Source organism: Bombus vancouverensis, unplaced genomic scaffold, assembly GCF_051014615.1.
Source record: "Bombus vancouverensis nearcticus unplaced genomic scaffold, iyBomVanc1_principal scaffold0060, whole genome shotgun sequence".
Lineage (NCBI taxonomy): Eukaryota > Metazoa > Arthropoda > Insecta > Hymenoptera > Apidae > Bombus > Bombus vancouverensis.
Genome location: NW_027468951.1, coordinates 65710 through 121141, shown reverse-complemented (window position 1 = coordinate 121141; position 55432 = coordinate 65710). Strand labels below are relative to the sequence as shown.

At 35.5% G+C, this 55432-nt stretch overlaps 2 protein-coding genes, 1 long non-coding RNA gene and 1 pseudogene across 6 annotated transcripts; 2 read left to right on the top strand and 2 right to left on the bottom strand.

Moving 5' to 3' along the window:
- Positions 1 to 24409: 24409 nt before the first annotated feature.
- On the top strand, positions 24410 to 32392 carry LOC117164310 (carcinine transporter-like). Its single transcript, XM_076627340.1, has 8 exons — positions 24410 to 24447; positions 25371 to 25581; positions 26404 to 26682; positions 27300 to 27310; positions 27425 to 27639; positions 28395 to 28570; positions 29413 to 29585; positions 29667 to 32392. The coding sequence occupies exons 1-8, from the start codon at positions 24410 to 24412 to the stop codon at positions 29761 to 29763; spliced, it is 1200 nt and encodes a 399-aa protein (XP_076483455.1). The 3' UTR covers positions 29764 to 32392.
- LOC143304860 (organic cation transporter protein-like) lies at positions 32142 to 40849 on the bottom strand. Of its 4 annotated transcripts, none has more exons than XM_076627333.1 (10): positions 40709 to 40844; positions 37688 to 37883; positions 37100 to 37358; positions 35939 to 36131; positions 35727 to 35832; positions 34891 to 34994; positions 34611 to 34825; positions 34040 to 34215; positions 33374 to 33581; positions 32142 to 32598 (listed from the first exon to the last, which is right to left on the bottom strand). In XM_076627333.1, coding segments are annotated over exons 1-10 (1515 nt in total). In that variant the 5' UTR covers positions 40765 to 40844; the 3' UTR covers positions 32142 to 32596. The 4 variants fall into 4 exon arrangements, with proteins under 4 accessions (XP_076483448.1, XP_076483449.1, XP_076483450.1 ...); XM_076627334.1 differs by having other exon boundaries at positions 35939 to 36062; XM_076627335.1 differs by lacking the exon at positions 34040 to 34215 and having other exon boundaries at positions 40709 to 40849.
- On the top strand, positions 34132 to 37884 carry LOC143304862 (uncharacterized). The gene is made up of 4 exons (XR_013061502.1): positions 34132 to 34269; positions 34597 to 36000; positions 36218 to 36322; positions 37126 to 37884. It is a non-coding gene; the product is annotated as an uncharacterized LOC143304862 (long non-coding RNA).
- Positions 40850 to 47991: 7142 nt separating the features above from the next.
- LOC117165645 (organic cation transporter protein-like) lies at positions 47992 to 49818 on the bottom strand (annotated as a pseudogene).
- Between the last annotated feature and the right edge of the window lie 5614 nt (positions 49819 to 55432).

Sequence of the window (55432 nt, the reverse complement as noted above, 5' to 3'; positions counted from 1 at the left end):
CGAGCTCGAGGCGCCCTCCCGGGGAGGGCTCGCGGGTGGTAGCGGTTCTGCGTTGAAGTTCTCCATCGTCCGGTCGCGCGTGGGGTACCTTTATTGTCGATAGTTACACTAGTGACGAGGGCCTCAGGCTTGATAACGAAGCCGCGGCCAACGGGAGGACTATCATATAAAAAGCAACAGGATACACGAAATAATATAATTCTGACTAGGACAACATAAATGCAAGAAGTGTTGATATTGAAAAAAATATTTAATTTTGTATATAAATATTTTCATATTTAAAAAAGTTTCCGGAAGCAGGAAGATTTACAAACAAATAATATCATAAACCGAATGTTTCATGATCCTTTTCTAATTAGAGTGTGTGACAGCATGTGAGAACGTTTCTTAAAAATATGACTTATTGCAATTACTTAATCGCAATTATAAACGATTAAGACCTTCTCACAACGAGGCAATCTATCCAAAGTATAAAACTCGTTATACTTGATGAGAAAACAAATCTCTACTTAGGTTTCATTTCGTTTCATCGCGTTCATAAAAAGTGAATTTGTATGAACACATCGTGCAATTTAGTAATTAGGACCGTTGATCTCGCTGCAACATAGATGGATAGAAAAAAGCCATTTAAAATGATACAACGTCGGGAAGACAATTATGAAAATTATAAATGGAACACAAGATAAAATTGTTTAAGATTAATTCTTCTTTTCTTTTTTTTTTTTAATCGCGAGTGTTTGCAAACGAAGTTTCAATCTGTTTACAATGATAGCAACGAGAGGAGGATGTCTATGAAAGTTATAAATGCGATATTGAATAACATTTCTGCGAGTGGGTTTGTTTTTCGTTACAAATGTTTTTTAAACGAATCTGTAATCTGTTGGAAACTACGGAACAGTAACGGGACGACTGATAGGGAAATAAAAAAGATCGCGTTTTATTTGAACAGACAAATCTTTGAAATCTATTCGAAAGTCTATTTGAAATGGTACGAGCTTGAAAAGAACGGTGAATACTATAGAAGAAGGATTAATTAAAATTCTTATTAATCTGTATGCTTTATATATTAAATACCTTGATCGATGCCAAGATAACAAATTATTATACAAAACAGTGAAGTATCCACGTCTGACATTAATATTGAGTATTACCATTACTGTAATTTAATTTTTAACCGATCCTGAAAATTCCTTAGAACGTAAAAAGTATAAAATGTTACTGTGCATTTCAAGATTAAATGCACTGTAATTTAGAAACAGTTATGAAGCGGAAACAAATAATTTATTCAGAATAAGAATTCTACGTAATCATGTTAAAAAAAAAACGTACTTATAACGCGTTTAAACTCCAAATATGTAAAGACAATAAGGGGAAAAAATTAAACGAAGAATCGTATTTTTTGTAAATTCACACAAGATTTTATCCAAAAAAAATTGGCCTGTACCAATATTTTTATTTGTCGTTACAAGTTACGAGGGTATTAAAAAATTGGCCACGAATGTACCAGAGATAAGAATTTATCAGACTTGCTCTCGTAAATTTCAAGACGTTGCATCGGATATTCTTGAAAATCTTTGGACAATGGCCTCGATATTTCGCAGCTTCTATCCTCGAAGCGGTAGAACTCGGCGTTAAAAGCGACAGAACTGGAGAAACCCGGTGACCGCGAGCCTTTCACGCTCTCGACAGATTTCTCATCCCTCGTAATCCTCCCGGTGTCACCCAATTTCCACCCTCGTATTGCGATTTGTTGCTTCCAACGAGGCGACACCTTGTCTTGTGATTTCCTTTTTCGTCGCGTGAAACACGACCGAACACTTGTTCAAACACACAATTCATATTTATCTAACTGTACAAAACGCCGTGTCATTGAAACAGTAGCATTCTTTGACTTTTATGTAAATTCCAATAAATTATGATAATGTTCGTGGAGACATTATTGCTACCTATTTTATCTGTCGTGATCCAAATTGATTTGTGGCTACGTATGTATATATATATATATATATATATATATATATACATACTATATACATACATATATCTACATACTATATACATACTATATATATACATACATATATATATATATATATATATTTGTATTTTCTTTTGTTCTTTCTTTTTAATTTATGTGATCTGAGAATTACATTTCTGAGAGTTCGGTGAAATTCGATGCTTTATTTTTATCAGTAGAATCTTCCTTGTCATTGTCAGAGCGCAGACGTTTACGCGTTTACGGAAAGTTTAAGGATACAAAAATACAGGAAAATGTAGAAAATATGCAAGAATATGTAAAATATCGAAAGTACAGTACTTCTAATAATACTTAGTAGCATGCTTACAAACAAATTTCTTTTGTATTTCTTGAAATTGCGTAAAGATTCGCGGTAATTATCGGATTTTTGTCCTCTTTTATCTGCTTTTTTTATTCGCAACTTATATGAGATATGAATTAATATTCAACGACGTGCGCTCTGTGCCACGAAATGAATTATCTCGCGTTAAGACTGCGGCAATTCTTACGTTTGATATTTCATTTAACGAACAGCCGCGCGTTCCTGAGTTTAAAAACCGTCACTCTGAACTTACGCTGAGAATAATATCAGGAAAAGCGAACGAGAGATGATTAGAAAGAAAATGCGAGGAGCAGTGAGGGGGATATTACTAGACTGCGCTTTTTTGTGCAAGTATAGCAGGATGTTTGGGAGTGTAAAATTTTAACGAATGCGTATAATATGAAGAAATATATGAAATATCCAAGGTATAGTTTTATTAAACTTACTTTTTATGATGCTTCGTAGGTAAAACAATTTTCTATCCAGATTCCACTTTCTCAATTATATTTTCAAAAATGCTCGATAAGGAGTACAATTTTCTACCCAGGTTGTACCTTTCTAATTATATCTTCCAAAATTCTTGATAGGTGAAACAATATTCCACCGACGATTTACTTTTTTAATTGTATCCCCCAAAATATGGACCTGCTTAACGTTTAGATATTATTATTTTTTTCGTTGTTACTTGATACGGCTAGCAATTAAATAGTGAGAATAAGAAGAATTGGAAGTGCCATTTTCGAAAAAGAATTTTGTTTTTGCTTGAAGAGGTTGTTTGTATGAAGGTTAATATCACTAAATATGAAGGGAAGTGTAATCATAATAATTCGTACAGTTTTTAACGTTTCATACGTGATATAGGTTGTGTATGATGTATGTTATACGATTAGTTCCCTAAATTAGACTGTGTGCACCATGTGCCAGCAAACTCCCTCCATCGTGCTTGAACATGTGCGTAGATAAATCTGCCTCAATTATCCCATCAGATAAGAAAATCTCTACTGACCTTCTTAAGCAAACTACATAATGGACTTACATATCTTCTCTTAAGATATAAAGAAGATATTTTTTTTATCGTTAATTAACAGATCTTTGAAACGATAGAATAGAGATATCGTAAAATTATATAAAGTATTATAATATGCGTAATAAATAAGTATCGTTATATTTTTCTAATAAATAACATTCCCATAAACAAACAATTTCTCATAAACAGTCGTTTCCCAGAAAACTTTAGTTTCGATACTGGCAACTTTATCTACTTCCGCTCTTCAATTATGAAGGATTAATCTTTACGAAACTTTTGGAACGGCTGAAGATTTCTCACGATGAAACGCGACGAATTCGATACAAACTACGCGGAAATAAAGACAGCTGCGATGGAGGATCGCGGGATTGATATTAATTAATTAATCTGTGGCAACCATTATATCGATTCGTTACGTTATTGCGACAGGCCACGCAACATTTTATTGCTTCTGTTTCTACAATTTAATTACAAAGTATTCAATTTCCCGTTATAAACAAGGAAAGGACTGCAAGTTTGTACAGCTTTTATCAAGATTACGTGCCATTGAACATATCGATTGATTGACTTCTCATGTTTCGTATTAATCGACATCCGATATAGCTGTGGGACCTGGAATATTGAAATATTGGGAAGTCAGTTATATTCAGGTGTTCTATAGATTTGACGTATAAGCCTTGTAACATGTACTTCTTCATCAGACGTTTACGAGATACTGAACGATGGCTACGCTTGTAGTATCCAAAAATTTTACGTCGATTTATAATCGAAGATTCGATCAAACTATAGATAGATTTGAATATTCTAAGAATTGAATTTAATATTAAGAATTTTAGTTGTATAGATCATCGACGAAAGTCTGTTACACGGACCCTTTCAACAGTTCTATACACACTTCTATTATATATTTTATTTTTTAAAAATAACGTTTTGGCATGATCAAGGATCGGAAGTATAAAAAATAATTGTGACAATTCGAGCAGTGAAAGCCTCTAGAGTAACATTATATTGGTCTCTATAGCGACATTGTGGTACCGTGTCATTTTCAAAGTTCTCAGAATTGGTACTGTATCCGATTTCAATGTTTAATATTCTTCCCGGTTCCTGGAAGAATTTCTTCAAAACTACGTTAACCCATGAAGAATCAACCAACAGTTTCTCATAATGCCGTTTTATCCACATCCTTTGAAACTCATGAAATTGTAGAATCCAGATAGAAAAAGTAGAGACGGGGTAAACGCGAAGCTCATCCTTGGAATTGCTTGTCGTGGTGATAATGTTAACAAATAGAATTCGATAACGCAAATTCATTGGGGAAAAGGTGACAGATGAAATTCGCTAACGCAACGTTGCCCGTTAATGGGCTAAGAATTACGTTCCATGGGATCGCTCACTGCATTCTTCGAAACGACCCTCGTAATCCATAGGCTCGTAAACGGCTTCCGTAACCGTAACGAATTTCAATCTTGTTCACGGATCTCTGACCGCTCGTTTCGAGGGTAACGAGGGGGTTGCGTGTACACGTGCGTGCAACAGAAGGTGTTATCGTGATTGTAAGGCGTGCTGGAGCAGATAAGTCCAATATGCTCGCGGAAATCGTCGAGATTCATTGCCCAAAGCTGGCTGATAGTCGAAATTAACTTCGCCTCGTCCGATTTCCGCGTTCACATCGCTTTCACGATGGTTAGGCGTTTCTTCGTTCGTTTCTAACGCTGAGTTTTCCCGTGTCGCAGTCAACCCATATTTGGATGTGTGTACACGTTGCACAGAAAATGTGGTCGGGGGTTGAAACGCGGACAGAATGGAAAACGGACTATGGGAAACGCCGAGAAAGAGGCGTCGATGAGTTGAAGACACGTCGATGCTGAAGTACACGTGTATCTCGCGTCTTATAGCGAAGGAAGGATACGTGTGAAATTTTAGAAAATATTGGTTGGAAAATGTTCTAACGGACATTGAAGAAACGAATTTAAATTGTAAAAAGAAAAAGATGGTAGCCTAAAGACGTTCCGCTTTCTGTCCCATTACGGAAAACTGCAAAAGCTATGTATCTTGAGAACAGATAAAGTTAAGAAATGAAAAGGAAAAATTCGATTTACTATGTATTTTCGCTATATTTTATATTTACTGTATATTATCGGAATAGCCATCCCTGATTCAGAAAATCAATTACACATATCCCTTGGCGAGAGGGAGTGAGAATTAATCCGATTAATTGTAATGGTGGATCAGCTGGATCCTCATATTTTGAACGTCCAGAGACTCGCTAACTACGAAGCAACTGGTCTGTTTGTGACGCCTATCAATTGTTTGCTAGAGATTAATCTGCTGGTAAGCAGCGTCAAAATGCGACGATAACTAAACCGTCCGAAGATCGAATTATAGCAAATGAAACGCGTCTCTGCGCTAGTCTGACCGATTAACAGGGCCTATGGGGCTGGCTTTCAAATTTGCAAGCAAGGAATTACCGTGTAACGAGCAACTCGTATCGATTATTCAATGGGTTCATATGGAGGCGAATAGAAACTCGAACTCGAAACGTTTTCGACTCGACGCTGAGTATCGCGTTCATCCTTTAAATGCTACTTCAACATGGGCAAACGTTCATTTTGGTAATGTCGAGTTTTCTCATTGAATAATCTTCCGTTCGTCGATTTTACACGCTTAACCGACTAGATAAATTCGATGATTTTAAGCAACGTAATTAATGTAATTGATTAATTTTTCTTAAAGTATGAACTATGGATGAAAGATTAGAAACCGTGACATTACAGAGTACAAAGTTAGAAATACAGGGGAACTTTATATTTTTCTTCACTGCTGATTAATTTCTTGCTGAACGTGCAACGACTCGGGAAAACTGCCGTTGCCTGTTGCAAACTGATCGTAACGTACATAGATCAAGGAACATCACAAATTTCACTTGACTACTTACGTTCGTACAACGAAGAATCCACATAATACAGTACGGCTAATATATCACTATAGAAATCGGATGGTTATACATACGCAACAATTTGGAAGAGGATATTTGCTTTCGGGTTGGGAATATCAGGGAATAGAATTGTTATTATGCGAATGACTGACGTTGATTCAATGTAATTAGTTAGGAGTAGAATTACAGTAGAAAAGGCATCAATACGATGGAATTGCACAGTTATTGTAAAAAAACAAACGATACTACATAATATATTTAGGTATACAGAAACAGTGACACTTCTGTATTGTCAATTATGATATAATTAAATGAGATAATAAGAATAATTGTAAATGCTATTAAATTGTTAAATTTTAATAATTTCCAATTCATCTTCGTATCAAAGCAAATACGAACAATTTACAACGTTGCTAGTTATGACAATAAATTTCTATTTCTCGTGTCAGTAATTTCAAATGTCGTTGGTTGCAATCAAAAATCTGTCGGCGGAAAATTTTCACCCAAGCTTCGACAAATAAATGAAACATCGTATTATTCTCGGTCAATATCGAGTCACTTTCGAGATTACACGAATAAAATTTAAAAAACTTTTTTGATGAATTGCTCGTCGAGGCATCGTTCTGATGTCGATATCGCATTAAGCAACTCGAGGATCGAAGTCTTGGTAACGAGATTGTCGCGTCAAAGACGAAGCGAGGCCTATTACCCAGGCGATGATGGAAGCTATGCAACTATAAAGAATACTAGCGCCTTTTTCTACGATTTTACACGACTCGATGCCAGTCGAAGCTCTTGGAAAATATTGCAACAAAAAGTCAATATATAAAACAAAAAATAGGAGGTTTTTCCTTAAAGCAATTTAATCACTGTCCACGCAACTTTTATTGTTCTCATCTAGAACCGAGCAAGAAAAATAACTATTTTATTTTTATACCTTCTCTATATTGGGATTGTAAAAATTTGTCTGTTTGAAATGCATTGGAAAATTTCGTCGAATTATAAAGTTACACCGTTGGTTGTCACCATAGAATCGATTTTAGAATGGATTTTAAAATAACGTAAGAACGATTTTAATGAAATTTTGAGAGTACATATGTACGTACATAGAGAAGCGAATGTAGTTCACACGCATTGCTACTAGGAATATTTGTGACCTACATAGGTTTCAGGGAAAATAAATGTCTGTTGCAAATAACACTAATTACAAATTCTATTTTTTCAAGCTTCGTGAAAACTCACATGAGAAATTAACCTGTCGAGATTCAGCATTTTTATATAATACTATCTTGACAAGTACATTTTACAAACAAACGAATATTACTAATTCGATACGAATAATTAATTAGTTTTTCAAGTTTTCTAAGATAAATAATAGAATCAGACATTATTCCAATTTCCACGAAGATCCATTGAAATATAATATCAGAAAATGATCTATTAACAATTTCAATTTTATTCGACGCTACTATAACCCTTCGCAATCGAGGGCTCCGCTAATAATATCAAATAAATTAAATAATTAATAAATTAAAAATTTAATAAATCAATAAATTAAAAATTTGTCCTTAACCTGTCAAATCATAATTATCTCACGTATTCTTGCAACGAACAGGTAAGATACAATCAGAAAAATAAACCGACGTATTGGCCGAAGATATATTACACTACCAAGCAAAATCGTATCGCACTGCGCGATGATAGTGAGTGAGTGAGTAGGTGATGAGTGATGCGGCTATGACTCTTCATTCTACGCATATATTTAACCAATTATACGAAAACACGTTCTTTCTACTGAAATTACTTGGAGTATCTGGTAATATGAATAAATGAAACCTTCGAATGCAAAGTATTAATATTATTAACGAAAATTAGAAATATAATTTATCAAACGGGATACGTGTATATAGTAAACCAAAGAATACAATGAATTATGCAATAACGACAGAAAAATTAACAGATATGACCAGATCTAATTGTTCAACCACTATACCCCTACATGTTCGAATCCTTGGGCGAACACCAGCAAACAGTTCGATCGATATTCTTCAACCTTCGAATTAGCTGTTATAACTAAAATATTTTCCATCGTTACAATGCATCCTGTCCCCAATTACATCGTTAATTTCGTTTCCGAGGTTCCGCTACAATACTTCGCAACGAGCAATTCAATAATTGAGACAACGACTCGCGTGATGCGCAGCAGTACGCTGGCCGTGAATCAATTGCATCGGATTACCTCGATTAATACGATTTTCTAGGACTACGCTGTAATGTCGAGTTAATTAATACGATAAAGTGCAATCGCGATCCAATGGAAACGCCTTTATTCTTACTTTTTCGCGCGATTTCACATCGGAGTCTAAGGAAAACGAGCTGCATCTTGCGGCATCTTGCGGAAAAACTGAAATTCATAGGACACAGGAAACCTGGTAAACAATAAATACGGCATGGTTCCACGATATGGACGCAAAATCAATGCTAATTCGATTGGCGGCTGGACAGGTCGAAGCATAGAGCTCAAAGTGTTTCCTCAAAGTGTTTCCGTTCCCTCATCCTCCCTTCAATAAATCATGTTTCTCTCTCTCTCTCTCTCTCCCCCTCTCTGTCTCTTTCTCTTTCTCCTCCGAAAACTTGATCATCCGATTTGTGTAACGGAGTTTATTTTGTCTTTCTGTTAATAATCTGTTAATACCAATAAGTTGCCTAATCGCGACACTTCTCGAGAAAATTTCTTTTAATCGCAAGGCCGCATAATTTTGACGAAATCCATGTGAAAAGAGTGTCCGGAATTAGGATGAAAAATATGTTTATATTTCATACGTGTATATGTTTCAAAATAGTTGCAATATAGAAATACCTTGTTTGTAAAGAAGGTTAACTCTATTGAGATTAATCGTTTGGTTTCTGAAGAGTTCAATGTGAATAAGGTTTTACGGTAAATTGAAAGATGTAAAAATACGCGCGAAAGTGTACAAATATGCAAAGTCTAGCAGCTATTAATAGTTCAGTAAGTAAAATAAATTTCTGTCTAGGTTCTTCTCCTTCGTCGCGCTCTATAAAAACATAAATTTAAATAAATATCAGCAGTGAGTGTAGCGATTTAGTCGATCGGATCTTAGAACGAAAAAACTTGTTTGAAAATGGAATCGATCAATTTAACTTCTCACTGGCTCACTTATCAGTGTTTATGTAACTCTTTCTCCCATTTCCTCTGCGTGAAACATGCAGCTTGGGAGTTTCGATTCGATAAAAAGTTGCGACTCTGAATATCCTTTGATCGTAAATTGAAGCATGAAAATATCATATATGTCGTATTTCGCTCTGAAAATGGCTGAAAGAGGGAAATTGACTTGGTTCTTTCGCTGTTCCATTTTTTTCTTTTTTTCTATCTTTCGGCTATAGAATTACTCTGCCTATGGTGAAATTTGTAAAATTTAGTTGAATGTTACTAAGAGATACGCGATTTATCGATGGAAAGAAAGAAGAGAAATATTCACTCGTCGAAAGCTTAGTAGAAGAACGTTTACTTCGCAGATGTAGAACATTTATTTCGGTTACCTATCGGTTGTATCGTTATCGACTTGCCAATCATGAAACGCAGACGCCACCGGCCAGTTTATTCAATAATAAATTATCTGACGCGTCGATTGATCACGAACACATGCTGTCCACGAAATTGAATTGTGTTCCAATCTCTGCATTATAATGTTTATATATATGTTTATGTTTATATATATGTTTTGTAAGGATTCGTTTAGTCGTAAATATGGTTTAGTCGTAAAACAGAATTTTTACACTCAACTCGATTCGCGTAATGGAAATCATAAAATTAACAAAGGACAATTGCAGTTAGATTTAAGATTAGGTAAGTGGCGAATAATGGCTCGTATAATTGATTCTTCTCTCCTTCTTTGAGGATATCTTCGCCGCTCTATAGCTTCTTTATTGTTGCAAGTGTGTAACCTTATTTTGTATAAATTAGATTAGTAACGAGGATTTAAGACGAGGATTAATTTAATAATAGCATATGAATTCTTTTCATTGAGATTTTCACACGAGAAACTGATCAGCCTTGTGAAAAATATAAAATTAATGTAAAATTCCTCGATTTAATTATTTAAGTATATAATTAATATTCAGCATGCTAAAAAACGAACGATCTATTTTTCCAAATTTGCAATTATCTATCGCAAGGAATTGTAAAAAGTCACAGGCTCCAAGGTAAATTTTCAAAAGCGTTTGTAATTGTTTTCTGTTATTTTTCTCTGTGCTTGAATTTATGAAGGTGATCAGCGTGGCTCCTGAGCAAATTAAGCTAACAGAATGAAATACTTTCAGTATACAATTTCAATATTTTAATATATGATTACAGAATTTCAATATTGAAATTTAAATTATTATTTAGTGTTACGCCGTAAATAATATCAATGATACTTATTACGTAAAGTACGAAGTACAAATCAACGTATATTATTGAAACTCTAAAATTGAGTAACTATTGCTGTACCAAGAATACTAATTAAGAGTTAATCGCATGGATCTGCCTGAGTGACTAAGGAATTTAACAATAGAAGATTTTTAATCGAACTTCTCTTTCAAGCTGAGTTGACCGTGATTCAATTCACGAATATCGGAGAGGAAAAGTCGTAACAGTCTTACAGTTTCGATTCACTTTCATCTCTTTTCGAGGGGGTACTCGCGATTCGCGGCTGCTTCGAGAACTTCCTGCTGGTTCATCCATTGAACCTCATTCTTCGGCGTTCTTTCAATCCCTCGTCTTCCATAGACAAGTCGTAAATCTTTCGAAAACTATTAGCTTGTCCAAAAAGTTTCTTTCGTTTTATGAGGAAATAATAGACGCACAACGTTTTTTTGTTGTATATTATTTTGTCGAATTACGTACGATCCAATTTGTTCTGTTGAGATAAATTTCACAGACTTGGTTTTACGTTTGTACGAAGGTGCATCGTTGTAAAAGACACGCTTGCGAAAGAAAGACACTTTCCGGACAACCTAATACTTTCTCTGTTCGTAAAAATTCTGTTCTACGTTTATTTCGTTCTTTCATATTAAAGGAAAGCGATACTGATCGATAAGTTACTTGATACCGTTTAGTATGTGTAACTGGTTAAAGTATAGTACAACTGGTTCTTACGAGTTTCGTAGCATTTAAATATTTAGTGTGTCTCATTAATCGTACTATAAAGGATAAGGTAAAATTTTCTACGTGAAGAAATAAATCGAAAATGTATAATTTTACAATGTACATTTTAAAATGTACAATTTTATCCTACGACGTTCTTCTTTTTGGAGAAGATAGATTTGAAATACTTTACGTCAGAAATTTATAAAGGTTATACGTTTGACAAAACCTGTTGCTTCGCTGAAAATAATACTTGGTAGGATATTCTGTCAGCCAATTTTTTTAAGAATTTTTACGATTTTGTTGTCTCAGAGTCATAACTTTACAATGCTACAACTATACACAATTGCTTCATTACGATATATGGGATACTTGTATAATCAATTATAATCATGAAGATAAAGAGTAGTAAATGGTATAATTGAAAAACACGATTTTGTTAATGTAACTTTATCGAATAATGTTAAAAAATGACTAGAAGTGATATTAATAAGTACCTTTTAAAAATATCTGAAACGAAGATTAATGGAAATGCAGTATATATATCGAAATAAAAAATATTGAAAAGTCCTCTGAGCTGTCTTGTTATTTTATAAATTTTTATTATAGATACTATACGAATTTCCAACTATGCGAATAATTTTCCCATTTAATTTAGGAAAAGTTTCATAAACTAAATATATTTCATTACGGTATATTTAACTCTATTTAATTGCATTTACCTATATTTAGCTATGTTTAATATAGAACACCCGCGTCCCATATATAATATAGTTTATATGTAAATATAATACAGCTTCATTGACGGTATCCAAAAATTTTTTTTTTTAGGCACGGATTGGCTTGGTCTTTGATCAGAACGTCGGCTATTATACTCGATAAATTTTCATTATCCCTCGTGTCATCAATTTTGCGGCACGGAAATTCATCGTTGCTCGAACCACGTGAAAAATATCCAGGCCAAAGGAACGAACGAGAGAGAGAGAGAGAGAGGGAGTGAGGGGGGGGGGAGGAGGAAATGGAAGAAGAAAAATGCGAGAGAAATAAAAGGGAGGAGACCGAAAAGAGAGCTGTTCGTATTAGGTCGGTGAGGTACGTATAGACGACTTTGAAGTGGGTACATGAATAAAAAATATGCCGCTAACACGCGTCGACCTATTTCGGCTTCTTTCTTCTTACTTTCTTGTAACCATGAATATTAAAACGCGTATAGTTCGTGAAATGTTAAGGGCCAGTTATCGAGTAGAAATTTTTAAGGAATTAATCGATACATCGATTCTGTTTTGTCTTTCGCTTTTCTTACGAATTTCAATAACTTTGAAGGAAAGCAATCTTTCGTTTATATTTAAATTTAATTAGAAGCATCGTAATTTAGACAAAAATTATGTTCCATTATGTAATATGGAAAAACGTGTAAAATATTTGAGGAATAGTACTCGATGTAATATTATCCAGTGCTATTATCGAGTATTATTTAAATTATATCTATAAAAATATTAATTTGCATATTCAACCTACAGCATAAGCGATATACAAAAGTATTAGAATACAAAAACATTAAGGGATTAATAAACATGAAAGTTTATATTATGAAATAATTCATCTCTTCTAGGTGATGCTTTTAATATGTTATTAATCATGTCAACTACTGTTTTATTATTATGTTATGAGATGTAAATGGTGGGTGGGAATGACAGAGGATGAATGGGACTATATCATTGAACAGAACATTTTGATAAGTTACGACAAGAGGTATTTATAACTTCCAGCACTAAGTAATAGTACAGTAATGCATGGGAAAGATAAAATGATGAACATTGTATTTTTCTTATTGTACCTTAGAAGTTTGAACAGCGTTTATGATTTTTTTAAATGACCAATATACGTAATCGACATATACAATTCAAAATTCTTTCTAAAACCAAAATGTAAGCACAAACACTTGCGTCTATCAAAAATGTCAAACTTCTGATGAAGATTCTTTCCACAAGTGAAACACAAGCGAGGAATTGAAACTTTCATTTCACTTTCCAATCCTAAACTTCACTTTTCATTCACTGCCAGAGCAACAAGTTCAGAGGATTCATTCATGCCTCGAAACAGTAGAAAGTAGGGGAAAAAGAGCGGGCACAAAGTGGGACAAAGGACACGTATAAATTAGAATATATTCATTTTGCTACGATTACTGCACAGAAAATAATCGATTCGAACTGACCAGCAGTCTCCTCGTATTTAAATTGCTACAATCAATCAGATCAAATAAAAAAGAATCGGACAAAGCTAAGGAAAGGACCGAAGACGCACAAAAATCAGAATAAATTTTATAATTATTCGATAGACAATGATCGAGCGAAACTCAACGTCGATGGTCTTGCGTATAAATTCAATAAAGGATGGACGATGCAAATTTATCAACAGTATCTTCGCATAAAAGTTCCTCACCTTTTTGACCAAGTAAGAAACCACGCGAAATGAAGAAAAGAAATTACACACAGAAATAAATTAGAATGATTTCTTGTAACTACATTTAGCGTCACGATGATTTCATAGAAGATATAGTGGATTTAAACTCACCGATGTCACCGAACTCAATGTCTTCACGTTGGAATTCCACCCTTTCGAGCAGGTTGGATGAACACTGGTATAGAGCGCAACTGGTTCTGAGCTGTGGCGAAACTAAGGTCCTGGTGCTCCTTCTCCACCACTTGTTCGCTTGCCAGCAGTTTCCAGCTATGTCGAGCACGATGCGCAACCTCGAATATTTATGCAACCCTCCCCACCAGCAGGACGAGCTGTTCGAAACGAAAATTGTTTCAGGCCTCGGAAGGTTTTCCCCTTCTCTTCCGACATTCACCTATCCGCGCTTCGGCTCGTTTCCTCCCCAGCCACCGACAAATCTTTTCTCATGCAAATAAACGAACGATTGGTATTTTGAACGCGGAACTCCCGTGGTTGGCTTAGTAGAGTTAAATATGGGAGGGGCTTCAGGTTTGTTGACGTCAGGTACGTTCCTTGATGCGTGATGGTAATTTTAGACTGACGCAAATTGTTCTTCTTGGGCTGCTTGTTTTCGCAAATAAACTTTTATGATTGACGAAAGCGCAAAATGAGATTTCGGGGAAGGGGGAGGTCTGTAGAATTTTGAACATAATTGAAAAATGTAGGTATTTCATAATTTTATGGACAGGATGTATATGGAATGGATGTGGATGGTAACTGATGGTACAAGCGGAAAGGGGGTGAAAGAAGTCGAAAATATAGAATAAAAATTTTTTTCTTAATTTTTCCATCGAGACAACGATCTACAGTGAGATCCGTTATAACGAGATAAGATTCAAAGTTGATTTTCTCGAAAACAAAGCCTCGAACGAAAGATTTCTATTCTATATTTTCTTTTTTCGCGTAGAATCACCCCCTTTCCGCTTGTACCACCAGTTACCAACCACCCTGTATATTCGTACGTGAAGCTAGTCTAAAGTCTATTATTATAAATACTAAATGTACAGAAAATCGGTTAGGTGTTCGAACTGTAAGACATATCTAAGTAAAATCATATATCTAAAAAGACGAGATTCTATGTTTTTTGTTTCGAGGAAATAGGAATAATTTCTGAATTTCGCCACTGGTAATTAGTGGTACACAAAGTTGGTAAAAACAAATCAAACAGATGTTATATTCAAATACGATTGCTCACGTGCAGCGGATGCCTGGCAGCCGCAGTAGAGCGTGCCTGTCTATGGTCAGACGCGTGCAAACAGGCGGAAACACAAATTAACAGTAACAGCTTAATCTTAAATCTTCCTACACCTTAACACATCGTTACAATTCCACGTATTTGCCCTTTCGAGTTCTCATTTATTCTATTAAAAAGTTTCTTTAAAATTCTGATCACTGAATTAATTGATTATACATAATCTATAAAATTTAATTTTTTTTTTTGTAACCATCAAAAAACACGATGTCTATGTTAAAATACCGTTAGGCAAAAAACAGTTTCTGCGACCATTATCATCGTTATCATGCGAACGCAGTCTCATGGTAATATACCTCTCGCATTTGCATAAAAAGGCATTTTTAATATTTATCTAATATTATAAATATTTATGATGAATTTCTTTTTTTTGCAGTAATCTGCTTCAGAAAACCTTACGTTACTTATTTATCAAAAATTCCTGATTTAAAGACGTGGTACTCCGTTACGAATATTCTTCGTTCACTCGACGAAATCCTTACACTTCCAAAATTATAAATCAGAGAATAAAAATATTTCATCTGTCGGAGATGAAAGAACACCGGAGCCTTTGGAACTTTGGATAACCCCGCAACATTGTAACCTAGAGTAATTAAAATAGCAGTAATTAAACAATTGTAGTTATTTAATCCGATTGTAATTGTTCGAGATTGGTGATAGTGAGCTCTGGCTCGAGGCGACAGTCTGTCGCCCAACGTAGCCGCGGCCAAGGGATGAACGCTTTGTTTAACAAAGGTATGGAGTAATCCTATAGCTCAAAAGCTTAAAATCCTATAGCTTAAAAGAAATATTCGTGGCGACACGTGACAGTAAATATTCCAACGGTTTTTGTCCCGTGGCTCGCCACGCGCAGACCCTATTCCTGGAGTAAGATAATTGCCAGATGTCGATGCGTCTCCACAGTACATGTTCAGCTAGCTCGAGGGCTCGTTATAAATCTTAAGATTTAGTCAACTAAAGTCCATCAAACAGACAAACAAGCTTTGTCCCCACTACGGGAAAATAGGGGAGACCAATTTTTCAACGAGCGGCGTCTCCCACTAGCAACTTCCCCTCGAAAACAGCTAGCATCTTTTTCTAACCACCGGTATAGAGATTGACCAATTAGCGGCAACGACAATTTCCCCTACTTTCTGAACGGAGGCTTTTCTCGACGAATCCGATCTCGTGTCCTTAGACACGCCCCAATATAGTTTTCCTCCGTGGTATCATCGGGACGGGAAAGTCATTCTCGCTCGCGATCTCATCGACTAAAGAGTAACATCTTCGCGATCAGTGGTTATTTCACGTTTTAACCAGACTTAGACTTTGTGAGTACGTCCTTTTGCCATCCCGTTGGCCGCGGCTACGTTGGGCGACAGACTGTCGCCTCGAGCCAGAGCTCACTATCACCTATCTCGAACAATAACAATCGGATTAAATAACTACAATTGTTTAATTACTGTTTTAGTAGACTCTAGGTTACAATGTTGCGGGGTTATCCAAAGTTCCAAAGGCTCCGGTGTTCTTTCATCTCCGACACATCGATTTCCAATCTGTCTTGAATAGATCGATAAAATCGCGAAGGTGAATATTTTTATGGCCCACAAATATAATTCCAATCGAATTGCCATGAATATTTGATCCGTCAATCGCGTGAAGGTACTTGTAACTCACGCTGGGATGATCCGCGTGAGCGAATTCATCATCACGCGAGATTCCCTCGCAACGCGTTTTCATGTAACGCTATATCCATCGCGTAAACGTGGCCACGTGAATAGGGGAAGGCGGCGAGTGTACGTTAAATATTATGCCGTAGTTGGGTTGGTTAATTGGTCAGAGCAAGCCAGTTAGTTTCATTACGTTATCTCCATCTTCGTGGGTTTCGCACAATGGAGGCCTCTTCCAGTATCGGGGCCACTAGGCCTGCGTGCGTTCTAGAGCCTCTTTATCCGAACGAGACCGATTCCTCGATCGAATTCTATCGTTCTCCATAGTTTCCTGCTTTCTTTTTCGTATTTTTCATATTTCGATGAGACATGGATTTTAGTAAATGATTTTTTTGACGTATTAGTATGACGTATTATGTAAATAATTTGGAATTTCTTATGTAAACTATAACTGGTGCATAAACACGTTGCGTAAACTTGGCTTAATTCCTGGCTTGTGATAATTCATATGTTCTAATTTTACCGATGAAAATTATATCATCCAGAAAATATGACATTCAAACGCTGATTTCAATGACTGCATCTTCCGAGATGACAGACAACCGTCTGTGTAACTTAAGAACATTTTTTTAGATATAGCGCGAGTTTGAGCTAATTCTGACTGCGAACTGAAGCAATTAGTTATACATATCGTAGCAAATATTTATTGTTTAATATCCACTATTACACTACACACTGTACGATGCGAACAATCGGATGAATTTCCAACTCAATAGCAGTATTGTTTAATCTTAAAGCTGATACAAACGTATTACACATATCGCTGACGTAGTCGACTGCATATGTGCATAGATGAAGTATTATGACAGAATTACCGATACGTATTATGCGAGGATAGGGAACACCATTGGAAATGTCATTGCATGTTAAGAATAACATTATATTGCGACAAAGAAAAGGCATCTATAAGAAATGAGCAGAATTACACAAGCAAAAGCTACATAAATCTCAGATGTATCAAATAAATCCCTTCAAACATGTACGATGAATATATTACGAACACTCTTAAAAAAAGTTCTTTTCAATAAGCTTGAACGCATAATTTTTCGATTCTATTTCCCAGTCCCTCTCATATAACCTCTTTTCCAACATACAACTAAACTACTCAATCTTCCATTTCCTAGCCCGACTTGTAAACTGTTTCCCAGCTTCTCTGCAAGCCTCTCTTCCATCGTATAACCCTCTTCAGTCCTCTTTTTCGATCAGACTTTACTCGAATACAAAAATGCTTATCGTGACAACACATCGTTATACTATTCGCGTGAGAATCAAATTTGATCAAGGATATTTATGTAAATTTACACTTTCGTGTATCAAAGACATTATTTAGATGAGAGAAAAAAAGAAAAAATATGTCAAAAGTCTTTTAAATTACGTTACGGTATTAAATCATATTACATGGTAATAAATTTTACCAACTTGTTGAAATAGCTTGTACTCTGCGCAAATCAAAATCGTATTATCACTAGATTGATATACAACTAAGTTACTGTATGTCATAGCAACTTTTCAAATCGATCGAAAATCAAAAACGATGCGGTTCGTATCGCGGCAAATAGTATGCCGTGTGTCACAAACATGAAGATCTTGTAGTAGACATTGACAACTGTGATAAAATATATATTACAATATTTATATATTATTAATATTATAACATTACGAAGATATTCGTTGTTGCAATTTAATTACATTAGGGTTGAGTAAATTAAGCTTATTAAATGTCAGTATAAGAAGAGACAAAATTACATTTTAAATTAAGAACATCGATTTCAAAAATCATTAACATTAAACATTATAGATCATTAAACATAATCATTAAACATTATAGATCTTTAACTACAGCGCGTTGCAATGTAATATACTCGCGTTTAATAATTTTGCAGAACGATATCCTACGAATATTAAACCTTAATCGTTTCCTAGAATTAATTCAAATAAATCCAGGAAATCCCTCAGAGCCATTGATAATTGTCTTACCTAGTAGGAAGTACTTTAATTACGAAACATTACATTACATCGACGACTGTTAATGTGTTAACTGAATTATCGTTTATAGACTAGTAAATTAAGTCAGCCTACATAGAAATACAAAATTAGATTTTACGTTGAAAGCATTGATTTTGGAATCTGTACTGGTCGATCTTATAATTCTACGCCTGTACGAAATTCTGGCAACATTATATCAGAGAACGGAATGGCATACTCATGGGAATAAGGAAAAATACAGTTTAAATTATTAATATAAGAACTACTTCAAGTAAATTCAGATTTGCTTCTGAATAATCATGGTTTTCCCACGCTGAAAAATGATCGAGCAATATGAATAATAAAGAACCATTTCTTAGAATTAAATGAGTTTCTATATTTCATTTTCCTAATATAAAATTTTACCAAATACCGAAATTAATACACTTGGACCTAATTAACTAGTATGATATAATAAATACAATGTTATACTAAATAAATATATCAATAATTACAATGCTAAGTGTATTTCGAAATTATTTCTTATTCCCTTTAACAAAATCCTTGCACCTATCATGTTTTTGCAACAGCCTGTATATACAAGGTGTCTCGTCTTGATCGAGCCAGGCAAATATCTCTTAAACCGTATATTATTCGAAAGAAGTGTTTCTTCGAAAAATACATAGCTTCGAGATCTCAAGGTGACCTTCGTTTATTCAAATGGATTTCTACATACATTTTTTTCATACGCTATTCGATGGATTTTTTAATTCCCTACAAACCAGTATTAGAGTACTTCAATGGAAAAATGATTAGTTCAAAAGGTATTCCAGCTTCAACCTTGTAAAACTTATCGCATGAAAGACAAGGAAAGATAACACAGCGCACTTACGTTTATATGTTTCTTGTCCTCCACACGCTCAATTTTAATGAAATGAACAATGATATATCTTTTAAGCTAAGAATTTTCAGATACAACTACCTTGATACTTTTCCGTAGAGAACTAAAAAGTGCATCGGATGGTGTATGAAAGATAAAACGTATAATTCAATTGGAAGAAACAACGGTTATCTTAGAATCTCGTAAACGCTTCCACTTAGACAAATCCAATTGAACGTCGTAAGATGGGCCAATTGAAACCGTACAATTTTATTGTACGCTCCTTCTCGAATTACGTATAGTTTAGGATATATGTTTGCGTGGAACGATCAAAATGAGACACCATGTACATTAATACATTCCACATTCATTATCGCGAAATTGCGTTTCCCTTTGACTTTTTCGAGTTTCCGGGACGCGACAGCACGTTCCATTCAACCGCAATTCGCGTACTCGCTTACAATTAGTCAGGGTCGCGATACTCGCGAGTTCCACTCGCGCGATTAGTCATAATGGCTATTATTTTATTGTGTAACAGCTTTTTGCCTCGTTGCTTGCCAATCGAATTGCCTGTTACCGAGAGGCACTACTCGACACGCCCGCGTCTTTAAACGTTAAATACCTTGAATATTAATGTCAGCGACGTCTGATATAGTGCATTTTACCGATGATGAAATCCACTCGATCACTAGGGAAAAACACGGCGTAACGAGGGCGTGTGTACACGAAACGTGGATCATTTGCTCCGCACGATCGATCATGCTAATGTAACGAATATAACAAATCGTTACGATAGCTTCTACTCTTGGAAGAAAGAATAGAAATACCAGCAGACACTGGGAAAATGACAAATGTACAATCATTTCCAAGTAATCCGCATGTCTTGAAAACATTGACATTCTTTGTTTAAATAAAGCATGTAGGAGTCAATCTGACAAGCTGAACTGATCGATTTCGATGTTTGGAAAGTTTTTAATTTTACGTATCAAAATACGTAGATAGGGTTCATTTCGCAGAAACGGAACGATTAATTAACCTCGATAGAATTGGTCAGTTTTATTTCTATATCGTAGTTACTTTTTGTTTTATTACGCAAGAATAAAACAGTTATGTTAATTGTTTTGTTACGAAATACGTTAACTCTACGCTGAAATTTTATAAGACTTTACTCGAGTATAAATAGCCTTTTTATTACGAAAACTTTTGTATGGGAATGTAGATGCCGAAAAATGTCAGCTCGAAAATACAGAGGAAAGATTTATATATAAAATTCAGCATAAACCGGAAACGTCACTTCAAGACGCGTAAATGTGGCAATGTATCTTTCATCAAGATAGAAAAAGAGACGTCGAAATTATTAATAGACTAAATTGTTGAATGGTTTAATCGAGACACAATGGAATACACAATAGAATTCTTACAGAAATACATAATAACAGAGTAGTGATACATCAACAGCTGTCATCAATCTCAGGTGTGCCTTATTACGTTGACCCTGGCCACGGATTAGCTAACACCTTGATGGTGACGTTATTAATCGATGTGATTTTTACTTTCTGAATGATATACAGCATTATGTGACGTTTCCTATTTCAGCAGATTGACTTTCAACTGTAGAAAGAAAAAGGGAGAAAATGGGGAGTCATAAATTCTCGTATCATTAATAGAAGTCTAAATATCACGTGATAAGTTTTATATTAATTTCACATTTTATATCTCGGAAATATAAATGTCACAAATTTGTCGGGATTATTGTAACAATAATTTTACTTACTTGTTTTAATTATCCAGCAATTAACTGTAGTAATCGTTCACTGATAGAATCAAATTTTTATCGAAAATTTTATTTAAACAAGATTCAAAGATTCATACAAATTACTATGGCGCTACAATAATTTCGTTTACTTCTTTCATAAGCACACAATCTTTACGATAAATATCTTCCTTGATAATTTTATTTATGTAATACCTACTTGGATTTTTTAATAATTAACTATAATTGCTTTTTTATTGGTGCTTGTTTCTTAACTGAATAATCTTTAAAAAAAAAAGGCAACAATCGTGTGACATTCTGCACAGTGTCAAAATAAGCAGGAACCGGAGGTATGGAGCTCTATTATTTAAAATTTTCATTAATTGTCTTTAGAATTAATTATTATTTACACATTACGCACGATACATTTTGTGTATTTCATGATCATTTCTTCTAAACAAACTCTTCTATTCCAATGACAATTTACATCTGATTACATTACATTTTTATTTAACAATTCTCACGTCCCAAAAATATTATCTTCCTATTTGCAAAAAGGATCTAATAAGAAGCAAATTATTTAAAGGACACTCCAGTTAGAACGTACAAGTGACAGCAATAAGCCTTCGATAGTATCCTCCATTTTGCGATAACCTTGCAAAAATGTTCAAGGATCTTTCCTTTTCTCTTCCTCTCTAGCAAATTCAAATCACTTTTTCCAGTACACTCTGTATCGCCTTGAATTAGCCTTTACCTAAGATTATATCGTGTCAAAAAGTAGCATGGCAATATATCTAGACAATACAAACATCTACTTCCTTTCATCTCGACTTTAGATTTCATCTTCTTCATCTTGATTTCAACAATGTGGTTCACCTCACCTTGAACCCGTTTAAGAAAATTTAACGAAGAAGAGATTTCTCCGCTTAATAAGAGAAAGATCATAACACGTTGATAAACATGAGAAATTATCCGACTAAATGTAACGAAGAGATAGACATAAGAGAACTTGCTACTAAAACAACAGTCGCTCACGTGAAAGTACTCTGGCACTTAAACAAACCTTTGGTGATTTTTATACGAGACACTTTGAGATTTCATTGACACTGAAGTGAGACACGATCGTCGTAATTACATTGAGAAAATTTGAAACAGATCTAAACGTGTATATAGAAATTTCATATATTTATTGGAAACATATATTATTGTTATTTTATATATAAAAATTACCAGAGTATTTGAGCAGTCAATTATTCGCTAAATTAATAAGAATAATAAGCCACGATGTACGTAGTAAAATCATCATCATGTGTTATATACATATTAATTTTTCATTTAACATATATATTTGCGAAATATATATACATTGTCTCATGTATATATATCTTCAATATACAATCTCAGATTGATTCCAAATTTTACTATTATAATCTCGATAATCGTATCTCGTTAGAGTGCTAACGAAATTATAGAACGTTTCGTGATATGAAAGTGTTCGAGTACTTCCGTGAGTCACTGTATATCATAAGATCGATCACCTTGATCGTTTATCGATCTGTATTCGTAAAACACATAAAAAGGTATGAACGCATTGCAACACGAATTTATTCGACGACCTAATAATACCCCATTAGTGGCTTCCTCCGCGCCTACCTCCTTGTTCGCGGGCTTAGGGTCGCTTTGCGACGAGGAGCCTTTCTCGCTGCCTCTTGCAGCCGTGGATCCGCGGGCGGCTCCTTTCGTTCCTTTCTTCGAGGGGGTGCAGGCCGGTCCCCCCATCCTGTGCACCGAGGGTGCTCCAAGCGCCTCGCAGAGCAGGCATTTCGGGCTCGCAGTAGTGCATGCTCTCGCCTGGTGCCCTGGTTCGCCGCATCTGAAGCACAGCTGCCCCTTGTCCTCCTTGGCGGTGCAGGTCTTCCCCGTGTGTCCTATCCCAAGGCACCTGTAGCACTGTAACGGTCTCCGTTCGATGGCTTCGACCTTCGCCGTCGACCAGCCTATGGCGACCTTTCCAGCCTGGGCCAGTTTCCTCACTGCACTGGCAGGGCCTCGTATCCATACGGTGCCAAGTCCGTTCCGGGCGGGGCGGATTTCTCCCAGCCGGATGTCCTCCGGCTTGCAGCCGCTCTCCCTCGCCAGGGTGTTCTGGATTTCCACCTTGGTGGCTTAGCAGCCACCACATAGCTGTCTATCAGGGACACCCTTACCTCCGCGGCTCGGAAGGGGGTCGCCACGCGGACCTCGTTCGGGTCCAGAGCCCGCGTCAGCTGTGCTGCGAGCGCTGCGGCCTTCTCCCTTCCCTGGTCCTCAGGGACCTTTAAGATGACACCTCCGGTGATGGTCTTCCGCATCCTCATCGTGTTGATGCCGAGCTCGGTCAGGGAGACACTGTCCTTGGCCGCAGCCAGCACCTCCGCGTAGGATTGGCTCGATTTGTCCGTCAGGATGATTGTTACCGCTGACGTTCGCGGTGCGCGCGGGAGGGGCCCCCTGCCTCCCCCTCTTCGTGCGTTCTCCAATCCACTCTCCGGAGTTTTCCTCTGGCTCTCCGCCCCTGTCTCGGGGATCAGCTTCGCCGACTGCTTCTTCCCTGCCTCCTTCTTCTTTCCTCTTCTTTTCCTTCCGACGGTCTGCCATTCGGTGACAGCCGTTCGGCCTCCCTTGGGCGCTGAGGCGCTTGGGGCTCCAGGCTCCATCCCTCTCGTGTTCGCGGCAGGGGCGACCTCCTTTCCTTCTCCTTTTTCTGTTCCCTGCAGTTGTTCCTCCAGTCGGTGCAGCAAGGATCTCATCTCCTCTACTTGGTGCTCGACTGCAGCGAGACGCGCCCTGTAGCTGCTCTCATCCGCGGTGGGGCGCGAGGCCGGCTCTTTTCGGAGTGCCTCTACCGCCGCCTCCAGTGTTGCTATGCGTCCTTGCGCTATAGCGAGTGCGTCGGTGACAGGGTCCGTTCTCCTCACTAACTCTGTCACGCCCGCGGTGATGGTTCTCGCCGCCTCCTTCAGGGTTTTCCCCTGCGTGCCCTTGTGGCCGCGGGGTGCCTCGGCAGCCTTGGCCACCTCGGCGGCCCGGCGAATCAGTTCGGCTCCTATGTCCGCCGTTGTGGCTGTTCTCATTACGTGTTCCGCGAACTGATCGGCTAGGAAATTTTTTTTCGTTTCGCACAATTTCTCGAATCTCCCCGCGTACCGTTTATTTGTCTGGAAATAGACTCACCGATACGTGCAGCGATCGGTAATTAAATCCCAACACAATTCGGATGCCTCGGAGTGCAATAGATACGGGACGATCGTCCTTCCAGCTCTTGCCTTTGTTCCTATTTTTACGGTCATTGTCTCTTTTCCTCTTTTGTATTTTGTGCTTTTCCTGTTACTTTATTCTTTCACTTTTCCCATTTTTGATTTTTTTCTTTTTTTTTTTGAAACAGCAGATTTATAAATAATAAGTAGGCCGCGGATTTTTATGCGAATTTTATTTTTACAGAAAATTTTAAAATGCAAAAATGTAAACACTATTAAAGATAATGTGTTATTACTGTTACTGATATCGTCGTTATTCTTTATTAGAGAAATTATTATAGATTTTTATATTGTTATGTATATTACTTTTGTCACTTTTTTTATTTAAACAGGATTCGAATTAAGTTTCAAGGAATTGGACTAATTTAAGATTAGGATTAAAAACTATGCACTTTTGAGTAGAATTTTCATCTTATTTTTCCAATTTCTCTCCCTCTCTCTACCATTTGCTGTCATTTTTCCTTGGTTATTTAAAAAAAGATAAGAAAATCAAACGAAAATTAGTATTCTTAAAAATACTTCTTGCAAATTTCATCACCGTTAATGTAACGTATTCTTGTTTTATGTAGGATTGCACTATCGATGCCTCCAGCGTCGAGTGAGGAATTGCTAGCGGAAGGTGCGACTTCGTTTTCGCGATGTAACATGTACAATGTGAACTATACCGACATATTGGAGAGTGGTATCAGAGAGGCAGACCCATCCTGGCCAATAAAACCATGCCAATATGGATGGACCTTTAATCACACGATGATACCATACAAATCTATAGCTGTCGAGGTAAAACCACAAGAGAAAATTATATTCTTTATATAAAGTAACTTCAAACTTTCGACACCGATTAACAAATTTTTATTTAAATTAAAACTGTTGGAACCGTCGTTCTATAAATATTTACGGTCTTTCGTAAAGCTGCTGACGATAGCATATAATGCAGCCATTATAAAAGAAGTCCTTGTTGGTTGCACGAACTTAGACGTAGGTGTAATTACTTGTTATGCTGTTTGCATCTTAACAGAGCTCGTTTATAGCGGAACATAAAATTAACCTTGTCATCCTTAATTATTTGTACGTCTCGGCGTATTAAATCACGAACATGAATCCGTTTATATAATATCGCATAAATCGGAAAGTGAAAGTTACAACTGTACAATAGACAGATATTTCGAATTGAACGTATAAATACGCATTTGGTAACTTCTTACGACTCAAGAAATTTTTATCGAATATTTATTGTTATTATTATTATTTCTAATTTCTATTTCTGCTATTTTATTACTAAAAAAGTCCTACTTAAATCGGGAGATACTATCTTCTACTTAACAAATTTATATTCCTTCCACTATGACAAATTCTCTAATCATATCCAAGAATTATGCAAACTACCTCTACTATTTTATTACTAAAAATATTACCAAAAGACTACAATTAACTAACCTACGACTCAGATTCTCAATTCTGATGATATTAAAAAACTACGGAATTTATTACTCGTCCTTTCGTCGTCTTCCTTATTCTCTTCACCTTCTATCGATTTTCCAACCACGCGGTGTTTTTTCATAACTAGCCGCAATCATAAAGCATCTCCCTTTTCTGTTTCAGCTGGAATGGGTATGCGACCACGCATTCCTCGGCTCAGCAGCACAATCGGCCTTCTTCGTCGGCAGCATTCTTGGAGGCTTAATATTCGGTTACATAGCCGACCATTGTGGCAGAATTCCGGCGTTGGTTGCGTGTAACGCGGTTGGTTCCATCGCGTCTGTCGGCACTGCGTTTTGCAACAGCTTCTGGAGCTTCTGTCTGGCGAGATTAGTCGTCGGTACCTCGTTCGATAACTGCTTCAACGTGCTTTTCATTATCGGTGAGTCATCGAGAAAATTATAAGAGAGAAAAAGCTGTTGAGAATAGGAAAACTATAATTTATGACCTAATAATGAGGCACCGGTATCGATTAACTATTACTATAATCGTTAAACTTATTATTCATTAGACTTATTATTTGTTAAGCTTTGTGATAGTCCTGTACATACGTGTAAATATAATCTCGACTTTGTGAAACAATGGCTAATTCACGTGAAGAGTTGTTACAAAATTCTAACCATAACCCGACATATATTTTCGACTTCTTTTTTCGCGTACAACACCCGCTTTCCGCTTGTATCACCAGTTACCAACCACCCTGTAGATAGGAAAGGTATTCAATTTTATACTTCCTTTACGTTTCTTATATTTTCTTTGTTTTTAATACTACGATAATTCTGAATCTTCCTGCATTTCCTAAAATAAAATTAACTAAGAATATGTTCTTAACTCTCAGCCTCGCGATATTCCAATTATATTATACCGTTAATTCAACCAAGTTACAAATCAGCCTCGACGCTACTTCCCTGTCTTTATAAAACCAGTATTAAAATAGACACAAATTACCATAAACTACATACAAACTACTCGAATGAACATTAAGAGAGTATATGGGGCATTTTATGTGGGTCATTAAGAACCTGCTTAAGTATATAATTAGCATCGATAAACGTCAAACGCGAGGGAACGAGTATGCGAAGGATTAATAAACGATCTTGAAGTCCAGCGTGAATTATGTATGACTCGGCTGATTTTTTTCTAGGTTGCTGATGGTGTGGGTGTTCGACGGCCACGTTTGGAACATGAAACTTCTGGACCCCGACGTTTTCACGTCGTTCTCTTTAGCGTCCCTCACGGAACTTCCGGCCGCTGTTCTACTCGCCCTTTTCCTCGACAGATGGGGCAGACGATGGATGGGTTTCGCATCGATGTTCCTCTGTGGCATTTTCTCCTTCGTTGCCATCGCTACCCCCTCTGGTAACATTTTTTCTTTTTTTATTTCTTGATAAATGACTTGTCAATCGATATTATTCAATAAAATAGCAGGAACGTGTGAATAGCAGTGAGAAAGCGGGGGTGAATTTTATAGAAAAAATCCGGTTTTATCGATCGACGGTCGTTTTAAAAAGCGCTTTTCTGAAGCTTCTCCGGCGAAAGCTTTGGGAGATTGAGAAATGAAAGCTCGTGCTTGATGCAAGAATAATGTTTTTGTTAGATAGTAAGGAGATAAGCGGTAGCGTTAGGGGATATCCGCGTTTTCAAGGACATTAAGGAGTGGAAAATAGACATTTTTTAATCCGTATTTAGAATAGAACGTTGTAGTTATAAAACAATTTACTATTTTTATTTCCTCATCTTGCAACAAAACTTTCCTTCGAATTCTCTTTTATCGTTTATAGACAACAGACTTGAACGACATAATAATATAGACCCGTATTATTTAAAATCGTATTATAGAGAATTTACAATTATACAATCCGGTCATTTTACTTAGTATTAATAATAATCGAATCTTATAAAATCTTTTTATACAAATATTCCTCTTCTCTTCTTTTCTTTTTCTTTTTCGCCTTTAAATCCTATTCCATTAACGATTGACATTTATTTCTCAACGTCACATACTCGACAGGGATGACATTTAATTTTTAATTGGACCATGCGCGCATCGGGCGTATGTATCGTGCGTGGAATGCGGCGATCGTGGCATTTACATATTTCTCAACTTATTCAAGGTTCGACAACGGTTGCCATGGCGATTATAGCGCGTCTTGGGGTGAATATCGCCGCGAATATTGGTTTCCAATATGCAGCGGAAATGCTGCCGACTGTGGTGAGAGCTCAGGGCGTGTCTTTGATCCATATCATCGGTTATATCGCCCACATTTTGGGACCTTACATTATTTATCTGGTAAGTGAATCGAAATTTCTGTTAACGACATCGTATTTCTACGATCCGAAAATTACTCAACCTCTTTTTTAATTTACGACTAATATTATCTGTTATTGAAATACGTTTTTTTAAGTTGGTTTAATTTGTAGAAAAATTATGTTCCTTGTCGGCCATGGATTCTTCTTGTGATCTTACGAATCACGGAAACAAGATAGATTTTCGATATATTTTCCTCCGTTTCGTTTTTTTGTGAAGAAAATGTAACTTTTCTATTGTCTGTAATTATTTACAGGTTTGCGATACTACACTATAGCTTCGTTTCTAAATGAAACGAATGTTTACAAAATCTCGTTACACAGGTAACACCAATGATCCTTTGTATATTGACAACTTCTTCAAATTCTGTCTTTAACCAATATTCTTTATTAATATTTAAAAAAATATTAAGTATACAAAAAATACGAAGAGGAATATTTGCGAGGACACTCTCGATTATTGTGTAAGTTATTCTGTTCTGAATTATAAATTTACCTCAAAGTATACTATTATTTGTGTAATGTTATTACCGAAAATGAACTTATGGAAGTATCCATTTATTTCCCGAAAATCGAAGGGAAATTAAGGAATTATCGGAAAGCGGAATTAATCGCTATTACTTCTAAAAGAGGTATAAAGGGAGACGTATAAAGGGAGACGTATAACGGGCGACGTAAAACGAGAGACGTATAACGGGAGGCGTATAAGGGGAAGGCGTATAAGGGGAAGGCGTATAAGGGGAAGGCGTATAAGGGGAAGGCGTATAAGGGGAAGGCGTATAAGGGGAAGCGTATAAAAGGGAGAATATTTTTCGTTTAATTTAGGCTGACATTGATCCATCTTTACCGCTGGTTGCCCTCGGTTTGCTGTCTTTTGGACACGCCTTCCTGACCCTTGGCTTGTCAGAAACGTTGAACCAGGAATTACCAGAAACCCTACAGGAGGGTAACGACTTCGGCAAGGAACAAAGTTTCTGGTGGGTTCCGTGTATATCCTCGTAAGTATAGATTCTATAATATTCTTCCTCCGCCTTATGTCAATATAAGTTTACTAATAACCGTTTATTTCAATTTGACAGGAGCAAAATGCTGAAAAAATCTTATAGAAAGAAGAAAGGCCTTTCAAATCCAGCGTTTACTGGCAGTGTTCAAAAAATGGATTGTACTAGGTTATAGCGGTTAGATTTGGCGACGGCGAGAAACTTGCCACTGGCATGAAACTTGCCAGTAGCGTGAAACTTACCAGTGGCATGAAACTTGTCAATGGCATGAAACTTGTCAGTGACATGAAATTGCCAGTGGCGTGAAACTTGCCAAATTCGTTGTAAATATAGTTATTAAACGTGTGCGTGTGATGTTAGATGTTAAGATATTACGAACGTATTGAGATTGGAGAGCTATTGAGAGAAACTAGGAGGAAGTATCGATTATTGCAGTGAAAGAGACAAGAATCGTCAAATTACACAAGGTATACGTTTAAGCAATTAATTGACGCTTCATCGACGAAGTAGCTTTGTTGCACACAAGATAATTTTCTTTATCTTTTTTTAATTGGAATGACTGTATAAAAATGTGAAGAAATTTAAAGAATTAAGAACGCAGCATTTAAAGTACGTTGCGTTCACATATTGCGATGTAATTATTTCGCGTACTATAACGTCGGTAAAGTGTTGGAAATGAGAAACGATTCAAGTATCTTATGTAAATGTACAATTAAATTCAGTATTGGATATACGTATTAAAGGAAACGATATATAAAGAAATAATATACCATAGTATTTATGCATCTTTCGCTTTAAAAATCGAAAAGAAAGAGCTATATCTTTTTCTTCTTGCTCTTTTTTTTCTTTTCTCGTTGAAGGAATACTCTAGTTGAATTGATTTAACTATGAAATACCGTGAATAACAAAGGATTGCCACGAGACTCGAAACACAAAAAGAGAGCTGTCTTCGCGCATTGTCAAGCTTTCAACTTGTCTCCTTTATTACGAATCGCCTTTGTATCAATATAGGTGATTCATAAATCGCCGACACTTGAAATGAGAGTTTCGATCGACTTTTAAACCGAAGTGTATTTTGCGTTCGCTCGATCAACGTGGCTTTTTTTCATCATCCGTTTATGCATCAACACGTTGAACGCTTTGAAAACTCTGAGATCTCTGTTATTTAATTTAAATATATACATACATATATATATATTATTCTAATGAAACATCAAGATTGAAATTCTTTTATGATATTTTCTTTTTTATGATCTTTCAGTATTAATACGAGAAATATCTCTATTTGATATATTTAGATATAATAAGAATATTACTTCTGATAAGTATCCTTGAATCCGTAATTACTGATCATTCATAAAATGGAATGCATTAAAACAATTAATTGCTAAGCGTTCATTAGCTACCATCATACCCAATTGAGATTATAAAATGAAAGTTGTAGGATCTTTTTAAGCAGGAATTTTTTTTAATACAAAGGATATTAACATAATGTTCGACATTCTTCCGAAATTGTTCTGTTTAAATCCAATGGAAAAAGCAGTAAATAATTTATAGAATTATATACAAATTTTAGAAGAAAAATTGATAGATAATGAGTTAATTTTGAAAATGCTCAGGTTTAAATGTTACTTGAAACAGATCGAAACTCCGTCACGTGTTCAATTAGAAATAGTAAAATTCTGATTCGTGAAGAGACGCGAATATTTCCAATCTCGTTCCTTTCGATCCTCCGACCTGTTCGTCTTAAGCGCACAATCTCCGTTATACCACCTTTAAACAATGATTCTAGCAACTAGAATCATTCGATCGTTAGAATCATTCGCGTACTTATGAGACTAGCCCCTGCTTTCAGTTACCGATTAAAAAGACATACTATTGTTCGTTGCAAATATCAGCTATCGTTCCTCAAAACCTGAGATTCTTTGAAATATTCCTACGCTAGAGATTCAACTGTACATAATTGTTCAAGGCTACAAGTTAGTTCGATCCTCGTGATGCAATGGATAATAATTCGATCGTCTGGAAAATAATTCTGGACGAGAGAATTCTCATTTAACCCTTGACGGTCGATGATTTTGTAAATCATGTACGATATCGTAATCAGGAATGAATTCTTTTATATTTTTAATCTTGAAATTACACAGGGCCAATACATATTAAGCTGAATCGCAAATAAATATTAAGGGAGTCTTAAGGAGTTATAATATCGACATTTCTTATCAATACGATAGTGATATAATAATGTGATATAGTACAGAGTGTTTCGTAACTGATGATTCTTCGTATTTTCGAGAAAATAAATTTTGAATATGTTTCGTGAATGTCGTGTGAACACGAGTTGACAAAGCTTCAGAATTTCATTCTCTCGAACGTCGTACGAAAATCTCTCGTTCTATATTTTCAACAGATCCTTTCACATAGTATTATTCTGTACCACTGGTTATTAACCACATTAACTAACCACTGGTTATTAACCACATTAACTAACCACTGGTTATCACAGTATCAATTACCAGACACCCTGTATAATACAGAATATTACTTCAAATATCCGTATAATGAAGCATTTCATTTTCTATAATTAATTATAATTAAGTTCGGCTGTTAAGGGTTAATACATTGTAACATAAGTGATCGTTATCGTAGAACTCCTAATTATAGGATGGAGTTAGATTAGACGTATAATGATGAACGAGGATCATCGAGCATTAATGTATTTAATTATAGAGATATTTAGCAGTTTATTTTTGTTCGGGGGATTCGTCGATGTGTGTGCAAATAAAAAGTAGAATTGTTTCTTATATTAAGGTTTATGGAAGTTTTATTCGGCGAATCAATCTTATGGACGTGAGTGTATACGCGAATGTATACGTGAGTGATGATTATGAATACTATGAATAGGTTTCTTCAGATTGATTGCGTTGTTATTGGCACAACGACGAACACTGATCGTCATACGATGGCACGATTTGCTTACAATATTCTTTCCTTTCTTTTTTTCTTCTTCCTAAACCATAGAAACAGTCAATTAGAGTTATTTTTTTTTAATGTACGCACAACTCGTTTTAGATAGATAAAAGACCAGCAGTTGGTGCTGAAGAAATTATAACAATAATTTAAAAAGTCTTCAAGCTTGGATTTTATTAATATTGTACGTTATTTAAAATCGTACAAAAAAATATAACGAATAGATAAATAATCGTTAAAAATACGTGGATAATCGTTCAAAAGATATAAAACTGTTTCTTTTCACAAAGAAAAATTATCTAAACGTACTATTTTTTTAAATAAGATTTTGTCCAATATATTCCAGTAAAAAATGTTAAAAACATTAAAGGAATCAAAAATTTAAATCTCCCTAATTTATTATTTACGTAATTAATAAATTACGTAATTATTAATTTACGTAACATTTTCGATATTATTCTACGTAATATCTTTGAATATCAAATTAGCACCAACCGCTGAACGATTCGAACGTGCGTAACGCAAGTGAAAATTAGCATTAAAATTATAAAAGCTCTTAAAAGATAATAATAAAAATTATATAGGAACACGATTTCTAAGCTCGCTCTTTTTAGAATTAAGGCTTACAAATTCTTAAACGTAAACGATAAAAATAAAAATTAATGTAGGAGAATAGAAAAATATGTTCCGATTTTTTCTCGTACAAAAATCGTCAGACTGATCCGCTTGTAATATTGTTACTTCTAAAAAAACACGAATCCTCCTTCGTGTTTTTTAATTGAATTAGTATTAAAAATCAGATAATTATCGTTCACAGGAGTGATAGTGTTGATGTCCATTGAAGTGTGTCTTATGGTAGCAAGGCAACGACCAGAAATGTTGGTCCCTTCCGAATTCTTCGCCTTGCTTGATAGTCTGAGGAAGATTCTGGCCGACAGTTTCCGGCAGGAACAAAACCAGTGCAGCGCCAAAAAAGGACACCGTGCTGATAATGAGCATTGGAAATCCCTCCCAAATTGCAGCCTAATGAACAAATATTAATTTATATGAGCAAAGGTTAAATACCATGAAAATCTGGTCAAAGTATTTCTCATTTAAAAAGTTTCATTAGAATGTTTCAACCAATATAGTTTCATATCTTAAGTTATTCCATCATTTTTTATTTTAAATTTCAATTTTTTGATTAAAGATCAGTTAAAGAAAAGCGTTGGTTGCAACTTCCAAAACGGGCTTTCTAGAAAGTGAGAAATATTTTGATCAGATTTTTATAATATTTAATTTCTTCAGGAAACAACTTGTTTTAAGGTAAGAAAAAAACTATTTTACATTTTCATGAGAAAATTTACATGAGAACTTTTTCATAATTTCTAATAGCGCTTATTGTATCTTTTGGAATAAATTAAAGAGAAGTTGAACGTGGATGTACTTAGCGGTGTTTCAAAAATGTTGTAACAACAATAGTAGTATAAATATTTATTTACCGAGTCAGTGATATATGGCGCCAAAGAGTGTGCAACTATTCCGAAAATATGAATGAAAGATACGCCCTGCGATCTGACTGGCGTGGGCAGAAGTTCTGCTGCATACTGAAGACCAACATTGGCTGCCATGTTCAGACAGAATCGCGACAATATTGACATTACTAATTTCGCGAGCACTGGGGAATAAATTAAAAAATACAAAATTAATCCTGGATACACAATACTTGATTGTAAGTTTAATTAAAAATATAGTCCGATCGAAGCTTAATCAAAATCAAATTAAAATTTCACACAAACTTTAAACTTCTATAAATCTCCAAATTCTAGAAAACCAACATATAGAAAATTATTGCTTCTAAAATGTGCACACCTCTTTCAATTTCGCCACTAAATTAATTCCTAATAATTCCTAAATTCTAGTTCCATCAAAATAATTATTTTCCAAGATTAATACCTTCGAAGTTACCAAAATTCTTTTACATTCATCATAAACTTAATTTCAGATTTTTCTCAATAATACGTCATTATAATCGTTTTAATTTTACTTTAATAAACAGATCGATATATTTACTGGAATGCAGCATAAGTTCAGCGATACTGAGTACACAGGTCATTGCCATCGTGAGAAATCCGCAGAGTCTACGACCCCATCGGTCGAGCAACAGGGCGAGTAATAACCCAGCTGGAAGTTCTGTGGCACAGGCGATCGAGAACGACACGAACACCGAGCTCTGGATAAGTTTTAATGAATACACGTGACCGTCGAACGGGATCAGGGTGAAACACCTACAAGATTGTATCGGTTATTTATGAAGGTTTTCTCGCAACATGAACTCGTATCTTATACTTGCCAGCATGCAACTAGAAGAATAGTGTTTCTCGCCAACCGTGGCGTTCTGAACAGATCGAGCAGCGTCGCTGATTCTTGAATTTTGTCCGGTGCCTCCATGTTACTCTGCAAGAATTTATTTCGAGAATAATTAACGAAAGATATAATACGAGTCGTGCCTTTAGCCCTTACACAGTTCAAAATTCATAACACACTGAAAAGAAATTTTATTTTCATTTTATTCGTCATTAATAGATAGCACGAACAGTGGCACTTTGCATTCTGTTTTATGGAATTAGTCGGCATGGCTTTTGATATCGAGATTTATTAATATAATGGGTGGTTGGTTGATTAAATACTTTTCTGATCCGAAATACAGTCGGGAACAAAACTAAGTGGATTAGTGGAGAAAATGTAAAAATTCATTTCAATCATTTGCTGAACTATCCGCATATTATTAGAAGGAAATATAATAAATAAAACTCAAGTATATGAGGCTGATACTAATTTGATTATACTTTCTTCACATCTATTTCCATTAACTATAGCAGCTTATTTTTATCCCCGATTGTACTTGTAAATTGTAAATATTTTATAATTTCTATATAAATTCCCAGATTTACTTCAAATTTTGTACGAGATCGATATAATACCACAATGGAATCGCGACAGTCAAGTTTCATTTCATATTTCATTTTTCATCGCGTTTCATTTTTAAAACCTGTCTATGCATGTTAAAATACATTCGCGAGTCTGTGTGTTTTCGACGTGAATCAAATATATCTGTCAGCACAGATTCAAGTACTGTACCGTATGATTTCGCGTAAGCTTTCTAGAATTCTATTTGATCGAACTTACGACGAATATATCGCAAATACGCGAGTCTGGATTTCTACGATTGATCCTAGCTATTCTCCGTAGTTTCTCAACAACCTTGTCCATCATCCCGTTGGAAACGTACCAACTTGAACAGAGCAAATACGAGTGATATGGATCGATAAGTAAATTTGCATAAATCTCAAAGCGCAAGTTGGGAATTCGAATAATCGAACGATTAGGAGTTTACTTACCGGGCGCTCTCGGGAAGAATCCACGGTGTGATAGCGACAGATAACAGCGGTATGGCAGTAACGTAAGTAAAATATCTCCAGTTCGCGATATAATAGGCTATCCATGGTAAAATTGTACTGGCCACTGCGAAGTATACGCCAAAGGCGATATTCACGACCAACGTTCGTTTCGAAACAGCCATATATTCGAGAACTGTGGGATAATTGATCGTCGATGACTCTCGGAATAACTGATTATTATATCAAGATACTTAACGACGATTATTCTTTATGTTGCAGTAATAGAACATGGAAGATTTATCGAGTGAAACCGGTTATTATTAATATGGAGCGATTGATGACGAGCCGAATGAACGATACCATCAACATAATTGTAGGATAATTGTAAGATTATAAATATAATTCCGATTTTAAATTAATCCGTTTACTCTGCAAACGTGAATGTTCCGAGTTTGAGCTGGTCCGTATAACAAAAAGCGCTACATAATGCACGTGTTTTGCTTCTAACGTATTTAAACGAATTACGTGTTGAAAATTTTGTGATAATTTTCATTTCGAACGAATATACAGAGTGGTTGGTAACTGGTGGTACAAGCGGAAAGGGGGTGATTCTACGCGAAAAAAGAAGTCGAAAATATAGAATAAAAATTTTTCGTTCGAGGCTTTGTTTTCGAGAAAATCGACTTTGAATTTTCGCTCGATACGCGTGCACTTTATCGCGTCTCGTTATAACGGATCTCACTGTAGATCGTTGTCTCGATGGAAGAATTAAAAAAAAAATTTGTATTCTATATTTTCGACTTCTTTCCGCTTGTACCACCAGTTACCAACCACCTTGTATAACTCGATTTAAGAATATCAAGATATAACTATCCTCGACGACATGAAAATCGATCAAACGATCTTTAACAATAACAAAATCAATATATTCATCTCTGGTGGTGGCAAAAGCTCTTGAATCAAGAACTCGAACCGTATAGTTCAATCGAGTACAGCAACGTCAAAATTATCTTCGAGGAACAATTCATCAAAAATTTCTCACGCAACATCATCTTTCACGTAATAGAAACATTGACTTCATACTAACGTTATCTCTCGCGTGACTGAAACATTGGCTTATCGGTCGAACCTCTCGCACTTTCTACTTCGTAGAAGGCTTACCGATAATCAGAGGAATGTTGATACAGTTATCGAACGCCAGTCCAGTGAGAAACCTACAGACGGCGAATGACCAAAAACTATTTGCGCTGGCAGTGAAAATGGAGGCAAAAAGGGCGATACCATTGCAGAACATTAAAGCTGGGATACGACCCTTGTGATCGGCGATCCAACCGACTAGGAAACCACCGATGATGGATCCGCAGAAGAAGATGGCCTGCGCCGTTGATACGAGGTATTCTCGGTCGCATACCCAATCTAGCTAATCACCAAGGTTAAGAGTTAGTCAGCGAAAAACCAGATTCATATTTTTCAGAATATAATTTTAATCCTGCTGCGGTCTTCGAATTTTTATATCTCGATTCTGCTCGCAGTTCGATGAATGAAAGAGTTCTTTATGCTCTGAAAAAAACGTTCGCGTAAAATCGGAACGAGGAATTATCCGTACTAACAATTATCGTCTTATACTTTCTTTAAACTTAAGAAATTTACTATAACAAGATTAGATTAGATCGGAAATGACCCAAAGAACGCAGCAGAAGTGTAAGAATTTCGAAGCATGCGATTCAGACAACGATGTGAATACTTCACCTCAGTTCCTATACTAGGATATGGAATCTGCGTAAAATTATACTCCCATTGAGTACATTTTATCGTTTTGTTTGTTTGGAAGCCCGATGAGCTCAGGCTCTTATCGCTCTTCAACAGCTCTGTGAAGTTTACGTCCTTCCGTTGACATTGTTCGTAATAGGGATAAACGTTCGTCACTGGAATCGCTATCTTAATCCTAAACACCCCATACGATAGATGATTGATCATTTTAATTATTAAAATAAGAACCAAAGTCCAGACAGAGTAATCCAAAAATATCTTGTATCTTATCGTGAAATTTTTCTACAATATTTTCTAATAATTTTCGAAATGTTCGAAAATTCGAGAAATTCCAGAAATCGCGATCGTTTCTCGTTGCTCTTTGTTCAAAATATCGATCACGATTAATCAGGCACTACCAACCACATCCACTAATATCACTGTCAGATCGATTAACAGCAAGTTATGAAATTAGTAATTAAGGGCACCCTCGATCAAACCATTTTTCTCTCTCAACGTCACACTAAATCATGTCAAATGTATCTTTCCGTTCCAAATGTCGTCGACTAACTTCCAACGAACAAAATGTCTCAATACACTAAGTTCGATAACTTCGTGTTCTTTGTGGAGATAACCGAAGAATTTTTCCGTTATTGTAGCATTTTCGTTGCTGCTTCTTAATTTAAAAGTAAAGAAATAAAATTAGTTTGAAAAAGCAATTAAAGTAATTCACGTGGGTTTCTTTGAAGACGGCGGAAAATCGATGATAAAACGAAATAGAAATAGAAATAAAATAAAATAAAATCTGCGATTAAACGAATAATTAATACATGTTATTTTGAAAAGGAAATTGGCGATAAAATAGGCGAAAAACAGTTTCTATTAAAAAGGTTATACGAATAATCAACGCAGTTTGCTTCGAAGCAAAATTAGAATTGGCAATCGAGCGAATGATCGACGATTTATTTGGAAAAGTTAGCGGAATCAATGACTAAACAAGCGAGATTTCGTTAAATACACGATTTCCTTCGTAAAGAAAGAAAAAGTAGATTTGTTGATTACACGAATAATCGCTGCAGTTTATCTCAAAGAAGAAATAGCGCGGATGGTCAAACAGGCGAGAAACAAGGTTTCTCCGGGAAAAGAAAATAAAATAGCTGATCGAGTAAATAGTAAATACAATTTACCTTGAGAAAGAAGCAGACTCGAGCGATCAACACTGTTTCCCTCGAAGAAACGCTAAAATTAATGGTCAAACAATCAAAGTAAGTAATTTTTCTCGAGGATAAAGTAGGATCAGTAGTTAAATCAACAAGATTGGTACAGCTTCCCTTCAAGAGACACTATGATCAATATTTATACAGGCAGTCACGGAATCTCCCTTTCGACTGATCCAATCATTGAGTGAAACGATTGTATTCGATGAAATTTTCCTCGAAGATGAAGCAGAGTCGCAGATCCTTACGTAAACAACCGATCAAGTTTCCACGGCAATAAACCTAAATTCCCTGGCTAATTGAAAATATAAAGGAGACACGACCACATTTCCATTTAAAGAAATGCAATTGTTAGTTAAACAACGATAGGATTTTCTTATTCGAAAAGAGAGGAGAAAAACGTCCGATGTTCACGAAGTCTTGTACAAATATGATGAAATAAGCTTGCTTAGCGAAGACGAACACGATACTCGGTGACACGTGTTTGCCAATAAAAAAGGAGAGAATCGAAGAGAAACGGAACCAAAGGAAGAAACGTTGATTGACAGTGGAACCGGCGAAACTAGAAATAGTTTGGAAAACACGATTTTCCGATCGCGGACATCGAGGACCACGTGCTCGCGTCGCCATTGATCGAACTCCATTTAGGTTTGCGGCAAATCGTCGCAACAGCGACGTTGGTAGAACAGAGACACAGAGTTCTTCTGTCTCACAAAAAGCAAGGTGCATACATATGTATTTCCTTGTTTCTCCAAAGCATAGTGGCGCCACGCCGGAAACCGGTTGTCCGAAGCCAGCCATACTTTTCAATGGTGTTGAAATGAATTGTATTGTCGTCTTGTCGCGTACTAAAATTGCGATATATGGACGGTGTTAAAAATTGACGTTGAAACACAACTGATTTTTGCAATTTAAATAACGAATGTATTGAAACGAATTCAGTGGATTTTTCAGGTAAATTTGTCGTTTGTTTTACCGGGTTTGATCTTGGATCGACTCTAGCATATTTTTCATATTTAATTGAAATGGGGAATTGCGTTATGTTATTTGTTGATACTCTGTAGGTTAGAAATGTTAGCATCGTTATTTTAGAATTAATATTTACAAAAGGCATAAATGTAATTGAATTCTAAAGAGGATTAATTAAGAATGCTCAAGCTTTTTGTGAGATTGGTTTTTTCTTGCAAGCTACCTCTATAAATTAGACCTCTCCTGAAGGGACACGTAGTTTCGTCAACCGGTTTCTTCTAACAAGATTCGTAGAATTAGCTTTTTGCGAAGGGACTGATTTATGAATATTGTTTCTTCTGAAAAGACTGCTTTGTTACCATAAAAAATCAAGGACAGGTTTTCGTAGTTTATATTCACCGAAATATTCACACACACAATAATTTCGAACAGTACGATTAACAAATTACTAGATATGTCTGTACAAATTTCACCTTACGCTCGAAGATACAAGCAAAGCGAAAATTAAATTTCCAAAATCAAATATCAAGAACAGTAAATAACTATATGCAGAATATTCTTCTAGCGAAAGACAGACAGTCTCTACTCAGTATGTACATACGAAGAGAAAGATACACATTACATTCCAAACACATGTCCAAACACAGGAATGACCTCGTAACTTACATAACACCACAACTAAAGAAATTACACCATATAACATTGAATGTGACGGATGTAATATGGCACATCAATTATCGAACAAAAAGTTTCATAAAATTCAAATTAAAAGAAATATGGGATCGCGAAACACACAACGGGTGTGCATAAGTTATGTACGTAACTTCCAACTTACACACATGCAATAGGTTTAACCGTTACTGGCGTTGGTAATAACAGAAGCACAGTCATGGATCCGTTACCATGTCTAGCGTTGTTTCAACGAGTTTCATTCCCACTTGATTTAGTGTCGCTCCTAACCGCTGATTCACGCAACAGAGAAGGATAAAATGAACCACGACAGATATATAATTACATACTTACGTACTATATGGTTCAAAGTCTATAAATAATATTGTAGACGGTATAATTAGAGGCCTTCTGTACTATTTCCGCACGCAGTAACGTCCTAAACGTATACACGGAAAACTTTAAATCGTGGCACAATTGAAGCCAGAAGAAATTTTAAAGTGAGCTAAAAAATGAAAAACAAGCCGAAGATTCAAGAATAACAGAATTACACTGGAAACTCTATTTGGGTGGGGGGGGGGGGTGCGTTTGAAAATCGATTGCGTATTACGCGGTAGGTAGTAGTTGACTGATATGATTGGAGTAATAAATGTCATTACGGATTATTTGATATCACTTTTGAATAAAACTTTTTGAATAAAATTCAATGTCAAGATTTATTCATTATCGATACTTATCTTGTTTACAGTAGATTGTAGAATCGAGATATTCTGTTCGTAATTTTTTATGAAAATGTTCTTCGCTTTGATGAAGAATTTTTATTTTTAAAATGATATAAATGTGATATCTCGACGATATAAACGATGATTTTCTTTATCTGTATATAAACTAAGCAACTTCTAGTTTTATAGATTTTTACACAAAGTTCGTCAAAATCATACGTAAGAAATATTTCCTTTAGATCTTGTACCGATTTACTGAATTACATATAGTAAATCATGCTAATATTTAATAACTAAATATAACTAGATATAAGTAATTATATTAAATAACAAACGGGATCACAATATTGTTTATGGGTACAGAGACCTTAGAAAAATTATGATCGTAGTCACGTAATTACATTGGTTCCTCAAGAATCCTGTCTACCTTGATAGATCATTAAGCAACGTGACTGGAATCGCATTGCGTCGTCGAAGGAAAATTTTTTATCTTTACTTTGTTGTATGAAAATGCTTTCACTGACTGTGTAGAGGTCGGATTGAGGGAAATCTGTGTTCGCTTCTGGTTTCCATAACAGTAGAACGATGGATCTTGAACAATAGATACATTTCTGTTATGTATTATAAACACGTAACTGAAGAGAATTCCATAATATTACCCAAAAACAGTTCATTCAATTTTAATTTCTGACTAGAAGAGACGAGAAATTCGCTAATGGAAAATTTTCATTTTTAAAATGCTTTACATTTATTAATACTCTTTTTTCGAAAACGATACTTATCGTACCATCTAATACTCAAAGATCAAAGCCTATCACAGTTTTCTGTTCCATCTTTTTTAAATGCTTAAAATATTAAACCTAAATTTAATATTTTTTATCATTTTATTAACACGAAATCTGTTATTAATTATTTACTGTAATATTGTACAAATATTTCAGTCTTCATTTTGCCATACTAATACATAATGATCGTGATCTATCTTGATCATCTATCTTTTCCAAACTGATAATGTATTCCTTCATGGAATTTACCAGTTTCACTTCCTTATTGTTCATTTATCACCTAGTATCGGTAACACATCATGTTATACGTGTTTCGTCGGCAAAACAAACAGAACTAAAGGATCTAAGAATCGCTCAGTAAGTAACAATGCGATTATGGCTGATTTCAGACAATCTGCGGCATTAAATTTTCTCACGTTGTCTCGTAACGATCGTGATTTTCCTTCTGATCCTTCAGATTAAACGTCCTTGAACATCGTTAACTAAATCATGAATTTATAACGAACCCCATTTTTCATTATTTTTTAACAAGATTCCAAAAGATATGAAAAGTAGACAAAACGGAGAGTTTATCTGAACATAATATTTATCGAATAAATCGAAATTTTATTACACGTATTTAAATATTTAAATAATCTATCATTCGAATGTGTAATTTGTAATTATAAAATTTTATAATTCGTAAACTCGTAGAAGGCAATTAAAAACTCATGAATACACAAGTGTGTGTCACTTCATGTATGTACTTGTTGTATCGGGTATTTATGACATTCAAATAATAATATCTACATTTAGCTTTCGAAAATTAACTTGCTAATACGAAGCGTATTTACCTTCATATTTTATAATAAATTTAATTATTTCGTTAGCAATGAAACATGTGCGTCTCGCAGAAATGTAAAAAATCGTAGACAAATATAATGTTCCTAGTTTTACTTAACTTCTTAATTTTATTTACAATGATTATTGTAACGAAGTGTCTTCAAGTGGCAATAACTCAAATTTAATCCAATTTTTACGAACGCATAATCAAACTCGAATTTTATTCTTTAAGATATAGTTCATTCGAGTAACTCTGAAACGTAATTAATTAAAGCTTAGAAACGAAAGATTAAAAACATTTAATCCCCAATGGTGTATCTATTCCACTCTATATTAATATTAAAAAAACATACAAATCGGCGTCAAAAGATGTCAATATTTACAATCATAAAAATCGCCACGTTAAATCATCTTTTCATCTACTAATCCCACTCATAACAGCACACTCACCAAACAAACTATCAATGATCGCAAACGAGTCACAATGCCTTTCACATTTTACGTAAGCAAAAAAAGAATACAACGATCGTGATAGAAACTTTACAAGTGTCCCATTTACATATGTGCGTGTCTGTGTCAAGACTGCAATCAGTAAGATTAATCTCGTCTGTCGTCGACAGCATGCTTCTCCGCAACCTTACTAGTTGGCACCGAATAATGGTACAATCGTCTCGTAACATGTATGATCGATAACTCGTCACGCTAGAGGGGCATATTCATTACTCGTCGCTTCAGATTGCATCACGTTAATATTAATTAGCGACAGAAACTACGATAAAGGTCGCGAACTCTCGTATGTTGAACCTTAACATTGGGGCAGTGAACGATATTTATGGAATAGAGATGATATAGCACTGCACGTACGTAGCTGTGCGCATAGCATCGGATTCCATTGACTGTTAAGGGAATTAAAATGAGAAGAGAGAAGAATTTTCCATAACGATGCTACTAAACGGTATCGAGAAGAATCATTTCGTCGATGGTCTACAATAAAAGATTATAATACGTACTTGAGGCGGATAAGTCTCCTACGTGAAAATTACATTGAAGAAGAAGAAGAGAAAGAGAGCGATATAGAACCATGCGTTCCTTCAAGAAAAAAGAAGAAAAAAACCGACTAGATGAAGTAAGTAATTCGCAAAAATATAACGTATCGTACCTTCGTGACTTTCCATACGAAAGTCGTATTCAGCTCTCCGCGGCTCACCGAATTAAAAAAAAAAAATCGTGTTTGTAAGTGTGCTTTAGATACCGAAAAAAACAAGTTTTAAAAATCATGTGACAAGCGCATTTTTAAATCTGAGACGTTATCCTCTTTTGTTCTCCCGCCCCTGCCTTTTCTACGCCCGTCGAGATCGAATTCTCGCGATATTTTGCAATTCGTAGCTGCCTCTTTGGCACGAACAATTAATGTCACGTTTTTAGAGGATCAGACGCTGAAACTATTAAGAGCTGCTCGTCAGAATATTCCTTTTAATCTTTCACACGATGTAAACTTCCGTGGTAATCGACTTTGAAGTTTATTATCTCGTAATCTTTTCATCGAATTTTAATCCTTTTAGGCTTAAATCTGCCGAGTTTCTGAGCACTGCGTACACATGCAAGCAAAATTTCTCTGAGAAGCGGAAAACTTCGAAATTTTTGTATTTATCTATAACGGCATTGTTTTGCATTTGTATTTGTATTTATCTAAATTTCAAGAATGTCTGAAAGTTGCGAAAATTAAGACATCGATATTTTCTTGGTTGCTTGTGGTAGCTGGTATGGCAAAGTAAGTGTACGAAATTTCTGGGATCTATGGGAAAATTCTCGTTTAGCAGTTACGCGTAGGAAAACTTTCAGAAGCAATCGTAATTAATAAATTGACAGTGGAAAAAGTAATTGGCCGATCGCGAATGGTTTTTCCACGCTTATTATAGCTTTAAATCGCGTTACATCTACAATTAGTCTTGAATTGTACCTCCGTAAAAACAAAAACATGTTTCTCCACTGTAACAGCACGAACGACTCCCACGCATACGTCGAATACTCGCTGCGATTCGAATTCCAGGTATTTGTAGCTCGACGATATTTCTCGAAACACTCTGAAATTGGAATATTCTTCGCGCATTTCTAAGATTCTCCAAGAAGAGATTTCAAGCACTTCTAGGGAGAAATTTCTTGGAAGATTATCTCTGTACTCTTTATGAACATAACGTGAACTTGGCATTATAATATACAGCATGTTGAATGCTGAAATTATCGATTTTATATACAGATTGTTACGACCGTTCGCGGAGAGACGTTGTTGGAATAAACTGTGATTTATAACTTGTTATATCGGTGTCTTATTCAATTCAATAACGCACACAAATACAAAGGAAGGGTATTGCAGATTTATGGAGATTATGGAGAAAGATATTAAATTTGTCGACGCCGCGAAATAGTCGTTCCCCTGTTTCGGTTAAGACAACAGAGGTGGTTTAATGAATGTAACACTGTATTAACAGGTTAACATAGAATGATATATTTTACAATAATATGATGAATATGTTACAGAAATTTGACTCGACTTTACGATATCTCTAGATAAATTCGTTTGCTCGTCAGATTTGTCGAAGTGTCACGTTTGACTCGTCAGAAGGAACTGATCCCCTTCGATTATTCCTTTGTCTCATTTGGAAGATGACCCCCACTATGCTCGGGTCACGCCACCGCTCGCGCCTATGATCACGTATGCCTCTTCTTGCGTGAAAAACGTAACGGTCAAAAATCGACGTTTCTAGAGCTCGCTGCTTGGCAACAACTATGCTCTCGTCGATACATTGTATATGATCCGACGGGCAGATAGGGCGGTCTGCCTGCGACACTGTAGGGCCGCGAGCGACGGTTAGAAAATACAGCCTATGGTAAGCCTCGTGGCGTAACACAGATTTTACGTTAATTTTATTCGAAAGATTTAGGTCAAATTTTTCCTTCGAAGAAGATTTTTCTGTCTTCAAAAGCGATTTTCCATCATTAATCGAAATATCATTTTTGCAATGGCTTGCTAGTGGGATTACGTGTTAAAACGTTCAGCTTTAAAGAGGATTATGTCCATCTCGGCGAGACTAGGCTCTCTAAAAATTGATGAATCCTGTACAGACAATATCTATAGTAAGCAACGCGTCGTCAAAACTTCAAAATATTATTACCCCGCTTTTACGTCGCAGATGTCGACAAAAATATTAATGAGATTTCCTAAGATAATCTCATACTTATTTGTATCGTTAATTCAATCGACTAAGGAACAAGTGGTGAAGAACTATTAGCAGAATCCAGGGAAGGTTTTACTGGCAAGTTTTATTACAAAACATCTAAGAACGATTTACATCATAATAAAAACAATCGCGCTATCTCGTCGCGTGACATGCGCACGAGGTCTCTGCGATTGCTAATCGATCTACAAATACTTACACGTACATATGTACAAAACTCGTGGCCATGCACCACGTTGTCCATATTATTTTCATCTCGTTAATATATTTTGTATATTTATGATGTTATTATTTTACTAGTATAACGATTATTGCACTATATTCTATAAGATGGAGCTTTTGTACGAACAATTTCAGGAACTTTTATAACAAAGGAAAGTACTAATTTTTAACATTAACTACCCACGACAATTTACGACAATTATTTTAACCTACGTTCTTACTCTAATTTTTATTCGCTCGCCTAATAATTGAATTTTTAATCAATCATTGTTGATGAAAAATCGCGATGATAATTGCATTGCGGATCTCTATGCAAATGCATATTTTCGTGGATACAATAATACAATTGAAAGATTTGATACAATCGAAAGGACTTGGGCAAAAGTATGTTTCTATCCATTAAATATCATCGATAGTGCTGTACATTTGGATATTTTACAAAATTTTGCGTCATACGCATTCTATAAATTTTCGTATCTTCGAATCACCCATAATTGCATAAAAATCCGCTGTTTTGTGATAATGAATATTAATGACGGTGGAATTTAAGATTACTGGATTCAGTAACTTGTCTTACTCTAATACATGTATTGCACGTTTTTGGAAGACTAAAGATTCTTTGCTCGAGATCAACGCGACAAATATTGTACTTCGTGGTGAACGTTTCGCTACAGCCTTTCGACCTCTGTGATCGAGTTTTCGCTTTTCCTCGATTTTATACTCGATCTCCGTAGCATGCTACTCCTTAAAGGTTCACCGCGAAGCGACGCTCTCATCGAATTCCTCGCACTGCATCTAGAAAATGATCGGAACATGGCGACCGGTGGTGTCTCCTCGTCCTCGCGTTTCCTGTCAAAACATTGTGTTACGACCGTTCGCGGAGAGACGCGGCCGCTAGGAGAACGCGTCAGCCAGAGTCGTAAATTCTCGCTACGATCATGTTAATCGACGCCGCGAAATAGTCGTTCCCCTGTTTCGTTTAGGATAACAGAGGTGGTTTAATGAATGTAACACTGTATTAACAGGTTAACATAGAACAATATATTTTACAATAATCTGATGAAGATGTTATAGAAATTTGACTCGACTTTGATCTCTAGATAAATTCGTTTGCTATGTTCGGTGTGTCACGTTTGACTCGTCAGAAGGAACTGCCCGCCCTTCGATTATTTTCGTCTTTTCTGGAAGGCGACCCCCACTACTTTCGCATCACGCCACATTCTTTTACGCGAGGTAAAATAACGGCCACGAGTCGACGTTTCTGGAGGTCGCCCTGCTTAATGAACCATGCGCTTGCCACTACAATGTTTGTTTGCCGGGCAGCCGCGACGATCCGTCTGCGATGTTGTAGGACCGCGAGCGACGGTTAGAAAATACAGCCTGTTGTACGCCTCGTGGCGTAACACATTGCGTTTAAAAATATTGAATCCAATCGCTTAAAGATTTGAATAACTTCCCAACTCGATCCTTCTCTTCTGTTCAAAAGATTTAAAAAGCATTTGAAGAAAGAAGATAGTCCAGTTTTCTTTTGAGAGATTTAACAGATTTTAAGAAGAAAGTAATACGAAAGCATACGAAGATGTAGATCTAATAGAATGCTTGAGAATCTTGAACTTGGAGCTTGAAGATCTGTGAATATCTTTGAAAAAAGGAGACCGAAAGTTCCTTTATGTGATTTTACTTTCCGATACAAGGTACATCCCACATCTTCTGATCTTTTCCAAAATCCTCGCCGTCCTGCAGCGTCTGCGGAAGATCCTTATTCAATGTTTCCGGCAAAAAGAGAGTCAGAAGACCGCCCATAATTCCGAGTGTGCCCAGCACAAGAAGAGGTAGGAACGAGGACACAACATTGAGATAGACTACGAAGGGTGCGAGGATACTAGCAACGTATCCCATTATATGTATCAAAGCTACACCCTGAGCTCTAACCACAGTTGGTTATACTTCAGCCGCATATTGGAGACCGATATTGTATGAAATGTTTATCCAAAATCTACCGAGAATTGCCAGAGAAGCTGTATATATACCTGAAAAAAAATTTTAGCATTAGTTTTTAATTCTAATTTTTTATAAAATAATTTTAGAAAATTTTAAGGAATAAAAAGGGAAGAAATTATTTTATCTGTCTGTAATTTGTCTGGTTGTCTGCAATAGTTGATACAAGCATTTGCTCAGCTTAATATAAGCGTGCTTAGCTCTAAGCTAAGCACAAGCAATAAGCTTCTTATCTATAAAACGTTAATCTAGCCAATTTGAATCTAAGGGATTGTATTATGGATTACGGCTACTGAAAGCCATATAGCACTGCTGGAGCGCTGAAGCCCATCATTTTGAGGACTATTGCCAACGCCCTTTGATATATGCGGAAATACGAAGCGATCTTATGATCAAAGCAGTAGAAGGGGAAATAAAATATCTTTACAACGGATACATGATAGGGCTTGGAAACTATTCTAGCAATGTAGCAAATAATCTACAAGCATTTGCATGTTATAAATATTCCAAAATATACATTTTCTTCCTTTCAAAAAGCACAATGTTATACGAATGAAAAATATTCGTCTGATTAAGTCAAAATTATCGACTTAGGTTATTTAGAAGATTGATCGGTAATATAGAAGGGTGAATATATAAAAACGAAATGTACGAACTATTGGAAACGGCAGAAGCCCAGATGCTGAAGATACCAGAAATGACGAGGGAACCACACGCCAGCCATCTTCTGCCCCATCGATCAAGAACGAGCGTGAGGAACGTGTCAGCAGGCAGCTCGGTTGCTGCAGCAATCGTGAACGTAACAAACACGTCCAGGCCTAAATTATCGACGTTTCGTACGTGACCATCGAACACCAAAGAAATCGCCATCCTATATTTCGTAAAACAATTTCATATGATAAAGAAAAGCACGCTATCATATTTCATGTGAGAAGCAAATTCCTTGCTTCAGAAATGAAGTATTTTTAGACAAAAGATATAAAACTGTTCGTGAGATTTTTACAAGATACAATTCCGATTTTACGTCAATCTATTTGATATCTGTTTAATAGCGATACGAACCAAATAACAATAAATAGAATCGTGATATTCCGTAGTCGTGGCGTTCTAAATAGATCCAACACGGAGTACGTTTTGTCTGCTTCCTCCTCTTTGCAGATTCTGGCACAGGTTTCCTGTTATTAGCAAATTTTTAACTAGTTAATGTCGTTTGTCTGTTTTTCTTACAAATTTATGTGAATCTGTTATGTGTACAAAGATTACGATAAAATCCGGAAGAAAGTTTATGTTATATTTGTATGAGACGATCCTTTCGAAATAGTTTACTTGGACGTTCGCAAATTTTTTCATTTTACTTTATAAAACATCAAACCTCTGAAAGTCGATTATCTCCTTATATCGTACATTAATGTTAATATTGCCATGATCTATTCATAGACTGAGCAGTTTCCAAATGTTTAATCTATTTGTATAAAAATTTTCAAAGATAAAAACAATATACAAATTCAATAAATAACATTACAGAAATAGACAATAACAGACAATAACAGAAATTGACAGCAATTTATCGCTGGCAACTTAGGTGATGAATAAGATATAAAATTACTAGGTTGTAAACAAATTTTCATTACGTAAAAGACCCAATTAGACTTCTATTCAAAGAAAATGATTATATGATATGCTTAAAGGCATATAAATTGGTATTTATAGAACGCACATAAAGCAGGAAAGATCATAAAAGTAGAAAATACGGAAAAGATTGCGGTAATCGGTTTATTTACCCGGAATCGTCTATAGATGTCATCGGGCACCTTGGTGCCGTTGATTCGCTCGAATTTACCAAGGATTTTAATGGCCCTGTCTATCTGACCTTGACTGACCAGCCATCGAGCGCTTTCCGGTATCAACCATGGCGTACCTACGGCTAGAACAAAAGGAACTGAGGTGACAATACAGGTCATCCTCCAGTCGGCCAAATAATAGGCGATTCAGGGTAGAATGCAAGTTGCAAATGTGAAGAATATTGCGATCGACATATTCGCCACGAATGTCATCCACTTTGGTCCAACGTATTCTAATACAGGAATAAAAAACATAATATTTAGAAGAATCATCTGTGAAAGAAATATTCTGTGAATAAAGAATGGAACAATATATTAGGTTGTCGCAGAAATTTCTTTCGTCTCGTAAGGAGATAATAGACGCATACTATTTTTTGTTTTATATTATTTTATTGAATTATATTCATTGGGACAAAATAGATCATACGTAATTCAATAAAATAATATAAAACGAAAGAAACTTTTGGGGCAACTTAACGCAATATGAAGAAGAAAAATTTGAGTTACAAATATATAAAAAGTAGATATACAATATATAGATTAATTTAACAAACGTGTTTAGTTCTACGATTAAATCGTGTTTAGATCTAATAACAAGGACTTTAATAATTTCCCGATGATTGTTCAAGCCCATTTAAATTTCCGTAAGTGTTTCGATACTTATCGACAAGAATACGTTTCTATTTACGAATTATACAGGGTGGTTGGTAACTGGTGGTACACGCGGAAAGGGGATGATTCTACGTGAAAAAAGAAGTCGAAAATATAGAATAAGAATTTTTCGTTTGAGGCTTTGTTTTCGAGAAAATCGACTTTGAATTTTCGCTCGGTACGCGTGCACTTTATCACGTCTCGTTATAACGGATCTCACTGTAGATCGTTGTCTCAATTGACGTTATTTTTAAAATTTTTTAAATTTTTAAATTTTTAAATTTTTAAATTTTTAAATTTTTATTCTATATTTTCGACTTCTTTTTTCGCGTAGAATCACCCCCTTTCCGCTTGTACCACCAATTACCAATCACCCTGTATTTCTTAAAGATACAAAAGGTAGAATCACGCGTAACTAGCAATATCATAAATTAACTGTGAATAAACGGATCGTTAGAGTCAAAGGATCATTTACATAATTCAAACACGAGCGTGTGTTACCTTGTTAAGCTATTTATGGTAGATATTGAAAGATCGATAAGCCTGAGATACATATTTATGTCGAAACGAACATTCTCTACGGAAAGTCGAGTCTAATTCGATGAAAACAATTGACTTCCTGAACGAACATATCGATATATATCCACAGTGCAATGACAAGTAAATATTACTCTATTTTCGTACAAGAAAACAGATTAAAACGATGAGAAGTTATCTTGAACAATTGAACTGACCTTCGCGATGAATGAATCTCGCAATTTCACGAATACGTAGACGAAATTAATGTCTGGTGCGTATACGTCCAATAAATTAGAAACGCAAGGTTGTAACTCTTTAATCGTATAACAGGACAAGATGCGATAAACACGTGGAAATATATCATAGTGAACAACGTCTATTTGTAGTTGCCGTAAAATAGGGAGTAATTGCTCTTAATGAAGCAACCGTGTTAGCCATTTAATAGTGGCTTGCTTCTAATCCGGAATCACCTTCAATTAGTTGTAACTAGTGGCTTCCTGATAATTACCGCTCAGTGGTTGTTTCTTTTTTTTTTTTTTTTTTGCTTTATTATAATTGCGATGCTCGAACCATGTTTACCATGGAACTCGCTTCCTTATTTAAAATCACTTTGTACCATTGATCTTTACTTTTCATGCTTCATAATGAACCAATTAGAATTCATAATAAACCAAAATGACGAACGTTCGTTTAAATCACGAGTTTCAGATATTTCTATTCTCTAAAATTACCTGAATTAATTTTTATTAAATAAAATAGCTATAGGATAATTCCACAAATCAGATATTTTGAGCAAATATCTCGGAATTTCCTGTTTAATTCGCCGTAAATTTTCCCAATACGCTCTGGACCTCCTACATATATATAACGTGTCTATACATAACTGTTAATTCATCATTTTCTCGTAATCCTAACAAACAATGCTTAAAAACTTTAACTACATTTTGGATTATTATCTCGCACGAATAAATTTTAAGCTATTAATCGCTTTCCTGAAAATCTGGGTTGGTTATCAGCTTCGGTACGAGACCATCGAGTAACTCCGGTACGCATGAACGGAAATAATCTCCCAGTTATATCCAAATGTTTAATAATTTTCTACATAGAAATTTAATGAAAAACAAGAATAGAAGAACCTCGCATTACAAAAATCAACTTCCATGAAATCTAAATATTATTTATGCTGTCTGTAATTTTCAACATCTTCTTTCGCAAATCATCATCACCATCATCATCATCACCATTGCGACAGCCATTCTAAAATATATGTATCATTAATTTAATAGAAAATAAGAGTAGAAGAACCTCACGTTATAAAAATCAACATTCATAAAACCAACAAAATATCGTTTTTTAAATATATGTGTCATTCAGTTTGTATTGCCTTTACAACGCGTAGATAGGGCGAGGAGATCTCTTCTGAAGACGAGATATTATTCTCATAGAAAGGATACAGAAAGGAGAAGAAGACGTAAAGAAGCTTCTCTGAGACCACTCGTTTCATCACTTCGCCTCTCAAGGTTTACTGCCTTTAACATTACATTATTCGCGCAGAAAAAGTATTCGCTTTTCTCCCAGCTGTTTCCGTCACCCTGTTATTTCATATCGTGTTACCGCTCGATCAAAAGCGACAACTCATTTATTGTAAACGAAGATTCCGTGCGGCACAGTTAGCAAAGATAAATTACAGACGATCGTATTAATAATAATAATCTGACCGATATCTCGCAATGCGACCAATCGATAAACGCGAGCACCGTCCAACGCAAGGACGTTGTTAACGTTTCGAAACTGATTAACGTTCGTTCTCTTCTTTCTTTTCTTTCGTTTCTTCCTTCTCGCCTGTTGGCTCGTAAAAGTATCTTAGCATTTATAGACATTTTTTATTTATTTATATTTATTATATATGATGGTATCATAATTAGTACAACAAAGTATTATTACGTTTCTGTTATATATTCATGAATATATTGGAATTTCATTAGGATCGTAATAAAGTCATATAATAATTATATCGAATATGACGTCAGAATGATAAATACGGTTATTATAATGCAGAGTTTCAATTAAGTAAATTTAAAAATCTATATACAAGATACAAAATTATTTAGCGTAATTATATATTTCACAGTAATTACAAAAATATTTAATTATAAAAATAGTCAAACATTTATTATATTAATAAATCCCGATATTTGATAACCATTTATTACATGTTTAAGATAACTATTTATGCTGTATATTTGTACTAAATAAATGTTTGCATTAAATATCTCGTAACTTCTATGTGCATCTTCAGAAATGCTTCAAACTTTACCAATATAATCATTACAATGCTAATGAAATTTCAGAATGTTTTATATAACACATATTCTACATACATGTAGTATCGTGGACGAAAGGCCTGGGAAATATCGGGCGAACTATGAACAATGTCGCGAGAGCCGAGGCGCCGTCGGGCCCATCAATGTGTCATCGGTCTTTTCAAGTGCATAGTTTCGTGGAAAAGACCTACGTGACCCTGGCTACGAGCGTCTGCAGAACACGTGTGCGGTGGGCCTAGGAAAAGGGCAATAGAATGCGACAACAGTGAGTCGAGAAACAGTGTGCGAGTCGAGAAACAGAGTGCGAGTCGAAAAGCACAGAGTGCGAGTCGAGGAGCCGAGTGCGAGTCGAGCGGAGACGGAGGTTGCGAGTGGCGTTGCCGAGAGAGTGTGGATTGCGCTGTGTTCTGTACGTTTGGTATGAATAGTTCAAGTTAAGCCACAATCGTCTTCTCTGTCTGATTAACATCTCTATTGTCCACTCTTTGTGAACATATTACATCACGATATTACATACATATAATTTTTCTGTGGCAAATATGTAAATGCTTTTATAAACTACTAGGTTTATACGCTTTGCAGTCTCATATTTTCCTCCCACTGTTAGCATTATCTGCAGTTTGTATGTGAGTTGTATGAAGTTGATCGAATTCTACGCTTTCAACGAGCTGGTCGAGTGAGGTTCTGCTTGAATAAGTTATAAATCCTGGCAGGAAGAAAGGCACGTGTTATTGATATCGACTGGTTAGCTGGAATGTTGAATAGGAATTTAAAGAACCAACTCAAACTTTATCGATAATAAAATATGGAAAATATGACTGCAAATAATACGTGAAAAATAATGGAAATATTCTATAGGATATTTGAATGTTTATTAGAGAATTTTAATAATAATATGGAACATAAAGAAGAAAGAAATTCGATGATACTAAATAATGATGATACTGAAAATTTCAGTGATTTTTATTAATATAAAATTAACATTAATATAAATAAAAACAAAATCTATTATAAATGATATAGACGAACTTTTTAACTAAATATCGTTAGAAAGAAAAGTGACACAAGTATACATACGAAACAATACAAAAAATCCGCATCTATCTAGAGAAATTTGTTATGAATTTCAAAGTCTGTATAAATACGTATACTAATACATAAAGCTTCTAAAGCTCTAAAGTTTTAATGTTTAAAAAAAAGTACAAAAATATTTCTATTAAAATATATATGATATTTTCCACGGTATTTTCTACGCAGTTTCTACAATTAAGGATTTCCTCGTTCCCATCGATTTTCCTCTAGTTGTGAGACCCTCGGATAATCACGTCCCTTTCATTTTATCTTCGCTACGCTCGATTATAAATACGGAACTGAATATAGAATTATTTGCAAATCAATGAATCCGATGATGTAATTTGTTACGCGCTCGAAACGAATTAGTATCACTTATCTTAGTTTCAATCAATACCTCACTTTCTCAAGTCATTGATTAAAATACGATTTACACTCGTACAGATCGAGCCTTCTTTCTCAATATTTCCGTCGAATATTCGTGATCAATCGTTTAATCGACCTTGATAATTAGAATAGAAATAAGAAAATTCGAACGCCAAATCATTAACGAACCAGCCACTTGCTCACGAATCTCGTCAACTTGGCCTTGTTTTGTCGAACAAATTGTAAATTTTTCCAAGTCATTTTTCTCGGCTTGAGTCATCGATTCAGGGTTAATGCACGTCACCTGAGTTTCTTTGGTCTCGATTTTCACAA

What these genes read in the sequence shown, in the direction of transcription:
- LOC117164310 (XM_076627340.1), top strand. Translation starts at nt 24,410, where the DNA reads ATGCGTCCTTGCGCTATAGCGAGTGCGTCGGTGACAGG. An exon ending in GACCTTACATTATTTATCTG is followed by an intron (nt 28,571 to 29,412) that starts GTAAGTGAATCG and finishes CGTTTAATTTAG; the next exon opens with GCTGACATTGATCCATCTTT. An exon ending in TGGGTTCCGTGTATATCCTC is followed by an intron (nt 29,586 to 29,666) that starts GTAAGTATAGAT and finishes TCAATTTGACAG; the next exon opens with GAGCAAAATGCTGAAAAAAT.
- LOC143304860 (XM_076627332.1), bottom strand. Translation starts at nt 40,764, where the DNA reads ATGACTGTGCTTCTGTTATTACCAACGCCAGTAACGGTTAAACCTATT. An exon ending in ATTCTTCCCGAGAGCGCCCG is followed by an intron (nt 35,833 to 35,938) that starts GTAAGTAAACTC and finishes GCTCTGTTCAAG; the next exon opens with TTGGTACGTTTCCAACGGGA. An exon ending in TGAACTTATGCTGCATTCCA is followed by an intron (nt 34,216 to 34,610) that starts GTAAATATATCG and finishes TTTATTCCCCAG; the next exon opens with TGCTCGCGAAATTAGTAATG.